Here is a 72,089-nt window from a genome sequence, read left to right on the forward strand (position 1 = left end):
AGAGGTTACTTGCTGAGGAATTCTCAGCGTTTCAGTGTGGCGATAGGCCAGTCTCCTTGGGGCCACCTGTGCCGCCTAAAATATCCGGACGTAGTTATAGTTTTGTTAGGTCAAGTCTGTCTTGTTCATGCTAAAGAACAGGCCAGTGACCAGCATTGTCGAAGCCCCCTTGTCATTTAATTCCATAATAGCGTTCTTGAGTAAATAAGCCGTCCTTGGGGGAACATAAGACATTGGCGAGATGAATATTTAAGCGATATTGCACAATGTTGCGAGTGGCACTCATTTAAGGATTCTTTTTATTGCGTTTTTTCTTTTCATGTGGTTAATATTACGTGTTATTAAAAATCAAAATAAATAATGGAGTTTACGCGCCAAAACCACGATCTGATTATGAGGCACGCCGTAGTGGGAGACTCCAGAATATTTTGCACCACCTGGGGTTCTTTAAGGCGCATGTAAATCTATGTAAACGGCTGTTTTTACCAATGTACTTATTAGTACAGATCACTGTATTAGGACGACCTAATGATGACAAATGCACGGCGATGGCGTCATACCCCCAAATAAATTATGTAAATATGATTACGGTGGAATAAGAAAGAAAAAAAATGATATAGAAAGTAGGAATGACGAAAGTAGTAGGACGACGATGGCATGACAATGGAATGACAAACACTTTATTATGAAAGTGTTCGTCACTTTCATAATATTTCACGTGTATTTCGTCGTCGTCGCCTTCCAAAGCTACCTCGGTTGCGAGTCATTGCTTAAGGGGGTATGAGCCATTCAATTGACAAGAGCAAACTATCGTCATCATCAACTACTATTATCAGGAATTGCTCCAGCATCGTCGTCTTCTTCCACAGGTGACTATTTTTCACCGTTCATGGCAACCGATCGAACGTGCTTATGCCGATGCTGGCTCGTTCGTCGTCGTCGTCTTCTTCGGCTGGCTCTGTCGCCGCTCATCATTCCAGTGTACAATTTCATTTCTCTTATGCCGTCGGAATGGGGAGGCCGCGTTAACATTGTTTCATTCACGGTGGTATGAACCGCTGCTTAAGAGGGTATGAGCCATTCATTGTCTTACGTGACGGACACATTTAATAACAGAGGCGATACGAGAATGTGTGTGCATACCCATCACCACGATCACCACCGATTTGGACAATGAATATGTTCGTACTTTTGTTCGAAATTTCATGTAACCTAGGTGTCGTGTGCTAAAAAGCTTCGCTGGTCAGGTGCCTCTACATAGTGGAATGGCTCTTGATTTTTTCAAGTAGTGAATTGTAGAGAGACCCATGGCGAGACACCAAGTGCAATATTGTTTTAAAACCCACTATTATAATAAAAATGAAATTTCAATTTAGTGTATGGTGTCACAATACAAAATCAAGTGTCGTTTTCATAAAGGACCCTTACAATTTTCACGATTACGCACAGAACGTAATGAGCCGGTTCGAAGCCCCTTCTGATCATTAGGAGACAAAAATGGGGACTCTGCGTAAAGCCAGTCATTTTTTAAAGGTTTAGAGATGTGCATCATTTTCAAATTCAAATTCAAGTTTATTTACCAGACAATATGCTGGAAGGTCCGCTGGGCTAAAAGCCGTAAAAACGGCTTGACGGGGCCCAGGTAACCGTTACATGGCAGCTGCTATACAAAGTGCTGAGGAAAAGTACTAAAATACACTGTTACAAAAAATGAAAAAGATGCAGATCACAATGCATAATATAACATTCATAAGTCACACAAATGCATTTGAAATACGATGCACATGAAAATACATATGCAAATTTCGACACATAGTACCGCATATTTACACTCACGCAAACACTCTAAAAATACTGCAAAAAAATTAATGTTTTTAATAACCGATTTGCAAGCAGCATATATGTTATATATAGTAGATATTTTAAGATACTCAATCTTTTACTAGCAAACAATAAAACAAAAGAAAGAACGTAACTGTTTTTTACTGCAACTGGTTGTGTTTTCATACGTGTTTAGTGTTGTTGGGACGTTGTATGCCAAAGTTTGATATTTATAAGTTGTACGAAATCGCGGTATAGACCATATATGGGTGTTTCTTGTAGGTAACTGTAATAACACGACGCTCTAGACATGATAAGGCTGTAATAAAGTCCGAGAGTTCTCTATTTGTAAAGTAGAGTGTGTTCAACAAGAGTAAATATTGTCAACCTGAACGATACTGAACCTTTCAAATGATTTGCGTGTGTTTCCCAGACGTTCAATGTTTCCAACGTAGCGAATTATCCTTTTTTGTAGAATAAGTATTTTATTTATGTTTCGTTTTGTTGTTGTGCCCCAAATCAACGTACAATAATTTAGATGTGAGTTAAATAATGCGTGATATATTTGAAGTTTGGCCTTGAGTGGCAGCAGACTACGGCAGCGAGATACGACTCCTGTTACAGATGAGATTTTCCTACATAGGTAATTAACGTGAGCATCCCAACTTAAGTTCGATGAAAAGTAAACCCCAAGTATTTTATGCATATCAACAATATCTATTTGCTGTGAATCAAGAATTAACGGCTGGTGAGTAGGTACTATTTTATTTTTAGCATGAAATATTACAGCTTTAGTTTTATTTGGATTAATCTTTTGTCTATTGATTTTTGACCACGAGGAAATCTCCGAAAGTACATCGTTAGCTCTGGATATTAAATAAGGCAGGTTAATGTCGGAGATAAGTATCGTTGAATCATATGCGTATATTACGTATTTAACTGTTTTGCCCGTGTTCACGATATCGTTGATATAAACATTGAACATCAGGGGGCCCAGAATACTCCCTTGCGGTACACCGCAAGTGATAGGTAAGAATGACGAGCTACATTTATTAATGTGTACACTCTGTAATCTGTTTTGAAGATAGGATTCTAGTAAAGATAAGCAACTACCACGAATGCCATTTGATTCTAGTTTGTGCAAAAGAATGCTTTGGTCAAGGGAATCAAAAGCCTTGCTGAAATCTAAAAAAATACCGAGTGTGAATTCGTTTTTTTTCAATGCGATGAACTATAGCTACTTTCAGTGTCAGCAATGCAGTTTCAGTAGACCTGCCGCTTCGAAAGCCAAATTGTGCGTCTGTTAGGACATTAAATTTATTGAAGAACCGCGTAATTCGAACAAAGATAATTTTTTCTAGGCACTTAGAGAAGACAGGAAGGACAGAAATAGGTATGTAATTACTTTCTACGTTACGATCGCCTCCCTTAAAAATGACTGATACTCTGGCTCTTTTCATAGATTCTGGAAAAACTCCAGATTCAATAATTAAGTTAAAGATACGTGCAAGAACTTCTGTGATGAAATGTATAACGTGTTTTATAGGAGAGATCTGCAAATTATCGGCATCGAGTGATTTAGTATTATTTAAGCACCTAAAAGTCCGACACACTTCATTTTTATCTGTTGGATCAAGAAAGATGCTCTGCTTCATATTACCGCGTCCTGTAGCCAATTGCATATGTTCATTACAAGGAGTTACTGCGTTTAGGAAGTGGTTGTTGAAGTGATTTGCGAGTGATGTGCTAGTTAAATCACGACCCCCAAGTGTTATGGATTCAGGCAGAGCATGTTTATTTTCACGGCCAAGTATATTATTGATGAGCTTTCAAGTGGCGTTACATCGTTGTCGACTAGCATTTTCAAAAATACGACAATAATGGGCTTCTTTAGCACGTCTAAGTTCTGCATTTAGTCGATTTCGAAGTTTCTTAAATTCTTTCAACATTTCCACAGAGAGTGTGCGCAAGAATGAATGATAACAGATATTTTTACTTTTTATCATTTTCAGATGCTCACGGGTGACCCAAGGTTTTTTAGACTTTTTTACAGGTTTGAAAGTTTTGAAAGGAAAATGTTTCGCGTAAATACGAATATAAAATTTAATGAAATCATCATAAGCGTCATTTGCAGTTTTCTTATCCTTTACAGTGGACCAGCTTTGATTCATTATGTCGTTTTTGAATAATTCAATACTCTCAGCTGTTATTTGTTGAATAATCAGCTGCTCCAGTCGTAAACTTTTATTTAGTGGTTCGTTATCGTAATTTAGAAAGACAGGGCAGTGGTCACTAATATCAGATGTAATAGTACCTGCGCTGTAGACAATAGTGTCAATATGTGTCACAATAAGATCTAAAGCCGATACTGTGGAGCATGTCATACGAGTGGGCGTCGTAATTAAGTTAGTAAATCCAGTGGAATTTACCAGGGTGTTTAGTTCGCGGGTGACATTGGTTTCTTCCATCATATTAATATTGAAATCTCCTGCAGAAACCAGGTGTAAGCTGTTATTGCAAACATATTCCAAAAACGTTTCAAAGAACTGCAAGAAATTGGCAATACTTCCGCCCGGGGGTCGATACAGTACAGAAAACAGCTCAAGCTTACAATTAATTGTTAGTATTTCATAATCATCAGTTACTACAGTAAATTGAGGGACAATATGGCAATTGTTTTTTGCTGTAATGAGCAGGGCCACGCCCCCACCTCGTTTGTTTGGACGATTTAGGGAAAATAAATTGTAACCGTCCAAATTGAATGCCTGATCATCATTTCTTCCCCAAGTTTCCGTAAACATGATAGCGCTAAAGGTTAACTGAAATTTTTCCAAAGAATTGCGACATCATCCTTCTTGTGGTTAAGTGATCTTGTATTAATATGTAGAACTGAGTCACTTGTTTGGTGACGTGAACTATCGCACTGGGGAAGGCCAAGCTCCAGATAATCCATATCAGGAAGAAAAAAAAAGTTACTATAAATATAGTCAAGCACGTTACTCTAGTTCAACAACCGCCCTGCCTTACAAAAATATTATCGATGTCGCGCTCGCTTGGTATGTGCACAACAGGTGTTGCGTCGGACTGTCTAGCGTATACCTTTCCGTTAAAGGACCACACTGATTTCCATTTCATTTCATATTTCTTTTTCACCGCAAGTGACAGCAGCCTTTTCAGCGTCGGGCAAAGATGCTAATTTACGTACACAGGCGGCGAAGAAGGTGTTGAGCTGCTTATGCCCAAGTCTGCATTAGTGAGGCGTGCCTTTTTGGCTTTTCTCAGTACATTATCGCGCTATACACGAGTCTTGAACTGAACAACAATGTGGCTTTTGTTCTCTATTCTAGTTGGTACGCGGTGACATGCTTCCATGTCCCTTCTAGCAATCGGCTCACCGATGGCTGCACCAAGTTTGCACAGCACGTCATCGACACATTCGTTTTCCTTCTTAAGAACACCCTGCAGTTCCAAATTCACGTTCCTAGAGTACTGCTCACTGCTAGTTACTCGATGCTCTAGATCATTCAAAGAGTTTTTTAGGGTCGCGTTTTCTTGGCGCATAGTGGCATTTACAGTTTCGAGCTGAACGTTTTTGGCGACAGCTTCGTCCAGCTTTTTCTTTAAGTCTGCGATCGTGTCATGAGCATAGTCGATACTTTTCGTCATGTTTCTTTGCTCTGTTTTCAATGCTCGTATATCATTTCTGAAATGTCTTTCTACAGTCTCGCGGAACATTTTAAGTTCCTGCTGTATCTCTTCCTTCAATTTCAGGCATTCCATCTTTTCTTCCTCTTTGATTTTTGCTATAACAAATCAGTTACTGACTTTTAAAACCGACGTATGGGAAATGACAAACAAATACGGCAACACACAGAATAGCACTGACAACTTGGCAGCAGCGGCGGAACACTGAACAGAAAAATTCGCTAGAAGAAATGCAATTCGCCTAAACACTGACCTGTACAGAAGCAGTTAAATTAACACGACGTTCGCAGTTCCGTCGCCACTGCCAAGTGAAGCAGCCGCCGACGGGAATGCTCCTCTTGTAGACTGTAGCTTGTCACGAGGTATGAGGCAGTAGTAGCACGCAGGCGCCCGACAGCACGCAGGCGCAGCTTGTTCCACGCCAAACTTGCGTCCGAGCTTGGGCGCTTGGGCCGCCTGGGTGTCACCGGTGAATGAATGCACGTGAGCCTGTACAGAAGCAGATAAATTAACACGACGTTCACAGTTCCGTCGCCACTGCCAAGTGGATAGCGATCCCATCGGAGCCTGTGCCCTGACGTTTCAGCTACACCTTCGAATGATACATAGCGTGGATGAGTGATTTTACTCGAGCGAGCGATCTGATCTGCTAGAGAGCTTACATCACTGCCAATATTTGAAACATGCGGCTGCATGAAGCCTATTTTAGTAGCATGGGTATGCATATTAGGTTGCGTATATTTAAAGTAGGGGCAGGAATGCAATAAATGTCGACGTTTCATCGAGCCGATGGCCTACTTCCATCTGACAACTCATTTCCTGTGCTACAGATATGGCGATGGCAGCAGATGGGATGCGGAGGGGTTTTGGCATGAAAATAGCAGCAGTGGTGTCTTCGGTTGCAGGAACGTGAACCAGTGCTGCCGCTGTTCTTGCACTGCACGCGCGTGAAGTTTGTAAACAGCAAAGATTACACGTTGTAGATGACGTGAGCGCTGTAGCCAAAAACAGCTTTCGTCCGCAGTTATAAAACGAAAAGAAAGTTTAGCGGTAACCGCAGGTTCCTCATTGGTCAGAGAGCCAAGTTATATATATAATTTGCCCAGAATGTCAGGGAAAGAAAACACGAGTGCTATTTAACGTGCTTCCACATGTCAAAACGGTAGTGAGAAAGCCGCCATCTTGAGTTATATTTTGGTGCAGCCGTACTATCTCCGGTCTCCAACGCAGAAAGTGTGGGCTCGATTACCGATACGCGTGTATTCTTGCCGTGTTGCTCCTTGTAACTTGGATGAAACGTTATACATAACCCATTTCACCGCATTCACAAGTTGGCGACGGCACCTTTTTTTTTTTTTTCCGTTGAGGCCGACAAAGAAACCTCGCGAGCTACAGCTACAATTGCAAACGTACGTATTATAGATACATGTTACCAGGCGACCATCACGCTGGAGTAATACCAAAATCAGCTACTTGGTAATTTCATTGTATATACGTTGCAGAAATGTTGCGAACGCCCTCGGCGGCATCCTTCTAATTTCGGTTCATGTAGGGAAAGCAAGAGAACATTGCTCATAGTATCGTCGCCTCACCGTTCGCGGCGCGAAGTTCTTTATATTTCCGATCTTGTAGCCCATGCTTAAAGAAACCAACTGCGTAGGAAACAGACGTGGGACATAAAGTTACACGTGAAAGACACAAACAAGAAAAACCATTTTACATGGTATTTAAGTTCGAGTCAGACCGCCAGGCATTCTCCCACTTGCGCCTAAAGCCAAGACACTTTATTATCTTTCTCGCGGTGGCTATTCTCCATATCATCTGTCATGTGTGTCGTAGTAATATTCCACTTAAATCAACCATAGGTAGACAAATCTTACGTCGCCGTTACAAGAAAGCGAGACATAAGCGCATGCCATAGCCGAATGTTGTATATGTTGAGAGGGGATGCCGAAGATTCAGTGGAGGGAAATGTTAAATAATAAAATCATGTCCAGGACGTTGCAATCTTAAACCAAGATGCGACTGGAAGGCACACAATAGTGGAGCCTCTGGATTAAGTTTTATCACATGGGATTTTTTACTGCATATCTAATGCACAATGCACGAACGTTTCAGCGTTTCTAGCCAATTGCAAAGGCCACACAGCGGCCGAGTTTCGATTCGGTATCTTTGGGTTTATCCCTGTAAAGCAACGCCACTACATCACCGTGGCGGATGAAGGTAATGTTTGATCGCTCGTAGCGGTATTACTGTAGCTCACTGGCACGATGTTGTTGTGAGAAAGAATTTCTTGATAGATAGGCTCGGTGTATAGGCGTGCTACAGATAGCGTTTAGAGGACACTTAGAAGCTAATTGTAGCTTATCTGAAAAAAAAAAACATTTTTTTTTTACCTGCACCGAGCAATCAACTGTAAGCTATTACTATGATGCGTAGGTCATGCAGGCCATAAATAATTTTCCAGTGAGTATGTCTTCTGTAAAACACTACGTGCATATACTTTCTCTTAAAAACTTCACCCTTTGTGGCGTATCTTGTCCCACAACAATAAGCGTCGTCTCTCTTGTCCGCATTTCCTTTCTGTAATGATGCGAGCCCGGTAGTTCTAATTCATGAACAGCATGCGAGCTATCAGCGTGACATTTCATTCTCGACTGGAAAGTAGCGAGCGCACCGTTTACAACAAAGAAAATGCAAGCAAGACAGAGCACGACTATGGTTGGGCCCCCAGCAGGCACGTACCCAGGATTTTTTTTCGGGGGGGGGGCCCGCCACCTCCATCATCATCATCATCATCATCATCATCATCATGTATTATGTCCATTGCAGGACGAAGGCCTCGCCCTGCGATCTCCAATTACCCTGTCCTGCGCCAACCGATTCCAACTAGCGCCCGCGAATTTCCTAATTTCATCGCTCCACCTAGTGTTCTGTCGTCCTCGATTGCGTTTCCCTTCTCTTGGTGCCCATTCTGTAACCCTAATGGTCCAACGGTTATCTAACCGAGGCATTACATGACCTGCCCAGCTACATTTCTTCCTCTTGATGTCAATTAGAATATCGTCTATAGCCGTTTGATCTCTGATCCAAACCAATCTCTTTCTCTCTTAACGTTATGCATTGCAATCTTCGTTCGATCGCTCTTTGCGTGGTCCTTAACTTGCTCTGCAGTCTCTGCCCCATATGCACTGGCAAAATGCACTGGGAAATGCACTGGCAAATGCATTGGCACTGGACATATTGCACTGGAAAAATGCACTGATTGCACACCTTACTTTTCAATAATAATGGTAAGCTTCCAGTCAGGAGCTGGAAATGTCTGCCGTATGCAATCCAACCTATTTTTATTCCTCTGTGAATTTCCTTGTCATGATCAGGGTTCCCTCTGATTAATTGACCTAGGTAAACGTACTCCTTCACAGTCTCTAGTTGCCGACTAGCCATCCTGATCTCTTGTTCCTTTGCCCGGCTATTTATCATTATCTTCATCTTCTGCATAATAATATTCAACCCCACTCTTACACTCTCTCTGTTAAGGTCTCTAATCATTTGTTGTAACTCGTCTGCATTGTTGTTGAATAGAACAATGTAATCGGCAAACCGAAGGTTGCTCAGATATTTGCCGTCGATCTTTACTCCTAAGCCATCCCAGTTTAATAGCTTGAATTCTTCTAAGCACGCAGAAAATGTCTTTGGAGAAATTGTGTCTCCCTGTCTGACCCCTTTCTCTATAGGTATCTGCCTGCTTTTCGTGTGTAGAATTAAGGCAGCTGTAGAACCTCGTAGATATTCTAACGCGAAAGACGAGTCAGCAAGACGAGAAACCATTTGCAGATTATATTTACAACAACGGTTGCAGCGCTGACCGGTTAGATTCACAGCGCGAGCCTAGTTCGTTCTTCCTTCTCTTTTCTGGAGTGATGGCGCCTACGCGCCTCGTTCAAACAAACAGATACCTCACGCATGTAGCAATATTTTCCAAGCTTTTTGCATAAGCCTTCTGTACTCCTTAATTACGTAGTGCCTCTACGATTGCTGGTATCTCTATTGAATCAAATGCCTTTTCGTAATCTATATAAGCCACATAGAGAGGCTTATTGTACTCTGCAGATTTCGCGATAACCTGGTTGATGACATGGACGTGATCCATTGTAAAGTATCTCTTCCTGAAGCCAGCCTGTTCCCTCGGTTGACAAAATCCAGTGTTAACCCTATTCTATCGGAGATTATTTTGGTAAATATTTTATATAATACTGGGAGCAAGGTAATGGTCCCATAATTGCTCAATTCTTTAACGTCTCCTTTTTTTGTGGATTAGTATAATGTCTGCATTCTTCCAGTTTTCTGGGACCCTTGCAGTCAACAGACACTTCGTATAAAGAGCCGCCAGTTTTCCAAGCATTAGGTCTCCTCCATCTTTGATTAAATCGACTGTTATTCCACCTTATCCTGCCGCTCTTCATCGTTTCATTTCTTGCAGGGCCCTTCTGACCTCATCGCTAGATATAGGAGTTTCTGTATCCTGTTCATTACTGTTTCTAAGTGAACTATCGTGACTCCTCTGGGTATGTAAACAGGTCAGCTTAGAATTTTTCCGCTGCTTTTACTATATCTTCGAGATTGCTGATGATATTATCCTTCTTATCCTTTACTGCATACATCATGGTTTGTCCTATTCCAGGTTTCTTTTTTACTGATTCCAGGCGGCGTTCATTTTTTACGGCTTCTTCAGTCCTTCTCATGTTATAGTTTCGAATATCAGTTATTTTCGCCTTGTTGATCAGTTTTGACAGTTCTGCGAATTGCGTAACGCTGTGCGGCCGCCAGTCCCATACGACCGCGTAGAGCACAGCACTCTGCAATTCTAGACGTACTGCGTTCACTGCGAAAGGTTAGAAAAACACCCACATAAGCACAGCAGAGAAGTGGCTACGTGAGGCGGTTCGACCGACAACTGTAGAAGCGTCATTCAAAACAAGTAATCGTTCTCCACTTCCGGTGGCCTCTTCTCTACTTCCTTTTTAAATAAAAAAATGTTGATCCATAAATATTCTCATAAATAACGGTTAACTATTTTTGTTATTCGCTTTTGCTTTCAGTTTGGTTGTTGCCTTGGCTCTCCCTTAATTAGTAGATCGCTTAATTTCTCAACTCCTTGCGATTTTTGTTTCCAGTTGCCAATTTTGCACGAAAAGTGCTATACAGTTAGGGAAAAAAGACGAGGTAACGGGCGACAGTCATCTTGCTTATGGGTTTAAGGGTTATTGCACGGTTTCATGATGGACGCTCTTTCACATTATTTTATTTCCCACCTTATCTAACCCATATAACGTGTATATGGTTCCGGGAATCTGTCAGCGTCGGGGTGAGCCGTAACTAAAGGAAACAATGAGACAAAGGGATAAGTTAAACGCAATTGACGGTTTCTCCAGCCGCAACTCGTTCCATGAGAGTACAGACCAGCTGAGTAACAGCCGTATCCCTCTCATGGTCCCAGGATCAGCCTAAACAAAGAAGGTTGAACTAACAAAAGCAACAGCTATGCGCGTGACGGTTGAATAGATGGTGACAACTGAACACATCTCGAGTTAATCGCGCGGTTGCGAAATCTACGAGAAAACTGTCCTTCACATCACAAGAGATGCCGATAACTACCGCCATCTAAAAGGAGTGAAAAAGGCAGCATAATGCTGACCGATGAACAGCTGCGAAGTCTCAACATTGATCTGGCGGCGCTTTAGGAATGTGTGAGGAGTGGTGGCGTGGGTGGGGAGAGGGGGGGGGGGGGGGTATGCCAGTTGATTTCGGGGGGGGCCCGGGCCCCCCCGGGCCCCCCCCTGGGTACGTGCCTGGCCCCCAGTATAAAACCTAAAGGGTGCAAGTGTTTTAAGAGCGTACATTACCAAGGCGTGGTTGCGCCCTTAGTCACGAAAGTTAGGTCATGACTTTTTCTGTTTAGGAAGGCGACTGCCGGGGGTGGAAAAGTTTTGAGCCCGTGTTTTGTTCATCACTGCAAACGCACAGACCACTGTCAACATTAAATTTATTCTGAAGAAGGTGGACCGTCATTCCCTGTTGTTGTTCCTCCTTCGTGCTTTCCCAGAGCAAGTGTTATTTTTAATAGAATTTGCTAGGAATATTTATCCCGAGTAAATTATGGGTTGCCTGGTTTCCTCAGCATTTTCAAATATCGTTGTTTTTTACTACATTTTGGCAATATATAAAAGCCGGCCACCTTTACCGTTTTTTTAACAAGCGTCTAAACTCACCGTAAATTGACGCGCAGTGTACTTCCAGTGCATCCACACTGACTCTTTAACAATTTTTTTCTTTTAACATTGTCGTAGTTCATTCGGTACTCCGGTAATCAACGATTGTTTTTCTTCTTTCTTCAACCACCGTGGCTGTTCAGTGGCTATGGTGCTGGTCTGCTGAGCACAAGGTCACGGGATGGAATCCTGGCCGCGGCGCACGCATTTCGATAGAGGCGAGAACACCCGTTTAATTGGATTTCAATGCACGTTAAAAAGAGCCTAGGTGGTCGAAATTTCCGGTGTCCCCCAATACGGCGTGCCTCATGATCGAAAAGGGGCTTTGGCACGTAAAACCCCACAATTTGGTTTTTCTTCTCCTTTCTTTATTCTATGCTGCAAACCTTGTACACGTTCAAGCAGGGTGGGTAAAAATATAAAAAAGCAAATACAAACAAAGTTGATAAAGTATAACGGTACCAAGGTGTGCCGAAAGGCAGTAAAGACTTATTCGAATCGGTTACAGTGTGAGGAAAAAGTGAAAACTTGAATGGGTTTGTTCTTTCGAAATATTGTATCTGTGAATTAGCACGATCGTGCCGAGTAGATCTAAATGTAGAAGACGATACATGAGGTGATAGGTTAACTTGTAGGTCCCGATTCCAAAGCAAGAAAATAAATTGTTAACGTAAACTTTTCCTTATTTGATTGAGACACTGAATGTCATTAGACTGAATTATTGCAGAGATTGATTCATGCGCAGAAAAGTTTGAGTAAATAAACCTGGCACGTTTCCCTTGTATCTTTTCGAGACGGGTAATAATGTGTTTATTAAATGGGTCCAAAACAACGCATGCATATTGAAGTTTCGGCCTTATAATTGAATTCTACCCAAGTGACTTTACATTCAGGGGTGAATCTTCAAGCCTACGCCATAAAAATGTATAGTTCCGCAATACAGACGAGCAAATGTTAGCTATATATGTCAGGATATGCCATTAGTACGTGTAAAACCTGTGTTGTTGTGTTAAGTCTCCTCCTGCAGGTTTGACGGACCTAGCATGTACGTAAAAGAGAGTGCAGCTTTCTGGTTTAGGCCAGAGCGCCTACTCCTGGCTGGCATTCTAGATCAGGTATTTTTCTCTCTGTGATTATTCATGTCGCGTTCCATACATTAAAGAGTTACATGCTACCAAGGTTGTATTGTATTCGCAAACTTCCCTCCTCAGGTCCACTGCATATATCATGCTTCAAAAGCCTATAGCATCTGTACAATCGACAACATATATTTTTTTTGTAATTTTCTCATCGCGTAACCGGCTGTGCGCCTAGTCATGTAATGGCCCAAGGGCCCAATAACCTAAAACTATTCCAATCTGTTTTTATTCAAATCTTGCGACGTGAAATTTTTGTAACTACGCATGCAAGCATCGGGTCCTAAACCCTAAACCCTGATTGAAAAGCGCGTTTAAACCAGATCCTCGTTTATATGAGGTGATAGTTTTTTGCTTTCAAAGCGAATAGCATTGCCCACATTGAGCGGATTTCCTTATCGAACTGGCTGAAAAGAGACGAGGAGCAAGGTCAATTCTAGAGGAATTCGATGGGGCTGAGCCAGCACAGTGTAAGGCCATAACCGGCTGAAGATGGTGGTATCAACGTCTGTGATTGGTCCGTTTCCCCTTACATTGCTTGCTGTGGCTGGCCTAAAATCGCGGTGACGTGGAACAGAACGTTAAACATGCCGCCGGAACAGATCCTCAACAAAGAAGAATTGGCGAAGTAATGTCTTGCATGCGCCGGAAGGGCTCGACGGCATTAATATGCTGCGGAAAAATCACAAATAAGCAAATACGCAAACAAATCCATGCTCCGCGGCCGCTCCCAGTAGCTTACGCCAGAGCCATCTCATATTCAATTCGGAACGGTGCAGCCTCTGCGTATTAAAAAAAAAAATATTTTTGTTCGGCCTATTAGTGCATCTTTACGCGTTGACGTCACTTTGACGCTATGCGCTTTCGTGGTGTTGTAATGTCGCGTTAGAGAAAGGCGAGATGGGCACAGCCAGAAAACGCTTGATCAATGGCAGAGAATTATGACGAAAAAGGCGTTCGATGAGAAATAATTATTATTATTTTGTACAGTCTAATCATGCATAATCAGTGTGCGTGCATCATATTAGATGGGGGCGTTGTCGGTGCTTTCGTGACGCCACGTGAGAGCCAGGCGAAGTGGGGGTGGCCAGAACATTTTTGATCAATCATGGAAGGCTGACACTAGAATTGGAATAGAAAAGTTTTGAATAACTTTATGTTATAGCGCCCCAGGGCCCCTATGACGTAAAACTATTCCAATCTCTTCGTATTCCAATTTCCTGACGTAAAATTTACGTAACCCCTGACGCAAGCACCGGGCGGTAACCCGCAGCTTTTTTGAAAATTCTAATCAAACGCACTTTTCGTTTATAGGATGTCACTTTCTTTTGCACTCAAAGCGAAAAGCATCACCTATATTGATAAGATTTTCTTATCTAATTGGCTGATAGGGGGCAAGGAGCATGCTCAAGTGAAGAGAGTTTCGATGGGGCCGAGCCAGTGGTGTGAAAGTAGATAGCCAAATGAGGAGGGTGGTGCCGGCGTCTACGATTCTTTCGCTTCCCTTTTACTTACCTTGCGCCGGCTGTTCGAAAATCGCGGCGGCGTGCCACGCAAGGTTGAAACCGCTGTTAAAACGAATCCTCAGCAAAGCAGAGTTGGCAGAGCGATGCTGTATACATGCAGAATGGTATCGATAGCAATATACTTCCCGCAAAGTATTTTATTAAATGCGGATAAATGCATGCTCCCCGGCAGCTCCAATTTTCCAGTGCCACAGCGATCCGCAGGCAGCCATCTTCTATTCCTTTTGGAACGGGGTAGTCTCCCGCTATTCAGAAAAACTCAATTTTGTTCGGCGCATTAATGCGTCTTTAGCGCGTACACGTCGTATTGTGACCTTGCGTGACCGAAAGTAAAATGTACGTAACCCTAAAACGTATAACAAATAGTAATCAGTCAAATGACACGCTTTTACACTAATGGCGAAAAAGGGGCGAATCAGAAATTAATATTTTCCTTTTGTTCGGTCTATGTCATGCATATTCAGTGTGTACATATTATTGATATCAGATGGGGCATTTTCGCTGTTTCAGTGGTGTCACGTGACAGACAGGCGCAGTGGGTTTTCAAGCCACCATGGTGGCTTGAAAATTCTTTCACCAATAATGGAAGGTTGGTGACAGAATTGGAACAGAAAAGTTTGGAATAGATTTAAGTTATATTGCCATAGCCATAATGGCTCACTAATTTCAGGAAACGTATTTACGGTGGCTGGTATAATTCCTCTGCTTAAACTAGTTATATTCTACGCCATTTATAAAACACTTATAATGATGTGGTGCATTCGCACAAGTAAGTTAGTATAACTACCGTGACATACAAACGAGGAAGAGGAAGAGCGAGCCAGATAGAATAGATAGATAGATAGCAAGGGAATGAGAGACCGACGGAAGGAATGTTTTACTTGACGAGTCCGCCCGTAGAGAATCAGTCACACACCAAGAAAACAGCTGTAAGATCAAAATAAAGCTATTCCCTTCAAGAACAGGAAGGGTACGGACGATTGCTGCATTGACGAAAACGCATGCGTGATGGCTGCCATGTTATCTAGAAAAGTTCCATTCTCTATGTTACTGAGCACTCCCGATGCATTTATAGCAAGCGAATTCCTTTGACGTACCCTCCCATTTGCGTCATCTCTTCTCTGTGATAGCGTTTGTGGCACTAAATTTATTGTTAAACCTTTCGAAGTCAACGAAATCCTGACGATAGCCCTTTGTAACGTCTAGAAAAAGTAACCACTAGAAATGTAATGACTAGAAAAAAAGCCCGAAATGTCCCGATACGGACATGTACAGCGATATCCACGCTTTTTAAAGAGCACACCCTTTCTTAACGAAGTGCGGCGTGACATTCCGGATTGCATGAAGGCGAGTTTTCTGGTAGAAGCGTGACCTCTTGCGTGCGCCGATTTCCTTTTGTGTCGCATTTTTAATATTTCACTCTCAGAAGAGCTCACATAAAGCACATGCGCTGTCCGTGTTTTCAGTTTTTTTTTTTTGCATTCCATTGGTTTTTGGGCTGTCATTCTCTAAATTCCAAGGAATAAATTTGTAAAGAATGAAAGACAAAGTATCAGCGACTTTGGTGGTAGAGAAGTGGTTAGGTATGCGTGGTCTTTGAATTTAGTTCAAAATTGTTTCTGTCGAGGCGACGTCTGACGCCGGACGCTGATTTTTCTGCGACACGGGCTCAAAACGCTATTGCGTAAGAATAACTCTTGTTGTAATTGTGAAAATGTTATACCTCCTCTTCCTCAAGGCAGCGTACTTGGTGCACTACACTTTTTATTTTACATAAACGACTTACCCAACGTTGTTTCTCCCAGAGTCCGGCTTTTGTAGAGGATTAAGATATATCATGTCGTTCTTTCTGACAACGAGCGGTTAGCCCTGCAATCTCACCTGGAGGCAGTCAAAAGGCGGGGCTCCTCTAGGCCAAATGAACTAAAACCTTCTAAAGTAAGAGGCTTCTAATTTGCATTTTGCAGTCAGAATTCCCACGTACTCCAAACTATACAATAGTACCGCAAAACTTACCGATAACTACAGATATAGTGTTGTCCATTTCACACCTGCTTTAATATACAGCTACTCTATTAGCATCACCTTTGCCACAGCTAAACGCCCAGCTTGCCTTCACAGACGAAACCTCTAACAAGCTCTGGCAAACATTCTAAAAGCCACCCACACAATACTAGTTTGGGCAAAATTGGGTACGTATCAGCCATCGGGCATCCCGTACAAGCATAGATTACTAATATAATATCCGCGTGGAATGTGGAACCACACTGTTCATTTATTCTTTTTCGAAATTTGGACGCCATACAAGCATTATAGTGTTAGCCGACGCACCGAGATCGAACAGTTATTACTGGGTCGCAAAGGTTAATGCTTATCACTCCTTCAAAAGCTTCATCGTAACAGATTATTTCCTGTCTTTGCTCAAGGGACAGCTCTTTCAGAGTAGACACCATTCACACAAATTTATATTCTGATATTTAGCACATTCTTTTAGAGCAGATTGGAATAACCTTCAATCAAACATTGTCATCGAAACCATTCTGGATAATTTTCATAAACATATAGGCATCCATAAGACTGACTGTTCTTTTACGTAGCTTCTTTAAGCTATTGTTCTGTTGCATTGGCACTGTTTTATTTTAAGACATTTCTGGTAACCCTCCTAATACGCTTCTTTCTATGGATGTTATTTTGACGTTGCAATTTGGTGCTTGAGAAATGTGTTTTTATTGATATTAAGGAGGAACAATTGCACTGCTGTGTTTTTATTTTGTCTGTCTGTGGGTTCCTGATGAAAGTGGATTGTTCCCTGCAAGTGGCTGTGTGACTCCCGTCTATGTAATAGCATCATATTGATGGCCTTTTGGGCACGCAGTACAACATTTGGGCACGCAGTACATATGAGTTGCTAGGCGCTTTAGAAATTAGGCGTAGAAGGTCCGAAAAATGTGATCAGCCATTTTGTGTGCGGTTTAATTAAAAACCCTTCTTAAAGCTACTTTCTGTCAGTGTACATGCTGGCAGTTGTCTACGTTGCTGAGCTTCTTTTGATAACCTCTGTATATTCGATGTGTGTAATGTTCAAAACGATAGAACATGTAAGCAGTGCCATAGCACCTGGAAATTTTCGAGTGTACTGTGGCCAATGGTCGGGATGGCTTGAATATTGAGCATACCCGCCGTGGTTGCTCAGTGGGTATGGTGTTAGGCTGCTGAGCACGAGGTCGTGCTATCGAATCCCGGCTACGGTGGCAGCATTTCGATGGAGGCAAAATGCGAACACACCCGTGTACTTAGATTTAGGTGCACGTTAAAATACCCCAGGTGGTCTAAATTTTCGGAGTCCTCCACTACGGCGCGCCTCATAATCAGAAAGTGGTTTTGTCACGTAAAACCCCATAATTTTTTTTGAATATTGAGCACTGCCTAGGACATTCTTTGTTAGCTTCATAGGTACGACTTCTAGATGTCTGTGAAGAGATAATGTTATTTAATTAAACCTTGCTGAGCTACAGCCTCAGTGCATGAAGTGACGAAGTCCTTCATTATCACACTGCAAGTCATGCGTTCAAGAACATCCCCAACAAGAAAAACAGAAACTCTACAAACGAATGACACACATAGACAAAAAATGATGTCTCCAAGGAAAATGTCAAAGTCCGAAAGGGCCTACAGTTTCATGGTCTGCAGTGGAGCTGCGAGCTACTACGACAAACGTTTCTCAACATCAAAACTTGCTTTCTAGCCGCTTCGTAACTTCGTAGTTCAAGTAGGTGGGTGCCAATTTTCTTTTCATGGAACTTTTATGAAACTTCACAAAAATGGAAAATAACGCAGAACTGATGCACTATATCAACATTTTATTGAGCTGACATCGAATAGAGAGCACATGCCTTGCACGGTAGTCGTGAATTTTTGTGCCTAATTCCACATTAATTGACGAGAAGTGATTGCAAAGAAGTCGTTTTTCTTTCGATAGCTGCGAATATGCTGGTTAGCGTCTCGAGTGCTGAGAAAATCCTTACAGTACTATAGCTTCAGCCACATGCTTTAAGCCAACGCAAACTCATCCGCATACGGCCTCACTATAGGCCAGCATTCTGAGCATTTTCTTCCTATATGTTTCTAAATGAAAAGCTTTGCACTCTTCTTGTACTGCTTAAAATATATGGATATATAGTATCTAATCAGGATTGTATTAGGAGTATCATTATGTTTCTAAAACGGAACAATTATGTCTTTCTGCCTATTCATGAAGATAATTACGCTTGAACGAAAAAACCAGTCAAAAACACAAAGGACAAGAGGAGAAGTTCACATCACAACGACTGGACTGTGAACTTCTCCTCTTGTCCTTTGTGTTCTTGACTGGTTTTTTCGTTCAAGTATGTACCAACTGGCCCAGATTTCAACCCCATAATTACGCTGGCACGTGCAAATTGCAGTCTTGGCAAAGTTGAGAATGTGGTCCTTATTGCAATGTGCCTAGACGTGAACAAGCACGATTTCACTGTCTGATTTCTTAGAAAGAAAAGGCAAGGTTACTCATTGCATTGAATATACATATAAATACAAATACTATGGCCGCGTACATGCCTGCGTAATCTACCACGCTGCATTTTTCTTTAGACAGCTAGTTTTCTTCTGTAGTGACATAACCGGTGACTAGCTTGCGTTACTGGTATTTTGGGCTAACAGTATACAACAACCATGTTCTGCTAGCTATCTCTGTATAACGGGGTAACATTTCTCATTCTATGCATTCATAAGCAGCCGAAATCAACTAGTGCGCATAGCCAGCAGATTTTGCTGCTTTGCAGTTTACAATGCGATCATCACTTGCTCCATTAAAGTAGCAACTGGTCACCCGCACTTGAACACGTGAAATCTCGTTCTCCTTTTAATGAGGAGATCGCGCGCATCAGAAGCTGAGTATGCGCTTTGAAGGTAAGGTGACGTACGAACCTACTATTATGCACCTCTTCAGTGCATACTTGCAAGTTTCAATAGAAACACTCGAATGCCTGTCACTTCACATGTGAAGAGTAAACAACAGGTCTTCTCCATGCTTATAAGCACAATTGTCATGGTAACCAAACTGCTCAAAAACGAAATACTGGACAGAAAAACATCCAAATCATCTTAATCGAACACACATAAACGAATTCCACCCAATTTATTTTCCAAAGGTCTAATTACTTGACTAAACATGCCTTGTTGAGACGAGGTAGCACGCTCAAGACAGTACATATACCAACCCTGGGCACACATGTCCCCTCCGTGCCACCCATGATTGATGAATTTCAGGTATATCGAAAATCCCAAGAAAGCTCTATACGGGATGCCGTTTTCAATGTAGGAGTTATACGACAACCCCTCCGAAAATTATTTACCACGAAAGGGTCCCAACGCGAGAGCAGACATGTATTTTTGGCGGATACCCGCGCTATCGAGTATTACATCTCCTAAACAATAGTGGAAACGCCTGCGCTATATAGCTGTGTTTACAGAAATTAGCGCCATCAAGGACAATCTACTGGCCCTTCGAACGCCCGCTAACCAAACCGTGAAAGAACGAGCAATCTCCACCAAAAAGTTTAACTTTATGTTCTCCTCGTGTATATCTGAGCGTTTTCCAGTTCACACAATATTCACACAGCTCTTTGAACATATTCCTGTCGTTATTTTTTCGGGAAGGGGGGAGCGGAACCGTCTTTGCACTGCTTATCCATACTTAGTCACGCAGGCGCCAGTCAAAATACCTACCATTCTAATATTGCTGCCAATATGTTCTTCATCGTGGCCTTTGTTGTTGACGGTGTCCTATTCTCGTCTAGTAGAGTTGAGTGCCGAGAGAAACGGCTGGCGCTCTCATATGCCGAATAGCGTGCGATTCACCTATTTATGCTCTAGATCTCAGGATTTATGAAGAAAATAGGTCCGGTTTTTGTCGGCAGCGAAATTCTGAAGTCCAAGAAGAAGGTAAAAATATCGGGTCACAAAACAAGGCTCACCGGACCAAAACGAAGATGGTCCTTGGATATATATCTTCACATGCGGTGCCTGAAGTGATACTTGCATCAATCAACAAGGGCTGAAATTTTAAATAAGTTTGAAGTAACACAAAGTTTTAGTGGCAAAGCAAAATGCTAGAATTTAGAAACATTCGTGCAGCTTGCGATCTCAAAATCAGTTGAAAGTGACATTGCTATTTTTATGGCCTAATTTTTACATTAGTCGCATCAAGGCCGTCTTTCTGAAAAGTTTATAATGTGCCATATGAAATATTTACAAACCCTCATGGTTGAACTGCCCAAATGTGTACGTGCAAGAAAGTAGCACAAATCTGTCAACTTCTAGCCCATCGCGATTTATTATATATATATATATATATATATATATATATATATATATATATATATATATATATATTTATTTATTTATTTATTTATCTAGTTTCACCAAGAGTATTTCGCACTATCCACTTTCACACACAAACACTCAAGCGCGCACGTTTTCACAGACACAGCAGATTCTCTATATTTCTTGTGCCTGTAAGACAGAGAAGTAGGGTCCTTTTTTCGCCCTGCCTTATCCGATAGCCTGTAGCGGGGGTGCTCGGCTATACAGAACATAAAAGTGAGTATGCTATGACAATAAAATTATATGGGCTCAAGGGGTCATTGAAAACACCGAATACTTATCCTGCCTGAGCATGCAACTGGGAATAGAAATTTTCTGCCCTGACTAGCGCATTCCAGTCCACGTATACAGGAATGCCGCAGCTCCGTGATAGTTGTGCAGTGCTAACTTTAGTTGCGATAGGTCATGGGTTCGATTGCCACTAACGCTGGGACCCAGTAGTTGAAATCCTCCCAAGTGCACCCTGACCTGGCGTTCGGCTTTCTTCAGGATCATACGCTTCAGGAATGAATCTGCGTATAGCCTAGAAATTCTGATCAAAACCATGGTGAGTGCAATAAAAAAGGGGAGTCTGGCGGTCCCACGTCGCCAACTTACCAACACATCGGTGTTCTTGCATATATATGAAACTCCCACAGTTTCCGAGGTCATGGTCAGCAGCGCGTTTGTACCTAATTTACATTGTCAGTGGTCCGAATTCCATAGGTTGGCGTCAGAATTCTGCGAGTATATCAATGCATGCAAAAAGTAAGGAAAGGAAGAAAGTGAGACCTAGAAGTCATACACGAATCGAGAAGGAAATGAAGCCATAACATCAGGGAGAAGGAAAAAAAGGATAAATGAAACGCTAACCAGGACTGCGCCCAGTTGGCTACTCTACCGAACTCTCCATACGACTAAGACTTTCTAGGAATACACTGCCCGTTTGTGATTTGACATATGTGTCTGGTTACAAATTCCAATGTTTAGTACTCCGAAGAAAAAAGAAAGCCACATGGGGCAATCACAGCGCGCTAGAGAAGAAACGTGTGCGCACTGTCAGTGCCTTGCTGATTTTGATGGCTTGATTTGAGCTCCAGGTGCCGTTGAGCTACTTGTTGGTCCTTTTCAATATCTATTCCACAATTTAGTGATAGGACACATGCGCTAGTGCGCTCCAGCTGCACCTCTACTAAAAGAGACTGCTTGCATTTATATATTGGCTTTAGATTATTTTTGTTCATATGCCGCAAACAAAAAAATGGCCCATTGATGCACTCACTCCTTGTGACAATGGGACCTTTTCTAGGGAGAGGTAAATAATTGATAGCTATGATGAATGCTTTTCATTAGAAAAATCCTTACGGATGCCTTACTCTGAACTAGAAGTATTTCTTTCTCCTTTTTATAAATGATACCGACTGCGAAGGCGAATGTATGTTGCATGTTGATATGCTTTTGAAATTCCGTACTTTTTAATGTTTTTATTTAACAATACTTTAGCAGTAGACACATTGTGCATGCATGAGTGCATCGTCGTAATAGAAATTCCACTAAACGTGACGGTCAAATTTCCGCTCTCTTTCATCCTGATTCCCAGGCAAATAGCATCTGCCGAAAAAAAGAAAATTATATAAGCGTGTATACACCTAATAAAAACATTAGGCTGTGCTAGACAAAATAAAACAAAATGTACATACAAGAATTGCGACATCCTGTATTCACTCCTGCGATTCTGTGAAAAAATGTATTTTTTAGAAGTCGCTTTTTTATTTTCCTAACAGTATGTCTGTACTTTTAAGTCAAACCTATTTTTGTCTTTCTTACGTTCGAATATTATGAAGAAAGATTGTGAAGGTAACTTTGAGGGGCGCCAATATAGGTAAGGAAGAATTCTAGGTGTGTTCCTTTATCAAGCCCAGAACAATAAAATATAATTGTCATGCAACATAACAATCCTCAACAATATTATGTTTGGACAAAATGGCTTGAGAGCCGCATTCGTTCATGCGAGTTGGAATTGTCAATATTGTGATAATAGAGCTCAAGTGGGTTTTTAAGACATGCGAATATATTTGCCAAATCGTTAAGAATTTAAATACTGCTCAGTAGAGGAATTACTGCTACTGCGCTGCAAGTGCTACTGCTGCTAAAGTTGTATAAAACACCAAAACTATCTATAGCATGTGAAAAACGAAATAGCAATTACACTACATCTGTTTTGTTCCTTAGACACATTTATAATAGCATTTATAGCCTTACGTACGTTAAACGTAAGCACCTTTGCGAGGCGTTACGGCGCTCGTCTTTTCGAGAGTTTTAGCTTGCCGTACGGCAACGCTAACGTAAGGAAGAGGTTATAAAAGAAGGAACTATCTGGTGCCTCGCGCCAAACGTGTCCAATGCAAGGTAATCTATTAGCACCCATTCTGTTGTTGCTAGGCGGACGCATCTCAATGGACCTAGGGGCACCGGAATTGCCGAAGGATCTGAAATTTTGGACGTGCTTTGCACTCATAACTAACCCTTCAGGTGAGCTCAGAGTAAGCGAAAACTCGTTTCAATAGTTACTGGCAATCAACGCGAGTGAGAGCGTAACCATCGAAAGAATTCAAGCTGAAGCTAGAGCCAATGGCAGCGTGATGTTCGGCAACGCTATTCGCGTCCAGAAACATTACGAACATTACGGAAAGGAAACACTAGAGATAACCTACGTTATAATAAGGCACGTAAACCCCAGAAACCCAATAACGTTTGGAGCATGCGCAGCGGGGTCGGGGCTATATCTTTAGGTGCGTAATATGTTTACATTTCGTTGCAAGCGCTATTCTAAGACTGTGTACTGGTCTGGCACTTCTGCAGTCCACGTGGCTCGTCGTAACGCCAAGGTCGATTCAAATAGGTCGTGAAGCTTCGGGCGAAGAGTGGTTCAGTACAGATTGCCACCGACATCAGCATGGGGGGTTATGGGAGCAGCGATTGAAGCGTGTGGGAGATACGGGGTTCTCCTCCGTACTCTTGGGACAAAGGAACGACAACACAGTAGTGCAAACAATCACAAGGGCATTTATTGCACCTTTCATAGATCAATGCCCGCTAGCCGAGTTGCTATCCACAAAACATGCCGATGGGCGCATGACAAATCTAGAAGTCCGACTTACCGCGACCGGAAGCGAGCGAATATGTTCGCCCCATGCTGGATCCCAACGCCTGGTCGTTCGCGTGTATAGTCACGCGAATCGTGGCGCGTTCGAAGGTGGCCACGCGAGACGGTCTCGCCGAAGCATCGGTCCCCCCCTGGGGCACCCCCCAGGGCTCCGTCCTCTCGCCGATGCTGTTCAACCTGGTGATGATTGGGCTCTCCGAACGGCTGTCGAAGATACAAGGCCTCATACATACGGTATACGCGGACGACATCACCATTTGGTGCTCCGCGGGGTCGGATGGCTTTATCGAATCCGCTCTGCAGGAGGCAGTCGAAACTGCCGAATCCTACCTCGACCACACGGACCTCAAGTGCTCCTCCGCCAAATCGGAGTTGTTGTTGTACAGCCCAAAACGACGAGGCAAAAGGCCTAACGGATGGAAACCACCGACCGAGCGCAACATCACTGTCCGCACCAGAGACGGTCGCACAATCCCCACGGTTGACTCCATCCAAGTACTGGGAATGATTATCGAGGCAGGCGGATCCAACATCCAAACAGTCCACAACCTGACGATAGAGACGGAGAACGCAATACGACTTGTACGCAGGGTGGCCAACCGTCACCACGGCCTCAAAGAAGACAATCTGCTGCGTCTCGTACACGCGTTCGTCCTATGTCACTTCACCTACGTCGCAGCAATGCATAAATGGAAACAATCGGAGCGTGACAATCCCAATACACTAATCCGAAAGGTAGTGAAGCGGGCATTTGGGCTCCCGATCACGACGTCGACGTATCGACTCCTCGAGCTCGGGGTGCACAATACCCTCGAAGAGATCGCTGAGGCTCAGGAGAGAGCGCAGATGATACGACTGACGATGACGAAGACCAGCCGTCACATCTTGCGCGAGCTCGGGTACTTCCCACTGAACACCCAGGATCCACCGGAGCTTAAGTCGGTTCCCCGCGAGCTCCGCGACCTGATCACGATCGCACCCATTCCGCGAAACGTCCATCGGGAACACAATCGAGGCAGGCGCCAAGCCCGGGCCACCGCGTTCCTCAAACGAGTAAACAAGAGAGCGGACGACGTCGCTTTCGTGGACGCCGCCGCCTACCGATGCAACCAAGCCTTCGCCGCGGTAGCGGTCTCGTCCTCTCAACGAACTTTAAACGCCGCCACGGTACGCACATGTGATCCCGAGGTGGCGGAGCAAGTGGCCATAGCCCTGGCAATGCTCGACGATAAGCGAACGACAATATTCAGCGACTCGAGACCAGCCATCAAAGCGTTCGAGAGAGGAGTCGTCTCCGTCAAGGCGTTACGCATCCTCCGCGGCGCTGATCCAAGCACCCTCAAACACCACACCGTCATCTGGTTTCCCGCCCACCTGGGTCGGATTCCGGCCGCCCTGCCCAACCTCAACGAGACAGCCCACGACGCTGCGCGCGCGCTTCCCGACCGCGCCGTCACCCCCGGGCAACTACGTCTCGATGAGTTGGAGGCAAACAGGGATGCCCCAATAACCTACAATGAAATAACCAAACACTTTTACTTGGGACTTCTACTCTTTCCGCCCCCGCACCCCAAACTAAACAGGCCGCAGGCGCTAACGCTACGCTTATTACAGACGGATACCTATCCAAACCCTGCCACCTTAAACATAATCTACCCGGACGTCTACCCAGACGATGCGTGCCCCTCGTGCGGGGTCACGGCGACACTCGCACACGTGCTCTGGGAGTGCAGAAACGCTCCGCCCGACTCTACCTCCGACAGGTGGGAGAAAACCCTAAGAAGCCCGCTCCTACAAGACCAGCAATGGGCCGTCCAGCAGGCTCGCACAGCGGCCGCCAGGTATTCCCTGTCGGTCCCTGCGTGGGAGACGCCCACTGCGCGCTGACGTGCGTCCTGCAGGACTTTAATTAAAGTTTTTCCAATCCAATCGGTCGGCGCCCACGCGGGAGACGTCCCCGCCGTGCGCCGACCCACCGGGAAAGAGGGTCGCTGCACGCGCGGCACGTCCGTGCTGCTTGCTGTCTCGAACCCAAGAGAGAGCGCCTTGTCTCTCCCGCACCCAAGTAACCCCGCAGCAGCGCAACACTAGCGCCATCTCTCGCACTGCGCCTGTACCATTCCGACCGCCGCGTGTGCGGCGAAGCCGCACTACAGGAGACCCGCTATGCGGGAAAAACATCATGGGAGGCGCGAGGGTCGCGCATCCCCACAAGCGCGACTACGTTTGGAGGGAACAAACATTGGGAAAGAAAAACGCGTTTTTTAATTCAAACGAGGCACAGTTAGATTCTATAAAGACTGCACTAGGACTTCCCATCAGCACGGCCAATGATAGCTTATTGCGCCTAGGGCTGCATAACACGCTAGAGGAGATAGCTGAGGCTCAACAGGTGGCCCACCAGGAGAGACTAATGGGGACACGCCCTGGGAGAGCGCTACTTGAAGAAATTGGCGTATAAATTAACAACCACACCAACGAGGAGGATTATTAATACAATTGCAAGCGGGACTACGAGAAACAATAAAGACGACACCGTTGCCTAGGAACATGCGCCCGACACATAACCTCGAGAGACGGAAGGCAAGGGCGAAGGCCCTCCTTCAAGACATAGATCAACATAAGCAGCAGGCGTTCTTCGTTGACGCTGCGTGGGTTAAAAATAAGGATACGTATACCTCCGTTGTTGTAGACACTCAAGGTAACATACGGGATGCCATCACCGTATATACCAAGGACCCAGCAGTAGCAGAATAAGTAGCAATCGCCTTAGCCATCCGGGCTAATCGGTGGACACATATATACAGCGACTCTAGAACAGCCATGCGGAACTTTACCAATGGATATGTGACACGGATAGCAACAAAATTACTAGAGAAGGTCAATAGTGAGAGGATTGAAATCCGCTGGTTTCCTGCACATCCGGAGGTGGTGGACGGAGCTCGGAGAAACCTCAATGAGGTGGCAAATGAAGCTGCACGAGGACTTTCTAGCCGCGCTCTTCAAGACCGAGCAACACTTCACCCGGGGAACACAGGGATCGATTATTAACATATAACAAAATCGCGAAACATTATTATTTACGCAGAAGGGAATACCCATTGCCACACGGTAAGCTTTGCAGAGCCGAAGCGGTCACATTACGTTTGCTACAGACAAGAACATACCCAAGTCCATATTTTATTAACAGGATGTATCCGGAGAGGGAAATTCAAACCAACAGTAATAAGTGCAATGGCATCATTACTCTTTACCACATGCTTTGGCAGTGCCCCGCGGTCTTCACAGACCGTGACAAGGAACAACAATGGTGGCGGCAAATGCTACACAGTGAATCACTCTAGGACCAATTACGGGCAGTCCAGAAGGCCCGCGATGTGGCTGAAGGGCTCGGCCTGACAGTGCCAACGTGGGAGCGGCCCGCGTCAACCTAGGGTTGACCTTCAGGACCCAATAAAGTTCTCCATACCATACCATACAGTTAGATTAATTCAATGAAAATAAAATTCCTAGTCAATTTTATATACTCGTGACGAGTGAAGAAAATGCAAGTTTAATTTTATTATTATTAATAAATGCATTTCTTTTCAGCGCCCATCGCTACAGGGGACGTTGACGCCACTATCACTCGCAATGCAATGCACGTCTTGAAATGGGCAGAAAGGCGCACTCGTATCACCTGTTGAAATACGCCCCCCTCACAGTTTACGATTTCTTGCTTGTCGAAGTTTGTCTGAGTTTGGGGACGCGGGTAGCTTCATTGCTTTTTAATCTGTTCAGTCAAAAGCAGTGAGTTACGACCGCCAGATAATTGTGTAGTTGTCTTCGTGCGACTGCGCTGGCCGACGGGCTTGGCATCCGACAATATGATCAGCACGCTACACCTAAAGCCTTCGTCGGCCTCCGAAGAAAGTATGCTCTGAGCAGGGATGCGATTTGGACAACCGTACGGCGGGCCTTTTCCTGCATCGCTTTCCACTCTGAAAGCTCGAAACGCCCATCAAGTCGAATGGCGAGGCATTTGAATATATAGCTCCAAAGGAAGAACAACCAAACAAACTTCGCGCCTTCGAAAACAGAATGACGTCACTTCTACTTTTAACGGACATGGCGTCACATTATTTTTTCTTCCACCGGAAGTGTTCCCACCACATACAGATGGCGCTAAGCCCCATGAACCGGTGATGGACCGCCATGTCTTGAACGTATGGGCTCCTATGGAAGCTTCGCTACCAGGTATATTTACCTTGTTAACGCCGTTGAACCAGGACACAGCGTCGAAGTCGAAAAAAATAACTAGGACGCTACGACACAAAATTCATCGAGGTGGCGCCACGGAAAACAATAGGGTGCGCCGTGATACGCACTGATCCGCCGCTCTCACGCGATCGATTCTGCGTGGACCAGGAAATCGGGGATTATAGAAGCGCCATCCTGCCTTGGCGTGCTCATGGCCCAGAAATTGTAGAGGCTCGAATGGGGTTCCAGAAGATACAATAGATTCACTAGACCATGCCGAGCGTCCCTGTGGGAGAAAGAAGTCGATGTAATGGTATCCACAACCTCCCGTAGCCGCGTCTAAGCACCAGACTACTATGACCATCGCTCGGCCACTCTGCCATCGCTTTTTTTTTTATCTTACAGCAGCGTGCCGCACAGGCTATGCAGCTAGGCGTAGCCTCCGACATGGCAATGGTTAGGCCTCGGAGGCCATACCAATGATTAGATGCGCCAGGCTATGTGGAGCTGCGAAAAGCAAGAACTGACGGCCTATTAGATGCAGGAGGTTTGAATTGCTGAGCCTAACGAGTGTATAAGCCCGTGTTAAGCAGTATTACACGAGCGCGCAAAGCTTTACTGCGCAAAGATATGATATTTCGCGCTTTCGGAGATGTATTGAGTTCGGTGTATTCATTGGCACGACACTTGCTAAACGATGTTGACATACCAGGATCTCTTTGAACAATTAAGGAACTATTTATTTATTGCATCCATTATATCGTTACAACGCATTTGGTTGAACGTGGATGAACTACAAACATGCCTAATTCAACTGATTTATCTTGTGTAGCAGACTTTATTGAAGCACGCCACTTTTTACAATCTTCAGGTGGCGCTGATTTTCGGCCTCCATTGAGAAGCCTATAGATGACAGATTCGCAAAGTGGACCTCTGCACAAGAGCGTTATTAGATTCAAACTGTCCGAACTTAAAATCATAGCAGACTCTAAAAGCTAGGAAGGATATCACAGGCGTGAAGCGGCCGCTTTATTCTTCAAAGTATTGCTTTACTTTCGCAGAATGTCGAGTGGAATGAACTGCGTTGTTCACTTCGTCACCAAGCAGAGAGGGAAATGTCCTTTTCACTCTGTCCTTCTGAGAGAGAATAGAATGCGCGTTTTACTTTTGTGGCAATAGAGAACAAAACGCAGCGTAACATTCTGCTTCAACTGTACGGAGCTGGCCCCGAACATGGCAATGTATCACTCACGCGCGCTGAGCGAAGATCCAAATGTTGTGCTTCTAAAAGAACAGGCAGCCACAGTTTAAAGAAACGCGTAGTGAGTGCTCTACTTTTTTCACTTGGAGTTGATCAACCGCGCACGCGCTCAATATCGTGTAACAGCACAGCACAGAGAAACGTGATCCGTCCAGGGAGCAGCAACGAAGGCCATCCAAGGGAGATCGTGTGTCAGCCAGCTCGCGTCCCCGCGAAAACACGGTAGTCGTTCGCCTTTCGTTGGATATAACAACAAATGGTCCATGGTAAGTGAATTAAGACTTCGGTGAAAATTCTGCGTATACGACATACTTACACCAGGAAGTCATCCGGTGCTTAGCCGACGCGATTGACAACGGACTAGGCAAGCGCGCCGTGTCTCGATGTCAATCGAAAAAGCCAGTCGTCGCTATAACTGCATGTGATTTTATCACTTGCCACTATCCGTAAGAGCTGTGAAAATCGCAAACGCTGCCAGAACCACGGCACGTTCAATAATACGTGAGGCGAGAAGACGCTTAAAATGGTTTGTTCACCAGCCCATGATACCGAGCCTATGCGGAGCGTGCTTTTGTGTGCTTGAATTTATTCAGTTTGGCAGTATGGTGTGTACGGAACGCTGTTGCAATAAGGAGTTACATAACAGTAGGTGTCATATTGCTGGCGGCATGCTTTCGTTATAAATAAGCCTCGCGCTCCACGGTGTCTTGCGCAAGGGTAATCTGCGACCACTGAAGTAACGTGCAGCACCAGTGCTAGTTAGAAACTTTGCCGCAGGCATTCAGTTGCAGGCTTCAAGAGTTCAAGTGGGCGCGTTATCTTGAACTTACTGAAAAGGCATGAGGAATCCATGTTTTACGCTGAATAAAGCATAAACCCCATATAAGAGATCTTGCGCGCGACAGCTACAAGCTATGCGATGGAGATCGCTGTCGCATTCCCTCGTCGCCTACAAGTTGTACTCCGTGCGAGCGACGATTTTGAGCGATGCCTCCCAGGTGTTGTCGGTATAGGGGCTGCAAATACGCGTCGAAACTAGCGGGACGCGTGCTTTAGTAATACAAGTTGATGTATTTTACTGTAAATAGTAGCATAAAATATTTCCGAAGGTTTTGCAGGAGGTTCTTATCCTTGCACGTTTAAAATTTCAGTCGTTTGTTCGTACCGCGCGACAATCGGTAGTCTTTGAGCGATGTACATAGATCCAGTTCCGGCTTCGCGCTATTGGCTAGTCGCTCATAGCACTTCCGGTAGAAGAGCGACAATTTCTAGATTTCCAGAACACAGCGATCTGCTCAAGCGACGGCCCGTTTTGCCGCTCGAAGCCGTGCTCGTTGCTGTAGCGCACTAAATTACTCTCATGGTGTTTAGCCCTAAGACAGAACTGCTTTTGCTCATGCATTGAAATGGCGTGATTATATGTCTCATTTTATGTCTCCTGTTGCGGTTTTCGCGCACGGTGCGAATCTGAGAGCGTGCTTATGTCTACGAACTCGGTGAATTGTTAAGCAGCGAGTTATACATCGACATCGAATATAACGGCTGCTGTGTGGAATTACAATTACAGGGGCGCTTTGCATACGCTTATTTATTATAGACTGATCAGCTTACTGTCCGTTGCCAACAAAGTATTTACTAAAGTGATCGCAAGTAGAATTAGCAACACATTTGAATTCTCGAAACCAAAGGACCAGGCAAGATTCCATAAAGGCTACTCATCAATAGACCATATACACACTATCAATCAGGTGATAGAGAAATATGCGGAATATAACGAACCCTTATATATAGTTTTCATTGATTACGAGAAAGCGTTTGATTCAGTCGAAACCTCAGCAGTCATGGAGACGAGCCGTAATCAGGGTGTGGATGAGCCGTATGTGAAAATACTGAAAAATATCTATAGTGGCTCCACAGCCACCGTAGTCCTCCTTAAAAAAAGCACCAAAATCCCAATAAAGAAAGGCGTCAGGCAGGGAGATACCACCTCTCCAATGCTATTCACAGCGTGTTTACAGGAGGTACTCAGAGACCTGGATAGGGAAGAATCGGTGATAAGAGTTAAAGGAGAATACCTTAGTAACTTCAGATTCGCTCATGATATTACCTTGCTTAGTAACTCAGGGGACCAACTGCAAGGCATGCTCACTGACCCGGATAGGCAAATCAGAAGGGTGGGTCTAACAATTAATTTGCAGAAAACTAAAGTAATGTTTAAGTCTCGGAAGAGAACTGCAGTTTACGATAGGTAGCTAGGCACTAGAAGTGGCAAGGGAATACATCTGCTTAGGGCAGGCAGTGACCGCGGATTTCGATCATGAGACTGAAATAATCAGAAGAATAAGAATGGGCTGGGGTGCGTTTGACAGGCATTTTCAGATCATGAACAGCAGGTTGCCATTATCCCTCAGGAGAAAAGTGTATAACAGCTGTGTCATACCAGTACTCACATACGAGGCAGAAGAAACCTGGAGGCTTACGAAATGGGGTCTACTTAAGTTGACGACGACGCAACGAGCTATGGAAGGAAGAATTATGGGTGTAACGTTAAGGGGAAAGACAACAACAGATTCGGTGGGAGAACAAACGGGAGGTAATGACATATTAGTTGAAATCAAGAAAAAGAAATGGGCATGGGCAGGACATGTAATGAGGAGGGAAGATAACCGATGGTCATTAAGGGTTACAGACTGGACTCCAAGGGACGGGAAGCGTATCAGGGGGAGGCAGAAACTAAGGTGGGCGGATGAGATTAAGAAATTTGTAGGGACGACATGGCCACAATTTGTACATGACCGGGGTAGTTGGAGAAGTATCAGAGAGGCCTTTGCCCTGCAGTGGCCTCAGCCAGGCTGATTATTATTATTATTATTATTATTATTATTATTATTATTATTATTATTATTATTATTATTATTATTATTATTATTATTATTATTATTATTTTGTACATGCCTGTGCATTTTCTTATATGAGTTGGCATTTCAGATTTATGTCATATGAACAGCTAAATCACCCCTCCTCTGGGAGTTACAAGAGTAATGGGTGCATCTTGCTACTGCATAGCAGATAAAATGTGTTTATCGCTTTAACATGTTTCGTAGAGAAATAAAATATCAAATTATACGTTGCTTTATTTCCGTGTTGCCAGTCGTTTGTCGTACATAAAATAAAGAGTTACTCTAAGAAACTAATTATTTCCTGCAGTTTAACTGCAACTTTTACATGCCTTCATGAATGTAAAATGCTAGATTTCAAACTGCAGCAGTAGCCAAGTCTGTCAAAAATGAACTCCACTGTGCACTTCATAAATGAAAATAAGTTCATGCCTTTTAGTAAGCTTAGGTCCAGGCCGCAGTTAACTTTGTTATTATTGAAATGTGGGTAAGCTTGCCGTAACAAGCCTTGTTTCCCTTTCCCATGGGCACATCCAATCATATCCATTGAAATGGAGGACCATATATTCATCTCTACTGAACATCATGTTGGCCGGTATGATCCTCAAATTATGCATTAAGCAGTGGCAGAACCAGAGATTGTGTGGGGGCACTGGGCACGTGCTTAGAATGGGCCACAAGTGGTGTTTGCGACACACCAGATTAATGACAGACCTCTGACATGTGACAATGACAAATATTCTATTTATTAGCAGTAGTATTTTAACACTGGTGCCGAACGAGGACGAACTGTCGGTTATTTCTTTTTTTGGTTTAACCTAAAAATGAATGTTAGTTTAGCAGTTGACTGTTGCAGTAATTTAGATGTTTCGCATGCATTTCAGTAGGAAGACTAAGAGCTAAGGCTTTCTTTTAGTGCCATGACCTCGACTCTCTTGATGTTGCTTTATACCATGTCCTCGTGTTGACTTTTGCACACAATCTTTTTCACGCATCCGCTTTATATAACGCATAAAGGCAGCTGCAAGGACCCAAGGATGTCAAAGAGCCAGCCCAGCGCGACTTCATGTAGTACAGAGGAGCGCACGCCAAAGAATCAAAATACTTTGCCATGCAATTTGGACAAGACAACTAGAATGTGGGTATATATATTGGGTGTACCATTTGACTAAATATCAACAAAATCAAAATATAGTATGTCACACGAAGATGCCAATTCTCATGTGCTCTGGGCAGTCATCTTAACATGGTATACTTATGTAATGTCTCCGATGGGAAAGTCAAAACCAAGTATGCCTTCTGGAGACAAACACATAGGCGCAAGTGTAATTGAAAAGTTAGAAAGGTGTTTAAAAAAGCTGATTAGTTGTGAGAAGTGACTGTTTTTTGTCTTGCCTCTCAACAGATATATCCATGTTATAAAAGATAGTGGTACAATGAAATTGCATATTAGCTTAGTGACATGATATGTGCTTGCAATCAGCCCGGTGCCTACGTTCACTATAAAAAGCAACAGCTCATGCTTGGTTAGGTGCTTACATACATTTAACAGCTTTACTAGCTTAGATTTAACAACACGTGTATGCAAGGGTGCAAATACAAACCACTGCATCTGTAGTTTAAATGCTGACATAAAGCAGGCAGATTTTCATGTCTCCCTCGTTATTTATTTTTACAGCTAATTTTAGAATTATGGTTTCCTTTTAGATTCCATAAAGGGGAGCATTGCGGCAAGAGAATGCTATGTTTAAGAATTCGTTATCGTTTACGTGCATGCTAACGAAACCAGTTCATTAGAACCTCTCGTGCCTCCTGAAGCGAAAGCAAGGAGCAATTAGGGCCTTTAACTGTGTAAACCTGGTGCAAACCTTACGTCTCAAAGCCGGAGAGTCACTTAAAATTGAAAATTATTTAAAAAATGTAAAATTGTGGTTTTTCCAATGTACTTGCCAACCAAGTGTGCTAGTGGAGGTATAGATGCATTCAATGCAAAGAACTGAGAGCATCTGAGTAGAAAACTTGTTCATCAATTGGCGGATAGGACATATGGCGTTAATTAAAAGCCGCTTAGTTTTATGGCTTCTGTAGACATTATTATTCTGTACTTAAGATAGAGCGCACAGTGAGGCGATGTGTTACTCTTCCTAGACACATATTACCTTGTTTTGAGAGGAATATTCTGTGAAGTGCAATAATGTTTCTTACATTAGCGCATCTTAACCACATCAGTAGGAAAAAAGCTTTGGTTTCAGGTAGTTGGTTCATTGTGCAAGTATAGGCGTTGTTGCATGCAACAAATCCACGTTCATGCAAGGGATATATGAAACAGGATGGCAACATTCTCAATTTAAGTGTTGCTTCTTTGTTTGTCTTTTTCGTGCACTTCCCTGCCTGTACTTATGCTTAGGTGGTTTTTAATGCATCAAATTCATCACATATAATTTTTGATTCACCTCTGAAGCCTTTAGTTAGATTGCATATTCAATGAGTCACAATTATTGATCATGTAACTATGAAAGCTGCTCCTCCGAAGTATAGCATCCTTACCCTATAGTGAATGAAAAGCTAGCATATATGACATGAAATTTGATGCGCAAGATTTTATTGCCAATGCTTCTTGCAGTTTTATACTCATTTGCTGCACACTAGATAATATGGGAAATTTAATTTTTTTCATTTGTGAGAAAGTGTAACGGATGAATCCCAACAGCACCAGGAAACTACTTTCGTGAGGAGGCCACCCGAATAAGAAATATAATATGCCTCCGTACCGGTTTTAGACTGGGCAGGATATTGCTGCTGAACCGCAAGATACACTTAGAAACAATAGGGTGAATGGAGTCCATACATGAATAGCTTAAGGTGAAATATAAACAAAGTTAGCTAGATTTGTAGCCTCACACCAGAAATATACAACACATATCTAAATGCACTGTACTGTCGGTCAGGAACATCCATACGCTGCGCAGGAAGATATCAAATGAGCTGCTGTCTTAGAATATGGCACAAAAAAGTTTCTTCAACAATTTATGTACATTACCAGCCCCTTGCTTTGCAGCTCATCTGGTAACTTCTGCCATATAAGCGCACGCGTTTTGTGCCAGAAATCAGTTTCTGGCTAGTAATGGGGTGCATATTTCTCTTCAATCATAGTGTCAATACTTTGTGAGTTTGCACACGTTTGTTCAATGTTTAACTTTCCATTGTAATTTGCAAATTTTCATGGACATCATTGTAATGTGATTTTTTTGTGTTTGTCAGTATGTTCTCAAATTATTATGCAGTTTTCCGTGTGACTGATCAATAACGATTTTGACCTTTTAAGCGAGAAAATGTCTCATTTGAGTAACTCTGCGACTACAGATTACATCCCATTCGCCAAGCATGAGCGCAGGAGCTGCTTATGAAGGAAATAAATATTTCCCACATGTAAGCATCGCGAATCCCATTAAACGTGACCCTGTATCTACATGGTGCGTTCACGCTATTGGGAAGCGCACTAGCAGTCTGTTCTCAAGGTGTACATGCACTCTGGGGGAGTAGAAACACTAGGCTAGGAGGAGTAGAAGTACGCGGTTTGGAGGAGCAGAAGCACTCGATCTGAGCGAGTACTATTAATCCTGTGTGGAGCAGTTGACCTACTCTCTTTCAAAGAGGGTCGACCAACTCTCGAAAAGAGAGTGAAATACGGGACAAGCAGATACTCGCTCAAAGAGAATGCTCGGAACTCTCTTTCTTTTTAGAATGTAGAGGATCTTCTACGTGGCTTGACACTCAGGGAGCTGAGAGTCGGCAATCTGGCGTCCCGTGTAATGCTGGGCGAACACGTCTTGAGCGTATTCGCTGGGAGTGCTCGTTGAGGAAGGAATCAGTGTGTCAAAAGGCAAAGAAAGATGGCAGCAGAACAGAAGGTGAAAGCATGAAAAACCAGTGCTCTCGTGATAGGACGAATCATAGGCGAAGGTCGCGAAGGACAGCGTGCTGTCCAAATCACTCTGGTCATCAGAAACCTACATCGACAGCATTCCTGTCAACGTGTGATTGAGCCGCTCCACCAGTACCGTTTGTCTGCGAGTTGTAGCCGGTGGAAAGCTTGTGGGAAAAAACAAAAGCGAAGTAGGTCTACAACTACTCGGGACAAGAAGGTATGGCCGCGATCAATGAGGAGCTGCCGGCTTGTGACGTGATGGAGGATGACGTCATGTAGAAGGAAATCTAGCACCTCAGTTACAGAGCTTGTGCGCAAAGCTCACGTGATCACATAGCCGGTCACGTAATCAGTAGCGACAACGACCTACTAAATGCCATATTTTGCCGTTGGAAAAAGGCTGAGAATATCGGGACAGGCGGCAAAGAATGCTTCTGAGGGCTCATCGATGGGGTTAAGGAGTTCAGAGGGCTGCACAGCAATTGTTTTGCGGCGCTAGCAGAGCACAGAGGCTGCAGCGTAGCGGCGCACAGAGCGGTATAGGCCTGATCAGTCGTAGCGACTTCACACGCTGTCGTAAGGATGCCAAGCGCTGAGAGGGTCTGCAGTAGGGGCATCTTGCCACTGATCTAGAACGGAAACCGGAGATGGACCCTTCAGGGCGTAAGCTGCGATGGTAGACAATGTCGTGGCGGAAAACGAACATGCGCAGCGTAGGCTCCGAATCTTGACAATTGAGATGATCGATGAGGACACGTAAGCATTCAGCACGCCGTTTTTCAATGCGGATGTCGTGGAGATCAGAAATGGCCGTGACACAGTCAGTGTCATGTGCACCATATTCAGGGAGGTCGAGAGGACGATGGCATAGGCAGCCGGTGTCCTTGTGCGCGGGGCCTCACTTATATGAAACAGTAAATGACTATTCTTGAAACCGCCGCGCCCATCTAAACAATCACCATGTGTGGAGAGCCAGCACAAGGCGTGATGAATGGTAACCACGGAAAATGTGCGGTTGCACAAGCAGGGGCGGAATTTGGCAACTTCCTAAACTAACGCCTGGCACTCCCATTCAGTAAGTGAAAAAAATCCTCTTGGCGGGTGACAGGACGTGGCTGCCGTATACATTAGGCGATCTTCATTATGCTGTGATTTTGCGCACCCATCTTGCTCTGTAGATAGGCGCTCCCGGAAAGTATGTTCCTTTTGTTCCTTTGAGCAACAGAAACAATCCTTTTGCAGGCTATGCCCATTTATTGCGTTTAATACGGCTTGCAAATGCTGCTGTCGATTACGTAAATAATTTATTTTTCCTGACACGACAGTGCGTAGATAATAACGGGAGATTACAACAGTAGTATGCTATGGACATACCCTTCAAGAAGACAATCACGGCCTTCCCGAATGATCAGAAAGCTAAAATGATCCTGGCTCTGGGGGCGGTAAACGGCAACAAAAGGAAACCAGCCAAGCTATTCCCGATGTCGCATTTTGGAGGACGCCATATTCCGTCAAAAATACTTAGAACGTACTTTGCCAGACGGATAGCTTCACTAGTAAGCGGTACACGACTGCGACGGTATCTCAAGAAGCGGAAACGAATGTTTTGGCATTATTTGCTGCTAACACTCGCGGTAATGCTCTTGACGCCAGTGCGGAGGCTGGATCCTGAAGGTCATCAGTGTGGATGATTTAAAGAGAAAGGTATGGTGCACCCGGTACCACGTACATCTTCATCAAAAACTTGAAGAAAGAAATTTTCAAAACAGACTTGTCTTTACCAATTGAAATTTCACGTAATCTGAGAAACCGCAATGTCTAACTTAGGTGCTTTGGACGGATGATGCTAATTTCTCGAGAAACGTACACGTCAACCTTCACAACGCGCACTGTTAGAGCGATAGGAATCCCCTCTGGCTGGCGGAAACACGACACCAATACCAGTGATCGTTTAATGTGTTGTGTGCTACTTTTGATGACAACATCATCGGAACAATGTTTTTTTGGGCTATAGACAAATGACGCAACGCTACGTCCACGTCATCCTCGATGGCCTCGTGAACAACGTCTAATGAAACGTTCCACTAGCACACCTTCGGAACATCAGGTTTCAACAGGATGGTCCTCCGTCACGTAGTAGTAAACAGTCACGAGCGTGGTTCGGCAAGGTCTTTTCCTGAACAGTGGATTGGCTAGCACAGACCTGCGCCCTGATCTGCAAGGTCACCGGACATAACTCCACTCGTCATCTTCTTGTAGAGCTACGTGAATGATCGTGTGCAGAGCACCGAAACTACCAGACCGGGCGCGCTAAAGGCAGCATACGCAGAGCCTGCGGCGAGATTCCAACTTCCTTGGTCCAAACTGCAGGAGCACAAGGGTTAAAATCAAGTACTGTATTGCTTAAGACGGTGACCTGTTTCAGCACGTGCTAGTATTGTGAATAGAAAATACCCGCTCAAAACTGGTGTAAAACGTCACTCTTTAAAGCACCTTTAGGACGCCACCCTGTCTTTACATAAAAGCTTGCGACAAAGAAAGAGATAGATAACAATCTGTTTGGTTTTGCCTCTCTTCCGGAGTTCAAGAGACAGAAAAGCCTGTATGGCTTTACTAAAGCCCCTTTATCAGCTTTAGAAGCTAGGTAGCGTAAACAATTGCAGCGCTGCCGACGTGCTTTATTGGACGGTGCCCAATTCTGGCTGGAAGCTGCTTCCGTCGGCCATGTTCTTCCTGGACCAGTCCAGCTTCTAAGTTTCACGACGCTAGCACGCTTGTTTTCTTGCTTGTGCGGTTGTGTGGGCTACAGATTTTCTGCGAAAGTGATTTCTCTATGTATGTCACTGTTTACTGGAAGTCAGCGTACCTTTCTGGACGCTTCTTGCTATCTTCTGCTGCAATGTCTCATTGTTCGCCTCAAGTCAATTATTTACACTAAAAAATTCCCAGATAGCACAATTGCAGATGCCATGCACGTTTCAAAAAGCCAAGCATCAGTCTGAATAGCGCTAAACAGATTCGGCTGTGAACGGCAAATTTGGCTTTGTGATCGAGGGTTCGTTCCTGAGCGCGAATGACGCATGACCGCCCATTGAGATATCCTACATAAAATCCCTTAGTTGAGCTATTGTGGAATATTTAGACAGCAACATATAGGATATTTGGTAGTGGTTTTATAACAGTACGAAACAAAAGCAAAAGACGCTGCCGGCCGTGGTAGTTGCTATCTGAGGTTTGGTCAACAAAGATGCGCGTGCACTGTTCTCTGGCGAACTAGGCAGCCACAATACGACTACGCAGTTTCACCGCTCGCACCGTCTACGACAATGCAGCACGTAAATAACTGCTGGAACACATTACTTCTTGCGAGTACCTAACTCATTTGTCACGTTTCTTTAGTGCCTCTCACAGCAAAGCCGTGACGGCAAATGCGCACCTTTGATGTGCATACAGAGCCTACAACCGCGCCGCCGCAACGCGTTAGAACCAACATGGCGGCCGACCCGAGCCGCAAGTGAAAAGGTGGTAGGAGAGAAGGAACTTGTCGCTACTTGGCAAAAGCCGATCTAGGGATTCTAGGCTAAACAAGTTGCACCTTTGGATGTTTCTTTGTGGGCAGCTGAGACACCTTACGTGCATTTTTTTTTATATTTCGTATGGAATTAAACTCCTCAGTAGCTCTTTACCGTTTTTCCGAGAGCTGTATTTTTTTATTTTTTTTTTTTGCTCTTTTGTGCTCTGCTTTTTTACCATTGCTGAATTTCCGTGGTGTAGTTTATTGTGGCGCAAAATACCTTTTGTAAAACAAGCCAGAAAGAAGCCAGTGTTGTGCCAACAGTGAAGCACCAACTTGCCCATGGAGAATTCCTTTCTGAATTTTTTTTCTAGCTTTGTTTCTTGATACGCGAAGTTTAAAGCTATCTTCAATGACTCATGATCGAGCAGAATCTTCTTGTGTCCACAAAAGCTGACATTTATCGCACCATGCTGGTGAGGTCACGAAACCGCTCGAAACATCCTACATGACGAAGGTTTGTACGATGCGGCGATAAACGAATGCAGCCATTCATCTTTCAAGGGTGGCTTGGAGGCGCTTGAGCAGTGGCGCCCAAGCGCCCATCTATTTCCTATTTGGCGTGTTTCGCGGGATTTTGCATTTTTTCGGAAGAAACAACCACGCGCTCTTCAGCACGAAATACATACTTTATTTGTGGGTCATATAAGGTGCCCTACAACTTTGAATTCACATGTTAGCGATTCAAGCAATAAATAAAGGATTCGCTAATTAACAGTAAATTAATAATTATTACTGCGTCATAAAAAAACTACTGCCTGTAAGTACGCCCGACTACGGCTACTATGCAGTCGGCACAATTTCTTCAGGGCTCATGCGTTTGTTTTTTATATCATGGTAGAAGTTAATTGGTACACCCACTATAGATAGTTGCCTTACTGTAATGGGCCGTCAAGAATGTACGAAATCAGTACATCGTCGATGATTTGATGCTATCTTTCAGGAGTGAACTTGAGCTCGAGCCGTATCAGTGGGCCAAACCTGACACTGGTGACGCAAGCCCACACGCTCACACTAGGGCGCCCCCTTCGTTCGAGCAATTGCAAATATCACGGCCTGTAGCTGGGACGAAAAAAAGAGCGTATATTGAGTATCGGTATCTTTAATTAGGTAATGTACTTGTGTAAAAATGTGATCCAACCTCACTTCATGCTCACGGCATGCACTACATATGGCTCGACGGGGAGACTGCAATATTTACTGGAATAAGATGTCCTGTCGTGGTGCACGTATCCATTTCATTAAGCAATATGTCGGCATAATATAGTTGCATTGTTTTCTTCTCAAGTGGATAAATAATTTAACACTATATTGTTCCTTTTCCCTAAGGAAAGAAAATTAGGGAGGACCCGCATGCGAGGTAAAGAAACAAATATTAAGAGCTAATATCTTGATTATAGGGATGAATGACAATTGCGTCTTGAAAATATTTTACCATGTCTCGACAGGGCGCCATATTTGTTCTCTCTGGTAGCCAGCAGTTGTAGACGTGGATTAATCACTGAATACATCGTTTTTCTCTTGTTACACATTCCACCCTTCATGTGTTTTTGCAAAACTGAGCCGCTTTGCTCTATACGTTGCCCTAAGTAATGGTTTTTGTGCAGTTGATCTGCTCCTTAATCCCGCTTCATTGAGACGCCGCTTCATGGTAGACCTCGAAATTTTTCAAAGATTTCAAAAATCAAAGGAGGAACTCTCACAATGGCCCTTTACAATGCATGGCTCACTGAACCGGTGAAACACTCCAATATAGTCCAACGGTGTTGGAGAGGATAAGAATGTGTGTAAAGATATTGCTCAACCAGCCACACTTCACCACCTTGCGTCTGGAATTTGGCCATCTTAAGTGACCAAAATTCAGCACACGAGTACAATTATATTCCACTCTGAAGGGTGCACGTAACCTTTCCGAATCTGCAATCGTCGTCTCGTTGCTGCAGTCTATATGTCGCTGTCTTATAAAATATTTAGCTCATTGCACATGTGTAATCTGTTGTAGCACAAATAATAAATCTATACATAGTGAAACAGATGTGGCATCTAAAAATCTAGCAAATGTGGCTGTCTAGTGTGGCAACCCTGTTAGAACGATAATTAATTTGTTTAATGCCAAAGAACGGAAACAAGAAAGATGACAGGCCAAGGGGCTACTCTCAACTAACAACTTCTTTACTGCGTCACTCCTTTATAGAGAGCAGGATACAAAAGAACATGCGCAGTGAGCACACGTGCAGGAACCTCCACAACATCCGATCGCCAGAGCGAACTCACCTGACAGAATCCCCCCCCCCCCCCCAAAAAAAAAACTCGGTGCCCCTCCACTATGTGAGGAAGGATGACCAGCAAAGCTGTTTATGTAGGCCCCTTAATGCCGAACTGCACCTCCGCCGCGGGTTGGACCGGCATTGCAATACCTTCAGGATCCACTCACGTATGGAGAGTGCTTGACGCCTGCTTCACCTCCGCCGCGTGTCGGCCCGGCATTGTACTGTCTTCGGGGGATCGGCCCATGCATGGGCAGTGCTTAATGCCTTCTTCCCTTCCGCCGCTGGTCGGGCCGGTATTGCACTATCTTCGCGATCGGCCCACGTAAGGGGAATGCTTAAAGCGTACTTCCCCTGCGCCGCAGGTCGCCCCGACTGCACTTTCTTCGGGAGCGGCCCACGTATGGGGAGTGCTTAACGACTGCTTTAGCTCCACTTGGGTCGGCCCGGCATTGCACCGACTTCGGGATCGGCTCACGTATGGCGAGTGCTTAACGCCTGCTTCAACTGCGCCGCGGGTCCGGTCGTTATTGCACTATCTTCGGGATCGACCCATGTACGGGGAGTGCTTAACGCCTACTTCACCTCCGCCGCAGGTAGGGCCGGCATTGCACTGTCTTCGGGATCGGCTGGCGTATAGGGAGTGCTTAACGCCGGCTTCACCTCCGCCGTGGGTCGGCCCGTATTGCACTGTCTTCGGGATCGGCCCGTGTACGGTCTGTGCTTAACGCGTGCCTCACCACCGCCGCTGATTGGGCCGGTATTGCACCATCTTCGCGATCGGCCCACGTAAGGGGAGCGCTTAACGCCTGCTTAAGCTCCGCCATGGGTCGGCCCGGCATTGCACCGACTTCGGGATCGGCCGGCGTATGGGAATTGCTTAACGCCGGCTTCACCTCCACTGCGGGTCCACCCGGCATTGCACTATCTCCGGGATCGGCCTACGTTTGGGGTTTTTTTTTTCGCCTACCACGCCAATGACGCGAACATTTCCTTGGGTGGTAGAGGTATACAGCTTCATTGTAAAACCATATTCAGCGCTGCACAAGGTTACGGCACGCTAATGTATTGAGAGCCCAGTGACTGTATGAGAAAAAAAGCTTCCTATATTGCTCGAGCGGTGCAATCACGGCTATTTTTCAATATCACAGTATCTTGAAACATAGCTTGCACTTGCATATTTTAGTGTTGAGCTAATCGGAACCTGTGCCTATCGTTATAGATCGCTTATGTTCTCAAAGCCTCTCGTTAAGAGAGCCGCCTGACGGCCCTACATACACTTTACCATACGATAACGAAATTTTTTACACCGTGCCGACGCTACAATCTACAACCTTCGCGTGGTTCCTTTCATAATCTCTTTTTTATTTAGTTTTTTTATATATGGCTGCGTAATATGCAAAGGTTGTAGATTGTAGCGTTGGTGTGGTATATATTATTCTGTTATCCTGTGGCAAAGTCTATGTAGGGCTGTCCGACCGCTGTGTTAACGAGCGCCTTAGAGAACGTGATCGATCCATACTGACAGGCACAGGTTCCCGTTTAGCTCAACTTTGTAATATATGCAAGCGCAATGCTATGTTTCATGATACTACGATTTTGAAAAAGAGCCGTGATACCACCACCCGAAAGCTATCGGAAGCGTTTTTCATACAGCTACTGGATTCGCAGTGCATTAGTGTGCCTCCTTTAACCTTGTACAGCGCTGAATGTGGTTTTTATATTCTGTCACGTGTGTGCTCTGGTGATTGAATGTTGTCGGGGTTCCTGCACCTGGTGCTTACTGCGCATGTTCTTTCGTATTCTGCTCTGTATAAAAGAGTGACATAACAAAAACAAAAACAAAAAAGACGTCAGTTGAGAGTAGCGCCTTGTGCTTTCGTCTTTCTTGTGTCTGTTATATTGCGCTTGACAAAGTAATTATGGATTCGCACCAACTAGCCAGTCAACACATTGTGCTGAATTACACATAGAACGAGCAGCACCACATACGGACTAGAGCGAACATAAATGAAGGAGAAGTGCCTACTGGGTCAAGTTTTACTCACGTTCAATAATTTGCATGTACCATTGCAGCACATTTCTACTTGTGTTACTGTTTCATAGGCTGACAGGTGTTTGTGTGTAGGCAGGATTTTGCTGTATTTTTCAACTACGAATTGTCGTAATCGTCAGTGAACTTTTCTTTCGCTCGCGTTTTTTTCAGCTTTCGTGTGTTCTTTTCACTATTTTTGATTTCAATATTTCTGGGCGGCGAGCGTTGACCAAGTGTAGTTGTCAAACCTTAGGAACTTTATAATAGGTAATAACGGCAATGCACAGCCGGCGTCTGCACGTTTCCTTCCAACCTTCTAGTGTCCAATTGATGGGCCCGTTGGTGGGTTCCTGCTATAGCCGCCGAATTTTCCGTCTTTAGATGGCAAACACTTTTCCTCCACCACCTGATCGCTGCATGAATCGAAGACAAACCGATAACCAATTCATTTTTCGTGCAGCCTAAACGGTCTTGAACCAAGTACCGCGTCACACGCAGTCAGTCCTTTACAAGGACAGTCCAAATGATCTCACCACTTCATGTAGCAAATTTTCTCATGGAAGCAACCTGCCCACGCTTTAAAGTAACGAACATGACAAGCGACGATTTTCTCGAAGTTCGCGACTAACTACACCAAGTGATACTCTTGAAACTTGGAGCGTTCAAGGACGTTCCCCTTTCAGGCAACACAAACAAGTCGATGAACACAAAGGGTGGTGTGATCTCGAAAGATGACGTTCTCGAACTCAATGAAAGCGAACTACTAAAGACTAGGAGTGCTATTACACAAAGCTATTCCAAACTTTTCTATGCCACCACCACTTTGCCTGTCAGTCACGCGACGTCGCGCAAACCGCGATAGCTCCCCATCTGATATGACGTGTACACTCCAATTATGCATGATTGGACTAAACGAAAAAAATTGGCATTTCTGATTCGACGCCTTTTCGCCATTACCCCTCTGCTATTGGTCAAAACTTTTCGGGCTGCACTCACTTCACCAGCCTGTCACGTGACGTCACAAAAGCGCGTAAGATCACCCCGTCAAATCGGCGTGTAGACATAAGAGATGTATTAATATGCCGAACGAAACTGATTTTTTCTCTGACTAGCTGCAGGCTGCCCCGTTCCGAAACGATTAAAGATGGCTGCGACCGATCGGAAAGGCCCTGGCATTTCGCACCTGCCGGAGGACAGGGCCTTACTTGAGTGCAATAAAACTTATTTATGTGGCTGTGTAACGTATTGGAGCATTTTGGGAAGGTCAGACTCAAAACCGTCAGACTCAAAAGGTTACATTCTTGTGGAGCGTTAAAAAACAACCATTCTTCCACAGACAGAAAATTATTGTTCAAAAAATGTTTAGAATGGATATAGTATATTTGCCGAGACCTGTCATGCTATGGGGGGAGCAAGGTAGGAAGTTCTTGCAGGAAAACTAATGAAGGAACCATGAGAGCGCACCACCACGTGTGTTGACTGCAACGTGTTCGGTTATTATTGCATTCCATTAGGTGCTGTGGTTGTATATTTTCAAACAGAGTCATGTAATGCCACACGCAAACATCCTTACAAAGTAATGACATTGCAAAACAATTGTCAGTGTACGCGAAGTGTGTTTGCATGTACGTCTTATTCTACGCGCGGGAAAAGCAGCAAGCACTTTCCGAATATATGAAAAAAACATATAAACGCGTGTAAAACGAACAGTTGTTTGGGTCGTCGGAGTGATATATCACTTTCAGTTTAGTGGCGCCGTTGAAGGTCAACAAAAGTTTAAGAACCGTCAAACTCAAGAGGTTACATTCTTGTGGAGCGTTAAAACAACAACCATTCCTCTGCAGACAGAATATAATTGCTCAAAAATGTTTAGTATGGATAGAGTATATTTGCCGAGACCTGTCTTGCTACGGGGGGAGCAAGGTAGGACGTTCTTGCAGGAAAGCTAACGAAGGAACCATGAGAGTGCACCACCACGTGTGTTAACTGCAACGTGTTCGGTTAAAATTGCATTCCATAAGGTGCTATGGTTGAGCATTTTCAAACAGAGTCATGTAGCGCCACACGCAAACATCTTTCCAAAGTGATGACATTACAAAACATTTGTCAGTGCACGCTAACTGTGTTTGCATGTACGTCTTATTCTACGCGCGGGAAAAGCAGCAAGCACTTTCCGAAAATAGGAAAAAACATATAAACGCGTGTAAGACTAACAGTGGTTTAGGTCGTCGGAGTGATATATCACTTTCAGTTTAGTGGTGCCGTTGAAGGTCAACAAAATTTAAGCACCGTCAGACTCAAAAGGTTACATTCATGTGGAGCGGTAAAACAACAACCATTCTTCCGCAGACTGATTATTAATGCTCAAAAAATGTTTAGAATGGAAAGAGTGTATTTGCCGAGACCTGTCATTCTATGGGGGGAGCAAGGTAGGAAGTTCTTGCAGGAAAACTAATGAAGGAACCATGGGAGCGCACCACCACGTGTGTTGACTGCAACGTTTTCGGTTATTATTGCATTCCATTAAGTGCTGTGGTTGAACATTTTCAAACAGAGTCATGTAATGCCACACGCAAGCATCCTTACAAAGTAATGGCATTGCAAAACGATTGTCAGTGTACGCGAAGCGTGTTTGCATGTACGTCGTATTCTACGCGCGGGAAAAGCAGCAAGCACTTTCCGAAAATATGAAAAACACATATAAACGCGTGTAAGACCAACAGTTGTTTGGGTCGTCGGAGTGATATATCACTTTCAGTTTAGGGGTGCCCTTGAAGGTCAACAAAAGTTTAAGCACCGTCAGACTCAAAAGGTTACATTCTTGTGGAGCGTTAAAACAACAACCATTCTTCCGCAGACAGAATATAATTGCTCAAAAATGTTTAGTATGGATAGAGTATATTTGCCGAGACCTGTCTTGCTACGGGGGGACCAAGGTAGGACTTTCTTGCAGGAAAGCTAACGAAGGAACCATGAGAGTGCACCACCACGTGTGTTGACTGCAACGTGTTCGGTTAAAATTGCATTCCATAAGGTGCTATGGTTGAGCTTTTTCAAACAGAGTCATGTAGCGCCACACGCAAACATCTTTCCAAAGTGATGACATTACAAAACATTTGTCAGTGCACGCGAACTGTGTTTGCATGTGCGTCTGATTCTACGTGCGGGAAAAGCAGCAAGCACTTTCCGAAAATATGAAAAAACATATAAACGCGTGTAAGACCAACAGTGGTTTGGGTCGTCGGAGTGAAATATCACTTTCTGTTTAGTGGTGCCGTTGAAGGTCAACAAAATTTAAGCACCGTCAGACTCAAAAGGTTACATTCATGTGGAGCGGTAAAACAACAACCATTCTTCCGCAGACTGATTATTAATGCTTAAAAAATGTTTGGAATGGATAGAGTGTATTTGCCGAGACCTGTCATGCTATGGGGGGAGCAAGGTAGGAAGTTCTTGCAGGAAAATTTCGAAGGAACCATGAGAGTGCACCACCACGTGTGTTGACTGTAACGTGTTCGGTTAAAATTGCATCCCATTAGGTGCGGCGGTTGAACTTCTTCAAACAGAGTCATGTAACGCCATACGCAAACATCTTTCCATAGTAATGACATCACAAAACAATTGTCAGTGTACGTGAAATGTGTTTGCATGTACGTCTTATTCTTCGCGCGGGAAAAGCAGCAAGTATTTTAAAAATACGAATGAGCAATTATGAACGCGTGTAAAACGGAAAGTTCTTTGGGTCATCGGACTGATATATCACATTCAGTTTAGTGGCGCCTTTGAAGGTCAACAAAAGTTTAAGAACAGTCAAACACAAAACGTTACATTCTTGCGGAGCGTTAAAATAACAACCATTCTTCCGCAGACAGAATAATATTGCTCAAAAAATGTTAAGTATGGATAGAGTATATTTGCCGAGGCCTGTCATGCTACGGGGGGAGCAAGGTAGGAAGTTCTTGTAGGAAAACTAACGAAGGAACCATGAGAGTGCACCACCACGTGTGTTGACTGCAACGTGTTCGGTTAAAATTGCATTCCATTAGGTGCTACGGTTGAACTTCTTCAAACAGAGTCATGTAGCGCCACACGCAAACATTTTTCCAAAGTAATGACATTACAAAACAATTGTCAGTGTACGTGAAGTGTCTTTGCATGTACGTCTTATTCTTCGCGCGGGAAAAGCAGCAAGTATTTTAAAAATACGAATGAGCAATTATGAACGCGTGTAAAACGGAAAGTTCTTTGGGTCATCGGACTGATATATCACATTCAGTTTAGTGGCGCCATTGAAGGTCAACAAAAGTTTAAGAACCGTCAGACTCAAAAGGTTACATTCTTGTGGAGCGTTAAAAAACAACCATTCTTCCACAGACAGAAAATTATTGTTCAAAAAATGTTAAGTATGGATAGAGTATATTTGCTGAGGCCTGTCATGCTACGGGGGGAGCAAGGTAGGAAGTTCTTGCAGGAAAACTAACGAAGGAACCATGAGAGTGCACCACCACGTGTGTTGACTGCAACGTGTTTGGTTAAAATTGCATTCCATCAGGTGCTATGGTTGAGCTTTTTCAAACAGAGTCATGTAGCGCCACACGCAAACATCTTTTCAAAGTGATGACAATACAAAACATTTGTCAGTGTATGCGAAGTGTGTTTTCATGTACGTCTTATTCTACGCACGGGAAAAGCAGCAAGTACTTTCAGTAAATACGAATGAGCAAATATGAACGCGTGTAAAGCGAACAGTTGTTTGGATCGTCGGTGTGATATATCGCTTTCACTTTAGTGGCGCCATTGAAGGTTAACAAAAGTTTAAGAACCGTCAGACTCAAAAGGTTACATTCTTGTGGAGCGTTAAAAAACAACCATTCTTCCACAGACAGAAAATTATTGTTCAAAAAATGTTAAGTATGGATAGAGTATATTTGCTGAGGCCTGTCATGCTACGGGGGGAGCAAGGTAGGAAGTTCTTGCAGGAAAACTAACGAAGGAACCATGAGAGTGCACCACCACGTGTGTTGACTGCAACGTGTTCGGTGAAAATTGCATTCCATTAGGTGCTATGGTTGAGCTTTTCAAACAGAGTCATGTAGCGCCACATGCAAACATCTTTACAAAGTAGTGACATTTCAAAACAATTGTCAGTGTACGCGAAACGTGTTTGCATGTACGTCTTATTCTTCGCGCGGGAAAAGCAGCAAGTACTTTCAGTAAATACGAATGAGCAAATATGAACGCGTGTAAAACGAACAGTTGTTTGGGTCGTCGGAGTGATATATCACATTCAGTTTAGTGGCGCCGTTGAAGGTCAACAAAAGTTTAAGAACCGTCAAACTCAAAAGGTTACATTCTTGTGGAGCGTTAAAACAACAACCATTCTTCCGCAGACAGAATATTATTGCTAAAAAAAGGGGGCACGACGTAAAGATGGCGCTAAGTAGTTTCAAGAAGAGAACACGGAACAACTTCGGCAACTGGGGTCACAACTTCTGCAGCATGTAGCCACTGAGAACTTCCACAGCAGCTTCATACCACAAACGAATAGGCAGAGATCCAAAGAAAAGGAGAGGCAGGTTCTGAGCCTCAATAAAATAAATGTAAGTTCTCTGATTCCAAAAATACATTGCACAGAATGCAGCAAAAGAATCCAGTGATCACTTGGAATTCAATTGTGCTTTAAACGCTATGCTATTGTGTAAGTAGGATAGATATGATAAACAAAGAAATCCTACAAACATCTGAGAATTTTCTACTAATGCTTAAGCATCCTTTGGATCTAATAAAGGTATGTGTGCACATGCATAGGCCATTCAAGTAATGAAAAGTGAAGAAGCAGCTGAGCCAAACGTTGTTTGCGCGTTAGTAGAAAGTACTCAATTTTTTTTTTGTATCCTTGGTTATCGTTGTTGCTTAAGTACTTACACTTATACATGCGTTCCATCGCGCTCGAGGCATAATATGTGAGTAGAGCGGAGACATTTAAATAATGAATGCTGTAGCTGATCAGCTCTGTTTGTCAACTCATCGGATTTGCTTGTGTTCTCACTTTGGGTGTGCTACACTAGTATTCACATACTTATAAAATGCATTATAGTTCTGGTGACGTTATATTCTAATTTTAGTAAAATTTTGATAGCACTTATATGGCGTACCCTCAAAAGAAATGTCACTGAGCGCAGAAATGCATCTAGAGTGCAATTAAAAGACCACACAGTAGATACACGCCAGAATTATCATATTGTAGTAGCTTTGTGCCCTTTCAATTTTATTCCACATCATGAACGACCTCTCTGAAAAAGCTTTCCCACAATGTATTTCTTCTCTCGTGCCTCATTTTTCCCAATAAATATAAATAAAAGCGAATAAATCAGAAAGGTCATATATTGCTTGTTTGTATGGAGTTTATAATAACCTGTATTTGATGATAATCCGCAGATCATAGCTGAATCATCAACGAGGTGATAACTTATTCTACAGAGTCTCTGAACTAATTTTAGCGATTGTGTTCAAGTACAATGATAGGGTAGGGTAGGCACATCTCATCCTAAATATAGAGATTCAAGTGCTTTAAATCAAGCGTGCACTTTATTATGATGTTTTAAGAATCTGTATCACTAGTGATCAGAAACCACGGCGTTCCTCATGTTTTCTGCCATCTCTGGCCAGCGTACGCGACATAGAGGAGTGGTGTTATTCGGGTCAGCGATCCGACTGGCTCCCCACCAGACGCCTTCTAGGATGTTTGATACATGCTTCTTTATTGTATTTATTATTTTATACGTATGCATATTAATTTGCGTACCCTTAAAGAAGCTAGAAATGAAAACAGTATAAACATTTTTTCCAAGTAAGTGTGCGTTTCTCCCTGGGAATGCGGGTGAGCTTTTGCAGTTGAGTGCGATGGATCCAAATAGATCATCCAATCGAGTCGATGCTCGGTGAAGATGGTCGCTTTGTAAATAAAATGAGGATAAATGCGCCATTGACAATATTTACCTGTTCTATTCATCAATGAACCTGTTCAAAACTCCTAGACTACATCGAATACGTTTAATAAATATAGAATATCACCACACATTACTGCAGAAACTTCGCCAAGAGATGAACGTCAAATAGCTGTACGCAAGATTGGAAATGCCTCTGCTTAATGAAACAAAAAAATACGGGATAGAGTCACTTTTCATGTCCCCTTCTTTTGATTGACCCTCTCGTTTCAAGCAAAACTAAGCAATTGGCAACAATTCTGCAAATTGTGAATGACTTAAGGATTAAAGAAAAGCAAAAAAAAAATAAGTGTAAGCTTTTATTACCAGCTCATTGAAATGCCCAGTCTGGTATATAGCATTGCCGCATATGGTCTGGCGAATATTATTTACGTACACTTTGCCCTAATCCTGGGGAAGAGGTGCACAGATTCGAAGTAAAAATGTTAAGGTGTAAAATATATGCGCTCAATACCACGCGCTTTACAGGTTTGCAGTGTTTATCGACGCAATAACGAGATTTTTGCATGTTGTATCGTTTCAGACTTCTTGTGTCAGAGAAAAAAATCTGTGTTGAAAGAGCAGCTGCTGTTGTACTGGGTGAAAGCATATGTCTGGCTAATTTTAAATTTTGGTGAAAATAACAAAAAGATGTTACGGATCTCTTCGCTAGGGTTCTCATCTGAACATAGTCAGCTGGCTCATCCACTGCAGTGGCTTCATGGCGCATTCGCATTGGGCTGGTGCATTATTACGGAACACGAGGAGCATTTCGGATAGCAGATGTAATTAGAGATAAGTGCCACAAATAGGTTGCCCTGATTCGTCTTGAAAAATTTACGGTACATGCTCTGTCGTGTGTGCGAGTTCAACTAGAAAAAATGCGCAAGCAGGAGCCCTGAACACCCAGGCCTTTCGGGCCAAACTGCGAATTGTTCTGCAATGATGGGACAATGATGATGATTACAATTTTGGATGGCGTTCCGCGGGAACAAGTCAGTCTCAATAATAAGGTAACGAAGTTACAATGATCAGGGTTCGTCACGTTTATTCGTTGTGTGTGTACTCATTTATTCACTTATTTATGTTTCAATTCATTTATCTATTTAGCTTAATGCTCTCAGTATATATTAACGTTAGAGAGAGCAGTGGTGAGTGCGATTTAGAAATTCTGGAGATTGTGGCTTGAAGTGTATCGGCGTTATGATCCTTCATGATTGAGACGGGAAACTTCCATTCTGCGCCTATCATCGAGAGGAAAAAACTTATATCGCAAACGTTAGTACGGCAATTCGGTACGTACACTTTAATATGTGGTTTTTTGGACAGTAGGGAGCCGAATGAACAGGTGTTGTTTCCGCTAACAGTTTGTGAAATATAGCTTCTGAAAAAGACAAATGCCGTCCATTCGCATTTTACCTGAAAAATCGGTTGAGTTGAACTTTCATGGCTGAAGCACTTCCAGTGCCGATTTAATTTGATATATTGAATCGAGCCTGCTGACCGACTCGGAATGCTCCGAGTGGAAATATCTGTTAGGTTGTATGCGGATCCCATAGTGTTGAAACATGTTAAAGCTGGATCTTGCAAGCGATTTGTAGAATGTTTTATTTTTAAAAATACCGATTTTCATATAAAGGATATATATAAGGTCAGTGCACATGGAACTCGCAAACGAGTTCCTAGGCGTGGCGGAAATACTTTACCGCTAATGCCTTGAGGTTCTGAAAGCTAAAAAAAATGTATAAATTTTTTGTATTTTGGCGCCTCAACAGCCGTTGTTTACAATGAGAATTTCAAGATAGTCGCATTTTGCGCACCCTAATGTTGTTAAAACCTCAGAATTCGCACCTAATTTGTCCTATTTACCATCGAATTTCAACAGTAAATCCAAGCAACAATGAAACCAAATGCGACCAGAGCGCAGAAAGGCGGTCCCGCTTTTTCCCCAGATCCAAACACCCCTTGACGACATGCGCGCAGAATATGGAAACCGAACGTCTCGGCCAATCACGGCAGCTGCTGATACGTCACGCTATGCCTGGAAAACATTGGTGGCTCAGTCAGGCTTAGCTCCACACGTCATTACGGGCGTTGCCTTGCGACACGCAGTGGGAGGTTATACGCCTCTCGTGGAAAAGTTCAAAGCAGTACCAGCTGCTTAATGCCACGGAGAGCGGAAGGACAATTCAAGCAGAAGACGTCGCTGCATACCTCATCATATATTTGCCCGCCACTCTATGGGGTGGAAACCTTCGCTCAAGACAAAGCTTTATGTTAGAGTTCATCATACCTTGAGTCAAACAAATGTCAATTGAATGTTAAGGTCACACTAAATGAAGGAATGATAATGGTTTTGCGCTGGCGATGCATGCAGTATGAGAATTATCTGAAGGGCGTAGACTGCGCTGCCTTACAACTGGGAGAAACAGGAGAAACAATATGTAATGACAGGTAGGAAAAGGGCTTTTTCTTAAAGTGGACCACAATATAAACTGTAAAGGCAATTCCGCTGTTATAAAACAGAAATACTCAGTCACCAAAAGCATCGACAAGAAAGTGTAATGAGGCGAACACCTGAGCTGCATTCCGGTAATCAGACTGTGATGCAAAAGTAGCAAACTCTAAGCGTTGCCACAAGTTTAACGTGGAAAAACGATCAGGAACTACAAGCTATCACACATACACACATACACAAACACACGCTGGTGCGGGCACCAACGTATCCGCTGGTGTTCGCACCTTCTAGAAACTACTACATAATTCGTGTTGCACATTCAATCAGATTGCAAAAAGTTCGCCGACCACAAGAAACGGATAGAATCATCGATAGCATTTGGGAAACTTCCGACACATGCGCGTACCTCGTGCGTTAAACAGTTATGTTTAGTATTTGTTAGCCGTCAAGTACGTAAATTATAAACATTCAATAGTACCTCTCGGTATTTCCTTAAAATAAGATTCAGTTTAGGTCTCGCGTTCTTGCGGTGCTTTGCTCATTCATGTTTATTTGCGCGCTTGAACGATATTTCATTGTGCTATTCACATCCACATAGGCCAGCTGTTCATGCTATGCGAAACATGGTCGCCGAGTACTTATTAAGATGTATGCTTCTCAGTATAAAAAGCGATGGCTAATTCAATGGCAAGACACCTTCTTGAGGTATAATTAAGGGGTCACTGAACGGTGATTTTCTGCTGACAACGTACAATTACTATTTGCACAAAAAATGTGCGATGCAAAGAACAAGCAGAACCGCTCTGAAAAAAGAGAAATATGATGCCTGGGTATTTTACCGTAAACAATAACCTCAACAAAAAGCTGGCACAGTTCTAGGGAAGGTTGGCAAGTTTCTTAATTACCTGCGCCCACGAAACAGCGGCAAGTATATTTCTAGACTTTTCTTTAGTTTTGTACGCTGAAGTGATAAATTTGTGTCTGTCAGAATCCCAACAGCATATTACTCAATCCCAGAAAGTCACACAGTTTCCATCAAGCTTTCACACTTTATATCTACTCTTCTTCCTGTGTATGCCTCGAGTCATTTTAGGATCCACCGTTCGTCCGGTTGCCAATAAACGTTTCGTCAGAAAACTATCTTCGCACGATATTGTTGTCCAGTTACTATGCCGTTCATCAACAGGACAATTGTTGACCGAAGTGTGCATTACTTTTGGGCCACAACACTTATTATAACATTAACACCTAACACGGTATTTTTTCCATGAAGAAGTACTGGAACAATTCAGTGGTGATCAAAATTCGTCCTGCTGACGTGAATGGCGCACAGGTTTTGCATAAGCAATATTTTCCCACTTTTTTTCTCAGCCCTTGGTGGGCTTTCTGCAAAATATAGGAAGCAGAATGGTCGTAACAAGGTCCCTTGGTATGTCAGAAATCCCCATCGCCATAGGGTGTCAAGCAGGCAGTCCACCGATCCAACTGAGCTATCATTGCTGCGGCTGTGTGACGTGCTGGGTACACCTTGAAGCCTGGAACTTCGAAGAAGGAGTCTGCCATCTATTCTCGCCAAGGCGCAAGACCCGTCACCGCATCCAACGGCGACGACACGTGCCGCGGCTTGCTCCGGTGCCTTGCGTCAGCATGGACATGCCATTTTCAGCATAATAGAAGACCTTGACGTGCAGCACTGGCTCGCATCTTATGAAAGGGTGAGCAACCTCAAGAAGTGTGGCGAGGATACCAAACTGAACTACGCCATAGTGCACGTGACCGTTGTTGCGAACTTTTAGCACCACACCCACGAACCAATATCCCGCTGGCTATGGTGGCTATGGTGGCTATGGTGTTGGGCTGCTGAACACGAGGTCGCGGGATCCAGTCCCGGCCATGGCGACGGCATTTTGATAGGAGCGAAATTCGAAAACACCCGCGTGCTTAGATTTAGGTGCTCGTTAAAGAACTCCAGGTGGTCGAAATTTCCGGAGTCCTCCACTACGGCGTGCCTCAAAATCAGAAAGTTGTTTTGGCAGGTAAAGCCGCGTAATTTTTTCAACCACAAACATGGCCTGTCGGCTTTAGTGGAGTTCAGAACTAACTTCAGAGATGTGTTTGAGCGGCCTGCAGACTGCAAGATGCGCGCCGAGCAACGTTTGTGAGCACAAGTGCAGCAGAGTGCTCATAAATTCACAAGTTACATCGAGGATGTCATGGTTCTCTGTAAGCGTGTCAGTGCGACAATGGCAGTAAACGACAAAATCAGGTACATATTAAATAGGGATTATGATGATGCCTTGCAGGTGCTGTTGGCAAAGAGCCCGAAAACTGTCTTCAAAGTAGATACCCTCAGCAAAGGTTATGATGTGCTCCACAAGCAGCGCTAGCCACGCGCGATTCACTGGTAGGCTCTCTCTTTATAAATTGAATGTTGCCGCGGAAGACTATTCACAGGTAGTGAACTGAAGTTTTACGTTTGTCACACAGTGCTTTCTATACTTGCACTACGTTTTACGGCTTATTGTCGCATGTCGTACGGTTTATGTCGCTATGTTTACCGTTTCGTTGGAATGTCGCGTGCGTAACTTTTCTGAATTTTTTTTCTATATTACTGTTTAACACTCTGATCTTGTTAATCACACGACTTCACTGAGTACAATCTGTGTCCTTTATTCCTTGCTATTATATTATATTTTCGTCTTTTCTGTAGTGGACCGTGAACTAAATAATTCTTTTTTTTTTCATCTTGTTTGAACTTGGGGTTGTAGGTTGTAAACAGATAGAGTGTATAGATGTCTTGTATTCCACGTATTTTCTATGTACTGCCCCCTTACTCAATGCCTCACTTTGAGGCCTGGTAGGTATTATTAAATAAACAAATAAATGAATAAATAAATACATAATAATAGTGCAAAAACTCCAGAGACCTTCCCCAGTTCAAGCAGCTTCCGCTTCAAAGGCAAAAACTTCTCGGTTTTAATGGAATGCAGGACACTGTCATAATCCCTGCATACAGTGGCAGTGTCATCGGCATATGCAGGCAACCGCACTTCTACCTATTCGAATTTATAAGAACGCATATGATCAGTTGTAATACCATATAGAGAAAACGGTTGAACACACCAACAAGACAGTAATGGAGATTTTCGGCTCCCCTGACACAGCAATTGTTGCACTAGCCTGCACTCACCAACTACTTTATTCACTTTTAACTGCGTCGTGCACAATGTGTACGCCATTGCGACGTCCTCTATAATTACTTAGCCCACATGGATATGGTCTAACACACATAAAAGAGAGTCATTGGAAACCCTTTCAAATGACTCCTCGAAATCAATCTTTAGTATAGCTTCTCTAGCTTCTCTATTTGTAGTATAGCATAGCAAAGCGCCTTTAACATCACAACATTCCAGGATAGAACGTTGCTCGTAGGTGTTCGTACTCGTGGAGCGCCCTCTAATGCCGCACGTCTCACGAGACCCTACAATTGCCGAGATTACAGTGCGTAGTTTTTGGCTAACATTTCAAGAAAGATTTTAGTCTGATGCAGTTTCTGAGCAGTTCAGGTGGTAGTGGCTGTTCGTATTCAAGAAGGAAGGTGACGCAGAGCAGGAACAGCTGGTTGCCCAAACGGCTCACGCTCGTGCTAAGCACTGGCGATCCGGCTGGCCCACTGGTTCCACTGCAGGCACGGAACAGACGATCTGGCTGGCCTTGTCCTTGTGCTCTTCTTCTTCATTACAATTACCCCCGGTGCAAAAGCGGAGCCATCCTGGCGACTTACGACGTGGAGACGAGCGGGTCATAGAATTGTTTCAGGCGGTGAACATGAACAACATCCCGTCCACGGCAGCGCTTCTCGCATGTCGGTGTAAGCGGCTCTGTGACATAGTTGACCGGAGAGGTGCGATCGACGATGCGGTATGGTCCATCATACTGCGAGAGAAGTTTGTCGAAAGTCCAGGCGTGGTAGCAGGCACGGACAGCAAGACAAGTGTGCCGGGAGCGAAGTTCGGATTCGTAGCGTTGCCATCACGATGGGATTTTTGTCGTTGTTGGTCGGCGGAGGTGAACTTTCGGGCTAATTGACGGCATTCCTCGGCGTATCGGGCTACGGCTGAAACGGGAGCACACTCTGACGAGGCTGGTGTATAAGGCAAAACCATATCGATGGTATGGGAAGGATCGCGACCATAGAGAAAAAAGAATGGAGAAAATCCTCTAGTACTTTGTGTAGCCGTATTATATGCGTTCGTGACAAATGGGAGGATGATGTCCCAGTTTGTACGCTTCGATGAAACGTACATGGCGAGCATATCACCAAGGGTGCGATTGAAACGCTCCGTAAGACCGTTAGTTTGAGGATGGTACGCAGTGGTTGTCAGGTGAACTATGCGGCATTGAGCAAGCAGTGCTTCAACCACGTGCGACAAAAACACATGGCCTTTACCACTCAGCAGCTCCCGAGGTGGGCCATGACGAAAAATGAAACAATGGAGCAGAAAGGATGCAACGTCAGTGGCGGTCGCTGCAGGTAGAGCAGCGGTTTCAGCATAGCGTGTAAGGTGATCAACTGCTAGAATAATTCATCGTTTGCCAACGGGTGTTAGCGGTAGCGGCCCGTACAGGTCAATTCACAAATGGGGGAAGGCATAAGCAGGGCACGGAAGCGGCTGTAATAAACCGTGGGCTGGATGAGGCGGAGATTTGCGACGTTGGCATAAACCATCCCGAGTAATGGATGCAGTTTTAGGGCGATCAACGGCTGACATCGGGACTTGCCAGTAGCCGGAACGTAAATCCAACGAAGAAAAAATTCAGCGCCTTCCAAGCTGTCCAGAGCGTCATCAATGCGTGGTAGAGGGCAGATGTCTTTTCGCGTTACCTTATTAAGACGGCGATAATCGGTGCAGAACCGAATAGAACCATCTTTTGTTGTGACTAGAACCGCCGGTGATGCCCACTGGCTATTGGAAGGTCGAATGACGCCGCGCTGAAGCATGTCGTCCACGTGCTCACTGATCACCTGACGTTTCTTGGCGGATACGTGGTACGGGCGCTGCCGCAATGACGCGTTGGAGCCAGTGTCGATGTGGAGGCTGACGGTTGACGTGCGACCCAGAGTTGGCTGAGCGACATCAAAAGAAGAACGGAACTCGGCAAGCAGGTGAAAAAGCTGGGAGCGCTGCTCGGAAGTAAGGTAATCGGAAATGAAAGGTCTGAGTAAGTCAGGTGATGGCGGAGCAGAAGTGGAAAGTGCACAGAAGTCAGTGAGCTCTGTATACGAAGCGTCCGGCACGTCGGTTATAAACATGTCATCAAGAGGCTGAACATGGCCAAGTTCTTCACCGCAAAGTGCCGTCAGGGCTGTAGGAAGCAGATTGCAGACTACGATGGCGCTAAGACCGGCTGAAATGTCAAGCGTGGCGCATGGGAGGGGTACATCTTTGCGGGTTATGAAGAGTTCCGAAGGAGTGAAGAGGACAGTACCTTCAGAGACAGCGCCACAGAAGACGGGAACAACGGCAGAGGAGTACGGCGGTATGGCGATGTCTTCCCGAAGGACTAGCTTAGCGGGAAGAGATGTGGCGCCGACGAGGGGTACGTCACACAGAGGTGATAATTCGACTTCAGCACGTGCACAATTGATGACGGCGGTATTTCGCGATCGAAAGTTTCAGCCAAGTATCACGTCGTGAGAGCAGGACTGAAGAACCACAAACTCCACAATATAGAGAACGCCCTGAATAACAACTCTAGCTGTGCATGCTGCTGAAGGCTGCACTGGCTGGGCGCTTGCTGTGCGAAGAGAAAACCCAGAAAGTGGCGTCGTAGCTTTTCGTAAGGCGCGAGAGAGGCGTTCGTTAAGGACAGACACGGCTGCTCCAGTATCACTTAGCGCAACGGTCGGGTTGCTGTCCACAGTAAGGTTGACAACATTAAAAGGCGACAATGGAGGACTTGTGCAGATCGATGGCGACGCAGTTATTGCCTCCTGAACTGCGGCGCTTAGTTTTCCTCTTGCGTGGGTGAAGGGCGCCGATGCATGGGGGATAACGAGTGGCGACGCGGGGAAGGCGAACGACGTGTAAGAACCGGGCGCTCGGCTGGTGGCCTGCTCGACTGCCGACTAAGTTAAGTGTCTTGAAAGGGTTGCACGTCAGCGTAGGGAGGCGACTCCACCAAACCATCAGAGTGCAGCATGCGGCGGTGGCAGAGCCGTGCAACCTGGCCGGGAATACCGCAGGCATAACATATGGGCCTGTTGTCTTGGCGCCAAGGATTAGCAAACGCAGGTGCAGGTCGATGAACGGGATGACGAACGGGTGGTAGCGGACGTGGATGTAGCGCAACGACTGGTTGACGAGGAGGCTGTGCGGCGACGGATGCGTAAGTAGGTGGCGCGGCGCCAGGGTACAGCTGATGCTGCATTGGTAGAGCCTCAGCAACTTGAGGCTGCGCAGACTCTTGGCGATCAACATTTGAAAAATGTCATCGGTGATGCCCTTGAAGTTGTGCTTCAATTTCTCATTTTCGGGCATAGAAGCGTCCACACGTTTCCACAGGTCGAGAACCTCTTCGATGTAAAAGGTGAATCTTTCACCGGGTTGTTGCGCTCACTCTCGTAACCGCTGCTCGGCGCGCAACTTGTGGACGGCGGGGCGACCGAAAACTTCAGCGAAACTGGCCTTGAACGCGGACCAGGACTGAAGGTCGGCTTCGTGATTTTTATACCACAGGTGAGCCACTCCCGCAAGGTAGAAGATGAAGGCATTTAACTTGGCGGTATCGTCCCATCGATTGTGCAAGCTCACCCGTTCGTATGTAGACAACCAGTCATTGACGTCCTGCTCATCCGCTCCGCTGAAAACCGCTGGATGGCGTTGCGGCACAGCGCCAGAGCAGGCAATGGAGGGTGGCGGCGGCGTCGGCAGGGGAGAGGAAGGCATGACGGGAGGCAGAGTCCCTGACCGGAGTTCAAGGGTGTAGATGTTCTTGAATACCCCGCACCTTCCACCAATTGTAATGGAGTGTTTGAACAGTTCAGTTGGCAGCGTCTATTCGTAATCGAGAAGGAAGGTCACGCAGAGCAGGAAAAGCTGGTTGCCCGAACGGCTCACGATCATGCTAAGCACTGCCGATCCGACTGGCCCACTGGTTCCGCTGCAGGCACGGATCAGACAATCTGGCTGGCCTTGTCCTTGTGCTCTTCTTCTTCATTACATTATAATCACTGGTTGTCAAGCTTATGGAGCTACAGGTTGTTTCATTTTGCAATTATGCTGTATCATCAAATTTGGGGACAAAAATCGTATGCGCCGTAGTAAAGGATGGGCGTAGCGACTTAAGCTTGTAAGCTTCGTTTTATATATGTGTCAGCATTGCAGAGAGCATTGGGGAGAGTTTGTCCTTAAACCTTTTATAGAACGCCGCAACAAGGTCGTTGGTGCCCGCCGATTTTCCTAACCTCTATCGCACAAGTAAGCTCTTAAGTTGTGATATGCTCTTCCGAAGCTGCTCCCGCCACATTTTACAACTGCGTCATCAAGGAAACAGACTCCCGTTCCAAACGGTCGATCTCAACTTCGATGCGACAGAACAACACATTTTAATACTATAAAAGTATTCAGAGGTTTCCTGCAGTGTGTTTAGTGCTCACGTGCACGTTCAATTTCTAGTATTTGCTGCATTGGCACGTGGCATCATCATAATAATAATCATCATCATCAGCCTGGTTACGCCCACTGCAGGGCAAAGGCTCTCCCATACTTGTCCAACTACCCCGGTTATGCACTAATTGTGGCCATGTTGTCTATGCAAACTTCATAATCTCATCCACCCACCTAACATTCTGTCGCCTTCTGCTACGCTTCCCTTCCCTTGGAATCCAGTCCGCAACCCTTAATGACCCTCGGTTATCTTCCCTCCTCATTACTTGTCCTGCCATGCCCATTTATTTTCCTTGATTTCAACTTAGATGTCTTTTACTCGCGTTTGTTCCCTCACCCAATCTGCTCTTTTCTTGTCCCTTAACGTTACACCTATGATTACTTCCAAAGCTTGTTGCGTCGTCCTCAAATTAAGTAGAACCTTTTTGTAAGCCTCCAGGTTTCTGCCCCGTAGATGAGTACTGGTAAGACACAGCTGTTATACACTTTCCTCTTGAGGGATAATGGCAACCTGCTGTTCATGATCTTGCGCGTATGAATACAATATTATGAGTAAAACAATCAATGGCACGTGACGCTTTAACGCAAAAACGTTAAGGGCCCCACGTCGCAGAAAGTCCGACGTTGGCATCCCGTCGCTTCTGCAAAAAGTATTTTGAACCACGCATACCCAATACGCAGGTCGTCTATGTGGTGCAAGGAGATTACTGAACTAATTGAATTTCACATAGCAAACCACAGAGAATAATCGTAAAGTACCACTCACGCGCAACGTACAGATATGACAGCGTCGGAGTGTAATTTGAATATACGACAAAACCTAATTATGTTACATGGAAACTCCAACACAAAGCTCTTCAAAAGCGATAGTGTTTTCCAGCTGCCGTTTGGGTCTGTATCACTAGGTGCGGCGCGGCCCGCTTTAATCCTTGTACGCCATCAAAATATATAGCATAAGGCTTTCCAATGTGCATAGCGTTCGCCGCCAACGTTTCCCGGTAAACGTTACGCATACAAAGCCCGTGCTTGTCAGGAAGTGTGAGAAGCCCTCTGGGATCATTATATGCTACCGCATTCCTTTCTTAAGGCCAACGCTGAAGTGTTCTCCGAATTTTGCCACCCCCAACGCCCTCGTCGTCTGAAATTATTCCCTTATCAGACTTTCAGCTCTTGCACGTACTAAGGCACCACGGAATCGTTCAGTATAGATTAGCGACAGCTACCGCTACACTGCTCGTTTATAATCCATAAATCTTCCTAGTCTGAAGGATGCTTTATTAATTAGCAGCTTAGTGTTCGTGCTAAGCGTTGTTAATTGTGCTCTTGCCTCTCTTGATAATACACATGGACGTTCTACGGCTTTTATTTTAACCTGATCCTGTAAGAGCTTCGGCATTTCTGCTCAAGCGTTTATGCGGTTTTCGTTCAGTTTTAAATAAAATACTTAATTCTTTCTTAAGAACACCGTCATTCACCAGCTTTCATTTCTCCTTCCATAACTGCGAATTAAAATTATTCGTTGATTCCGCTCAACATGCTATATTAAACGAAACTAACCAGTGATCACTAAAGAGACTGGCATAACATTATACTGTTGAAAAAAGGTATAATATCCACCGTGATATACATTCTGCTCAACTGGGTGTGACAAGATCCTTTGAAACGTGTACGGGTTCCTTTCAAGTATTGCCCTAGGTCCTGCATACCGAAACCACTGACTATCTCCGTAAGAACACCCCTACTTGTGTCATTAAAATATCGTGTGCTAGTTTTATCTGCAGTAGAAAGCCCTCAGTTAAACTCACCGGCAAAGATAATTAATTTCTGCCAGTCACAGTATTGACGAAGCTACTCAAAAAAAATGGGGCCTCTCTTCCTCATTGTTAGGAGTATACTTGCGAATTACTCGCCACTATTTAGCCGCAAAAGAAAATTGCAAATGGTAAGCCAACCGTGAATCACAACTTATTGGCGCTTGTATCGATTAGCCCAAACTCTGCCAAAAAAAAGGCAACAACCCGCTTATGCCCCTACAACGCGACTAACCACAACGTCATAAGACGACGTGAAACATCAGCCTCTTCACAGTTTCCGTTTCATCATGAACTTTAGTCGCCTCTATTGACACAATGTCAAAGTCAAACTCGGTCACCAATCGGTATAGGTTACTCTGTTTCTTTAAACGCAAATCCTTGGATGTTAATCGTGGCGATGTGTGGCAGTTAAGGAATAGGCGCCAAATTAATTACGAAGAAAAGCTGGGAAGCATGGTGGTTACCTCAGCAAGAAGACGCATGGCAGCGCGTCGCGCCATGGGAGATGATACACTACGTCGCTCTGGAGGCGGCTTGTTAACATACCTTTACTGGTGTTAGCGAACATTGTTTAACTGCGCGAACAAACGAACCACAAAGACAGCGAGGGACGAGGACGGGCGCGTCCTTGTCCCTCGCTGTCTTTGTGGTTCGTTTGTTCGCGCAGTTAAACAATGTTCGCTAATATCTACCCACTCGCCCAACAGCAAGTTCTACTAAACCTTTACTGGTGGCCAGAATCGTTCGAGGTCTGAGTGTGAACCGCCGAACGAAAGCAGTCTTGGTGGTTGCTGCTCGGCTTCGTTTTTGGCCACTGTGTCGTTGCTGTCCTTGTGAGCCCGGTTACATTTCACAGCAGAGCTGCATGCTTCCGAAGCATCCATACAGGCAGAGTTGTCCACGTCAACGTCTTTAGTAGTGCATCGGTTTTCTTGTTATCCTTAGCTTTCACATCCGCAGCTTGGGCCAGCAGTGGGCACTATTCTTCGGAAGGCTTACCATTGTCTGCACTGTCTACCGTGGTCAACGATGAAGGTGCCTCGAAGAATGAAGTTTGATCTCCCGCTCCTCCCGCTGTTTCTTCGGCATCAGCTTCCTCCATGAGGTGTAATGACGTATTGTCTCCCCTCAAAGGTCCTGCGATGTTTGCGTAACTTCTCGTACATTGGAAGTCCTCATTGTCATACCGGACGACGAGGACGACGCAACGAGCTATGGAAAGAATAAGGATGGGTGTAACGTTTAGGAATAAGAAAAGAGCAGATTGGGTGAGGGAACGAACTCGAGTTAATGACATCTTAGTTCAAATCAAGAAAAAGAAATGGGCATGGGTAGAACATACAATGAGGAGGGAAGATAACCGATGGTCATTAAGGGTTACGGGCTGGATTCCAAGGGATGAGAAGCGTACCAGAGGGAGGCAGAAAGTTAGGTGGGCGGATGAGATTAAGAAGTTTGCAGGGACGACATCGCCACAATTAGTACATGACCGGGGTAGTTAGAGAAGTATAGGACAGGTCTTTGCCCTGCAATGGGCGTAACCGGGCTCATGGTGACGATTATGATAATGATGATGATGATCCTTCTGCCAGCAAAGCCTTCAATGCATTTCCTGTCACTCCCTGAGGATGTGCCCACTGGATTTGCAGCGGAGGCAAAGTGTGTCTCTGCCTGGTACAACAATCAGTGCAAGTTCACCAGCCACGTTGATTTGGTGTCGCATGTCGTCGATTTTGACACTGAGCCCCCACTTGAAGATGATCATATGAGTCGTGAAGCCTTTATCGACAAAGCTTATGCACGCACCTTTGCCTTGACAGTTCAACCGCCTTACTGTGCGACGTTAGCGTTGCGGTACTCCGTGGAGCAGCCAGTGAGTCATGAAGCGAATGCCCCGATCATAAGGATTGACTATCAGGCACCTGCATTCTTTGACTTTCACGTCCGCCACAGCAAATAGCTCCTCCAATGCGGCAGCGGCCTTGACTGTCATAGGCCAGACGTGATTCATCTGGTACCTGCCTAACGTGAAAAAGCCGGCGAGCACATCAAAATGAATGGATACTCCTTTTGCCCTATTTTCATGTGTTATACAACCCACATATAAGCATTCCCATTGTCTTTTGTCAACTGAACTAGGCAGTGACTTCATATTTTTAGAAATGGAGCAGGATACGTAAGAGATGGATGGGAAGTCTAACTCGTTTTGCTTATTTATTGATTTATGTAAACGTTAGACTCATTTTTTAAGGCGCCTTTGGAAAAGGAGAGGCGACACTGGCTTCCATTGTGGAGAAGATGGGGTTTGAGCATATATCACATGCGCGCGAGAGTTTGAAGCTGTATGTTAATATCACATGCAATTAAAGTTCCTACTCCAACTGTTTGACAGTCGCCTTCACTGAAACTTTTGCTGGATTCTGTAAGTTCGCACAAAGGCATTGCGCTTTTGACATTGTCAATTTATAGCTTGTTAATATTTCAGCCGTATATTAAGAATAACTAAAGAAGAACTGCACCTCTTCAAGGCAACTTGTAGCGTAGCACTTTGAGATGTTCTGGTGCACACGGCATCTACTAAATTATTATTTGTAACCGTTATAGAATTCTAGAAGTAGGCATTTAGTGGTCTTTAGCCAGCCAGGCGTCTTTGTGATTAACATTCCTGCCATCTCCATTTCTTTGCTGTTTTTCCTTCGCAAGGTATTTTTAAACCTATCCTATCAACAAATACATTGTTATACTACTCCGCGCAGCGCTGAGTAAGATGAGCATGAGCTTCGGCCTGCAGAAGACGCTTACTCGACTAGCCTGCTGTAGATTTGTCTTTGAAAATTACTGTATATTACTGTACATTCTGTAAATACATTTTCCTTCATGCTTTGTACTTTCGCAGCATCTTTTGCGGATGTGTGGGGTACTGCTGTGGACGATGGTGCTCCGAAGCGGACGTACGCTGGCCACTACCAAAATGACGGCTGATGGAGCCGATGATAGCCCAGCCACCTTGACGACAGAAGTAACCCCTGCCATAACGCCGACAGTCATCTCGTCGCAGTCCCGCGACTCAGGAACGTTTCCCGGGACCGACAATCTTGATGTCACTGAGTGGGTCGAAATGTACGAGCGCGCCAGCGCCCATAACAGGTGGTGCAAAACTGTTATGCTGGGTAACATAATTTTCCACCTGAAAGGAGTGGGACAGGTCCGGTTTCAGAACCAGAAGGAACAACTGACGAGCTGTTAGCAGTCCATGCAACATCTCCACATATTGTTAGGGAAACCTATTGGCCGTCAGCGAGCTTCGCAAAAGACACCTCGATACTGTGCCCAGGCTTCGACCAATTTATATGTGGCATAGATCTAGGACGTCCTCGCTACCTGCCACAGGGTTGACAAGTTGTTGCCAGAAGACAAAGGCAACCGTGCACTGGAAGGCACAGCGCAGGATGCTTTTATTCTGCTCGTGCACAAGGATTTTGCCACCATCGCTGACCTCATTAACGAAAAATGCAAAACAAGATTAGAAAAAAAAATTTTCGCATCGCGTGCCAGTTCACGCGTCTTCCAAATGCAGCTTGCTACGTCGTTGCTTAAGGCCTTTCGCTCTGCGATTCAGCCGTCAACGTCTAAAAGCTTCGTTCGTATTGTTCGTCGGAAGATCTAAGCCACGGCGCCGGGTGGCTGCCAGACTGGTTCAAGCGATTCTCGATGGACGAGTTCCCTTGCGCTACGAGTTGTCGAACCATGAAATTCAATCTATCTATATGTTGACCCGCCTCCCTGCTGCTGAAGCGTTGAGCCGGCAAGAAGAATACGAAGTGAGGTCCAACTTGCGCCTCATTTGTTATTTTGCTTGACTTTTATATTCCTTGTATTTAGCGTAAATAAACCTCATCTTCCACAGATCTCCCTGTAACAGCTTTGTAGAGGTGTGGGGTACACCATGAAAACATCACGCAACATCGCAGTGGACATATTGTGGCCGATTCACCAGGCCAACTCAGAGGCCCGCTGGTTCGGCTGCCGCAATGCGCGATTGTCTTGACCCAGCTCCGGAACCCTGGCATCTTCGCCGGCACTGACACCATGGACGTCGACGACTGGTTAATCGAATACGAACGAGCCAGTAAGAACAACCTGTTGGACCCGTCTGCAATGCTTGTTAACACCATCACAACGGTTCGTGTTTGGTTTTAAACACAGTAGGAGGAATTGACTGCTTATGTCACCTGCAAACAAAAACGGCAGGAACTCCTTCCTTGGACAAGAAATTTCACGCTAGCGAGGCAGCAAAAAGGAGCTTTCATGGCGGGCCCACTGAACCGCACGTTGTGTATAATAATATGAAATATCACTGTGTCTGCGGGTTCACGTCAGGATGCCGGAAGCTGACAAAGTCAGCAACATTCCTGAATGCATCGCCCATGCCGCCTTTAATTTACTCCTATAGAAGGAATGGTCACCCTTCGGAGACATTATAAGCGAGTGCCGACTTCGAAGCACGACAAAGCCATCGTGTCTCAAAACGACACATTCGACTCCCTAATACCGCCGATACCTCACCGTGTGAAGACGCCCTGGTGCCTGGTACCAAAAACTTGCGAAAGACTTCAACCTGTTGTGCTTGTAAGAAAAACATTACCAAACCTTGAGGTTCTCCATCGGAAATCGGTATCAAAACAAGGTTACTAAGAAAGACGGCTGCCCGCTTTTTTGAATCATTGAAGAACTCGGTTGTTCACAATGCACGAAGTACTTCAAAGGTCTTCATTCGTCTATTGACGTGTGACCGTTGACGAAACAGATAGGGAGAAGAGTTGCTTTGTAACTCACGATCGATTATTTCAGTTCAACGTTACGCAAGTTGAATTTCGCGCTAAACTGCGCTAAAAACGTGCCAACGAATGAAGCGCTCCCTGCTTCGTGGTTTCAAGTCATCGACTTGTCTGAGTGATCTCAGTGACGCCGTCATTTTCTGCCCTAGGTTCTCCAGTCATCTACATAGACTCTTGGGGATTGTGCGCGATCTTGGCAATCTAGATAACTTATCACTGCTAAATGTCGCTTTGGTCAACGTGTGATCGTTCCAGCCGACAACATCGCCTGGTGGCTTTGTGGCCTTGGCGTTCGCATTCTGTGACCGAGTCCTTCAGATAGAATCACGGCCATGGCGGCTGAATCCTGGTGGTGGCGAAATCCGAAAAACACCCGTATTCGCTGCACCGGGTGGACGTTAAAGAACGCAATGTAATCAATAGGACTCCGGCGTCTCTAACTGCGACGCGACACTTATTCGTATCGTGTTCCCGTAAAGCAACAAAATAGTGTTTTTTGCACAGGTTGGCATTCATTTTCTTCGTAAATGTCCTTAAAGTGCATAAGTCACCACCGCCAAACCTTGTCATGTCCCTTTTATTTTTACCTTAATAGCTTTCTGAAAATATTAGGGCCATTGCTAGATTTGTTTCGTAGATACCGGCCCTTCCGAGGCCTATGCTTGTGCGCTTAACGCACATTTCACTCTAATATCTTAACCAAGAATGTATTTGTTGCTAGAGCTGCTTCTAAAGGCATCTCTCGGCAGCATAACAAGCCCTCTGCTATGGTCGACCTTAAGGTTTTTTGGAGGTTCCTAGCTCGTACATGTCAGGACTGTAAGGTATGAATGTCGAATAAGGAACTGGGTACGTAACTTAAACAATGTATCTTGAAGGTAATGCGAAGCTTCATGGAATGCGGTTGTGAAAGAGCGTTTATTATTCACCGATCCCATTAAAATCCGATAAATTGCATTGTTCGCGAGTACTTCCTGGGTAGATTTAGAGACTTGGTTGACGACAGCATAGGTATCGGCTAAAATGGTTTTTCTCTAGGCTTATGTAACAATGAATAGTATAGTGTAGATTTTCTTACTATATGCTCGGATACTTTATGGAGAGACATAAATAAGGCTGCAGACTCGTTTAGAATTCAATGGTGACGGCAGTAGCAACACAAAAAAGCACAAGTAGCAAGTAAAATTCTTCCTCGTAGATATAATAAAACGATTATGAGAAAAACGAAATAAAATAACATCCTTGCTCTGCCCATTGAAAGAAGCCACAATGTCAAAGAAAGATGGAATCTTGAAATTACGAGCAGTATTGAAATAAAGAACGCTGCTTTATGCGAACGTTTCCACAAGGACACTTGTATTTATTAGGGCAGCAACTGCGTTATTCGTAGTATTTGTGTGAATGTATAGCTCACTTCTCCCCAATCTCGTGAGGCAGGAGGAGGAGAATCGGCTGTAGCCTGGTGTGGTGTAGGGTACGTCAAGAAATAAATAGAAAATAGTTAAAGACGGCTTGAAAATGAAAGTGGTCGGGACAAACTGATATTAGGAGTTTGAAAGAAAATTCGGACGCTTACGCACTTCATAGAAGTTGTGAATGCGAAAGCATTCACCACTTCTATGTCCAATGTCCAATTGAATGCGACTTAGCGGCCCTTCCAGTTAAACGCTGAGAGTAATTTTCTTGTGTTGGCTGCGGACTGTCTTCACAAGCTTTGCGAGTACATGGGTGCGGGCCATTCTTTATATAGTTTCTGCGTGTGCATGTTTGCTGTCAACCGGAGTAATTTAGATGATATTGCTGAGAAATGAAAGACACCGCATGCCAACGACGTCCTGCGCGACACGATGGCCAGGAAGCAGGAACTACAGCAAGGCGGCAGGCGCGAGCAGCAGCAACTCCCAATGGCGGTGAGAGAGAGAGAGAGTTGGGGATCGCGCGCCGGCTTCAGAAATCCAGATGGCAGGACACGAATGCGCGCGCCACGTGGCTGCCTTGCCGACGGCAACCGTCTCGTCCCGCGGCATCGCGTCGCCGTGTTTTCTCCGCCGAGACGCTCTGGTGATGTGGCGCTGCACCGATGCTCCTTTCACGTCAAGCAGCACCTGCCATGCTACCGCTAGAGAAGGTGTTCAGATTCGCCTGTTCTTGTTCCTGGAGATGCAGTGGTGGTTTGATAAAGCTGCATTTCGGTGCTCCATCGCTATTACAGACGTCCCGTTGTCGCTCAATGAGATTTGATGCTTTCATATGCGAAAATGCGAAGAATGAGAGTGCGCGTTCTGGGTTTTATTCGAGGAGAGGAGATTACAAGCAGAACGAGAAAATAATATACAGATGTAGTTTGGTGTACTGCCATTCAAATGTATCTTCCTTTTGTTATGAAAGTAGGAACTAGAATCTTTCTACAATTCGAAAAAGGTGGTATCAAGGATTTGATTGGATGAAAAGTGTACCTGGTAGCAACCGGTCTTGGGCATTCTTTCAGTAACTTCTGTATAAAAAGCTATTAGAGGACTGTGGCTCAGTTACGCGTACAAAGGTATATTGAAAGACGGTGCATACCCCTAGGTCCGTAAATTCAAAAATCACAATTTAGGGCATCTGGGTATAATTGGGTGATTGACATATAGAACGAAACGAACAAGTGTGATTGAAATATTTGTACCTTTTGGTTGACGTGTGAAAAAGTTGTGAATGATATATGTCTAGGAGATTTCAATCTGCGGGAGACCGAAAGTTGGACTATGTGGTGTAATGTTTTTTTTTAATTTTGGCTTGAAAGAATATTGTGCAGTGTCACTCATTTTGCATGTTTCCTGCCTTCGTCTATTTAGTGCGCGTTACGTCAAGCATTACGTTGATGTCCTGCTTTGTCGATATGTTTTTTTGTGGCACAGTGAACGTCCCAACTTATAGATAACGCTTGATTTAGTTCAGTGAAACGTATTTTGATTTCGCGGATATAATTAACTTGTGCCTAAACATTTTTTATTCATTTCGAGCGTGTTTACAGCTCGTTTACATAGGACGAGCGAAGGCTGATACTTTGACGGTACACTGACGTTTTATTTTCCTCATATTAACATCCCATTAAAGTTACTGCTCCGGCAATCTGCGACTCATCGTACATCTAAGAACGCGTTTATAAGACGTACATTGATCTCCATGTTTGAATAGTAATCTGAAAAGTATAATCAATGATTGGGAGCGCATTCTAACCTATTGGCTCAATAACGTACACTCGCCAACTGAAGAAATTCAAAACCACAAATTGACGTTTCGAATCCAAATACGCGTGCCTTGTTCATAATGAACGAATGCATGATGGTTTCATTATATATGCGTCAGAAAACGTGATGCGCTTGCGTTCAATGAACGGAGGGGTCCCCGTGTCCGGTTTATCGTGTTAGTAGTAGATTGTATGCAGAATGATTCAAGGAGCGATGAGGATAATTTATTTTTCTCTTTAGATGATAGAAGCCGAATGTCAATGCCAAGTCTTCTTGTTACGCTCTGCCATGGCGCTGGAAATCATGTGTCCTTGAGCTACATCACTGCGGTTCTGTTGTAGCTTTCATTTAAAGCTCCCCGTCTTGCCTACGTATCATGCCTAGCAGTCCTGGCAAGACAGTTTGTAGATGGCGCCCCGAATTTTTTCTTTTTCGAGGTGGTCTTTGACACGGACGAGTTGTTGTTTTAGCTTGCTTGAAGTGACGTGGCCGATTTGTACATCATAATCTGATTATTATGATGGACAATACTTATGATGTACAAACCTGCCACGTCCCTTCACAATGTGTTCAGAATTACATTAACATTGATGTTATTACGCCTGGTTCCTTTCTTCCTGCCGACAAAGATAACGATGCTCAGTCTTCTCAGTCAATAAAATAGTGAGGTGTGTTAGAGTAAATTCACGTGCACAGAAACCTGTGAAATATCGTATGAAGAATATCTAAGGATGATTATTCATGCATCTTTTATTAAAAATTGGGGTGGCACAGAAAACAACAAAGACTATGTTTATTCCTATGCCAATTGAGATGAGTTATGCAATAAGGAATAGTGAACCAGACGTAGGTCCCATATTT

Source organism: Dermacentor albipictus, chromosome 7 (assembly GCF_038994185.2).
Source record: "Dermacentor albipictus isolate Rhodes 1998 colony chromosome 7, USDA_Dalb.pri_finalv2, whole genome shotgun sequence".
Taxonomy (NCBI): Eukaryota; Metazoa; Arthropoda; class Arachnida; order Ixodida; family Ixodidae; genus Dermacentor; species Dermacentor albipictus.